Raw genomic sequence first — 72,089 nt, 5'->3', positions numbered from 1 at the left:
TGTGAATTCTGTGACTACTATCATCTCCATACTTAACATAGAGTCTCTTAGCTTGATTAAGCATACTCTCGAAGTCACAAAGATTTCTATGTGATCCTTGAATAACAGAAATCAACATAGTTTTCCACTGATCCTATTCATCCAATCATATTTGAATTCAACTTCAAAAGTAGTGTATTCTTATGTTGGTAGTAGATTGTGTCATTCCATTTTGCTTGTACCTCATTCCAACAAGACTTACCCTTCATTCCATAATAAAGTCAAAATCCAATTATAAATCATAATTATGTATATCTATGTAACATACACGTTCGGTTATCGTGTTTTGTAACTTGTAAAAATGAATAATACTATGAAATATTATGTGAATTTGAGTGTTGAGTTCTAACAGATAGTTTTTAGTAGAAATAAAGTAAAACTATGTTTAGAATCTCTCGGAAAATATTGGAAGTCTTATGAGATTCCAATCAAAAGTCAAATATTAAAATTCAACAAAAATATAAAATTCAAAATAAGTATAATTTTATTATTGAAAGTTGTAAAGAATCTCGTTAGAAAGGTTTTGGCGAAAACCTCATCGAAATCCAAGTTATAACGAAGAAATTATGACTCCCTGAAACTTCGCGACAAACCGGCACAATGCCGTATGACGTAAAAAGTGAGTTTTTGATAAACTAATTTTTATCCCTTATGATCTAAATGAAAGTCATAGTATTCGTTAAACCAAGAATTTTCATAAAAAGAACGTCCAAATCTGACTTCATATGAGTAAGTTATGATTTTTCTAAATTTTGGAATAGTAGTAGACAGTTAAAAACTCGAAATAAAGATCGAGTAATTTTTAGCTGATGCAACCTAAACGAGAATCGAAGGTCTCTTCAATAGTAGTACAACGGTAAAAAGATAGACGAAAACGGACTTCTGATGAAGAAGTTATGAATTTTTAACGGATTTTTCCTGTCCCGGCCCGTTAAATATATAATATTAAAAATGAATTCAAAATTAGCCGAAGGAGTCTAAACAAAAGTTGTAGAGTATAATATCACCTACGCGTGAATATAAATAACGTCAAAACTGAGCTTGTACGCAAAAGATATGAATTTTTAAAGTTTTTAAATAAAAATAAATGAAAATTTGAAGCCTTATCTGAGGAGGTACGCCCCGCGTAGAGGCTTACGCCCAGCGTACTAGATCCGACGAACACGTATCATGCACTCTTGACACGTACGAGGCCCAAGTTCCGATCAGATGACTCCTCGAGGGGTACGCCCCGCGTACTAAGCCGCCTCACAGTACGCCCAACGTACCAAGGACTTACGCTTAGCGTAGCCAACAGCTTTCGTCCCGTATAAATAGAAACCGAGGGTCTCCGGATTTATGTTACGTTTTCTTATATCTTTCACTCTATTTCATCCTTTTAGCTTATTTTTGACCCCTCGAAGCCCCGGTATCATTCTCGACACCCGAATCAAGTCCCGACGCTCCGAATTTCCCGAGAAAATTATATTTTCAAGTCGAAACTCTGCCCGTGCAAGGACGATTTTCAACTAAAAATCCTTGTTTCGTCACAGAACGTCATATTTAGAGCCGAAGTGCTTCCCGAATTTGAAGGGTTTTGAGCATTCTAACACTTCCTAAGTGTACATGCAACCCTAATAAACCTTGGATCTATGTTTGTCTAAGATACATGCAAATAATTATTTTTCCAAGGCTTATATCCTAACTAGCATGGCATGGGGAACTTGAATCAAATAAAGCTAGTAGAAACACTTACCTTGTAGTTGTAGTTGATTGCTTGGAGTTTTAGAGCCTAGCACCAATAGTGTGGATGCCTCAAATGAAAGTCACAAATCACCACAAACTTGGAACTTTAAGAGAATAGTCACCACTTCTCTTGAAATCGGCCCTCACCTCAACATGTGTCAACTAGTGTGATTTCAAGAACCAAGACCTCCTTTATATTGTGTGGTGGATTAGGGTTACATCCATGTAAACCCTAATACCCATGTCTCTTCATTTCCATGAGATCCATGGGTTAAAGCTCCATGGAGTATCCATGGACTTCTCCATCCAAGCCTAGCCCATTCGAAATAAGCATAAGCCCACACTATATAAATATAGAAGCCCATATTTAATTAGTAATATCTTTGATCACTAAATTAATCCTAGATTAATTATAGATCACTACTAATTAAATAATATGATCTTATATTAATATATTAGAACTTATAATATATTAATAAATCATAACTTGTACTATTCTCAAATATTATCCATAAACTGTTCGGGTGAAGTGCAACCCAAATGGACCATGCCGGGTCGGGTCAAGTACATACCAAATATAGTTATGGACTTAGACACTATATCCAACAGTCTCCCACTTGGATAAGTCTAGTAACTATATTGGCAAGTATAACTTCAGGAACCGATCAGCAATCGTAGCTCTTTAAACTCTGTTGAACTAGAACGCGCCATTTAGATAAGTGATCATATAATCCTCTGTTCTAGATATCAGCCGGACAAATACATGGAACATAGTCTTGCTTATTGTCCAACATTTGTTTCCCGATTTCCGATTTGTTTGACATAGAACTCAACTGAACACATCAATTTAGTTCTGACCGGGCCCGGTACATAGGTCAAAACAAAATCATCGAGGGGCCCAGATATCAGCTTCTAATCCAAGAAGGAACAGATAAACTTTGACTCATATGTTTGTTCTACCACTCATTGAATTACACACAAAAGCACGTTTTATAACATCGAGTTACCAATGCGTTTTCGTAAAATCAATGCATAACCAACTTATAAGTAACAAATCATATCTCTAGGTTTGAAGACTTATATGATATTACCGTCTCACGATCATTCGAGATAAAATTCCATGAAGTGATTCCAGTGAGCGTGGGTTGAGTCCAATGCTCAAAACTTATGAGCAATCATGATTGTTGTAGCCATGTCCAACACCTTAGACCTCTGCAACCAATCATGACAGTCTTGATTCATACCTACTTCCGACATGTGACCGACTGTGGAGGTTTGAATAATATGATATACCAAACATAATTATTCTGGAAGTCAAAACATGCAAAAGAAATATAGTAAAAGATCGACAAGAGATAGCAACACTTTACTCATAAATAAAACACCTTTTATTCATCATCAAATGTCAATTACATTTTACAAATTTCATTATTTATCTAACTACTAAAACTTATATCATCCTTTAGCCCTATGCTCCGAGCATGCTGGAGATGCTTAACCCTACTCAGTCCCTTCGTGAGGGGATCTGCTGGGTTCTCATCCGATGATACCCTCTTCGCCATGAGGAGTCCTTCTTCGATTCGATGTCTGATAAAATGGTATTTTCTGTCGATGTGTCTGGATCTCCCGTGATCCCTTGGTTCCTTGGCTAAGGCAATCGCACTATTGATGTCACAGAAAATCTCCATTGGCTCTTTTATAGCTGGTACAACTCCAAGGTCTCCGATGAAGTTCTTTAGCCATATCGCCTCCTTTGCTGCCTCGCTTGCTGCTATATACTCTGATTCACAAGTGGAATCAGCCACTGTCTCCTGCTTGGAACTCTTCCAAGAAATTGCTCCTCCGTTTAGGGTAAAGACCCAGCCTGACTGAGAGCGGAAATTATCCCTATCAGTCCGGAAGCTAGCATCACTATACCCTACAACTCTCAAGTCATCACTCCCACCGAAGGTAAGGACCCAGTCCTTAATCCTTCGCAGGTACTTGAGGATATTCTTTACCGCAGTCCAGTGTTCCTTGCCAGGGTTCGCCTGATACCTGCTAACCATGCTCAAAGCAAAGGCTACATCAAGTCGAGTACACGTCATGGCATACATGATCGACCCTACAGCTGAAGCATAAGGAAGTCAACTCATTTCTACTATCTCAGCCTCAGTACTAGGGCTTTGTGTCTTATTTAATCTGGCGTCACACTGAATGGGTAACTCACCTTTCTTGGAGTTATGCATGTTGAATCTTTTCAACACTTTGTCCAAGTAGGTACTTTGACTAAGTCCAATTAGCCTTTTACTCCTGTTTCTCAAAATCTTTATCCCTAGGATATAGGCAGCATCACCAAGGTCCTTCATAGCGAAACACTTCCCAAGCCAGGACTTTACTTCCTGCAGGGTTGGGATGTCATTTCCTATGAGTAGTATGTCATCCACATACAGTACCAAAAAACTGACTATGCTCCCACTAGCCTTGATATAGACGCAAGATTCATCTTCACTCCTCGAAAAGCCAAATTCCTAGAATTTCTCATCAAAGCGAAGATTCCACCTGCGAGGTGCCTGTTTCAATCCATAAATGGATTTCTCGAGTTTACACACTCTATTGGGGTACTATGTACTGACAAAACCCTCTGGCTGAACCATGTAAACATCCTCAGCCAACTTTCCATTAAGGAAAGTGGTTTTGACATCCATTTGCCATATTTCATAGTCATGAAATGCAGCTATGGCTAACAGAACCCTAATAGACTTTATCTTGGCCAATGGTGAAAAGGTTTCATCATAATCAATTCCCGGAGTTTGAGAATAACCTTTTGCAACCAGTCGTGCCTTATAAGTGTGTACATTACCATCCACGTCGGTCTTCTTCTTGAAGATCCATTTGCACCCTACAGTCTTACGACCAGGTACATTCTCAACCAAGTTCCAAACTTGATTGTCATACATGGATTGTATCTCGCTATCCATGGCCTCTTTCCATTTAGCAGCCTCAGGGCCTGCCACGGCTTCCGTGTAGCTGTTAGGTTCATTCATACCTACTAGTGTCTCATCACTAATAAGTGTCTCACCTTCCGCAGTAATATGGAAGCCATAATAATGCTCAGGTGCATTCCTAACTCTCGTGGAACGCCTCAGAGGTACAGGCACATCAACTGGCTCAACAGGAGTTTCCTCCTCAAGTTGAGGGTTAGGGTTCGAAGTTCCATCACCGCTTGACTCTTGAATTTCTTCAAGATCAATTTGCCTCGCACTGTCTCTTTGGCTTATAAATTCTCTCTCTCGAAAAACTCCTCTTCTTGCTACAAAGACCACATTATCACTAGGTCTGTAGAAGAGGTAACCAAAGGATTGTTGTGGATAGCCGATGAAAATACACCTCTCGCTTCGAGGTTCGAGCTTATCATGAGTCTCGCGTCTCACGAAAGCCTCACAACCCCAAATCTTTATGTGGTCTAGCTTAGGTACTTTGCCAGTCCACATCTCGTGAGGAGTTTTGGCAACTTTCTTTGTAGGGACAAGATTAAGAATATGGGCGGCAGTCTCTAAGGCATACCCCCAGAATGGGATTGGTAGCGTAGCTTGACTCATCATGGAACGAACCATATCCAACAAGGTTCGATTACGCCTCTCAGCCACACCATTCAACTGTGGTGTCCTGGGAGGTGTCAATTGTGAGACATTCCCACATTCCCTAAGATAGTCGAGGAACTCTGAACTAAGATACTCACCTCCTCGATCGGATCGAAGCATCTTAATGTTCCTGCCCAATTGATTCTCGACTTCCTGTTTAAATTCCTTAAACCTCTCGAAATTCTCTGACTTATGCTTGATTAAGTAGACATATCCATATCTACTGTAATCATCAGTAAAAGTCAAATAATAACGATTAGCATCTCTTGTGGCATGTTTGAATGGTCCACACACATCCGTGAGTACAAGGTCCAACAAACCTTCACCCCTCTCACATGAGCCTGTGAAGGGTGACTTTGTCATTTTTCCAAGTAAGCATGATTCGCAACTATCATCTGACTTTAGGTCAAACGACTCCAAGACTCCATCCTTTTGGAGTTGGCCTATGCGTTTCTTGCTTATATGTCCAAGACGACAATGCCATAATGATGCTTTATCCAAGTTATTATGATTAGTAGAATCAATACACAAAACATTATTTCCTAAGTTATCTACAACAGATACAACTTCATACACACCATCACAAGGTAATGCTTTAAAATAAAAAACATTATTATAGAAAACATCAATAGAACCAACTTCATTATTGAATGAAAAGGTAAACCCTTGTTTGTACAAAGCATGAAAGGAAATAATATTTCTTGCCATTCCTGGCGAATAACAACATTTATTCAAATCTAAATTAAACCCACTACTTAGCGATAAAGTATAAACTCCAATCTTGGTGACAGGTGAAGCTTTCCTATTCCCCATGATCAAGTTTATTCTTCCTTGCTCCACATCCTCACTTCTTCTTAGTCCATGCAAGTCACAAAAAATATGAATACCACAACCGGTATCAAGGACCCAAGATTTAGAATGGGGTGAGTTATTAGAAATGATAGTGTAAATACCTGCATGGTTGGGTTTGACTTTCCCATCCTTCACATCCTGCTGGTACTTTGGGCAGTTCCGCTTCCAATGAGACTTTTCATGGCAATAGAAGCATTCAGTCTCTTTTGGGTCAGAAGAAGGAGTGATGAAACCTTTCTTGGTTCCACTTGAAGAAGAGCCATCAAGGGTCCGAGCCTTGGTACCCTTTGAGGATCTCTTTCTCTTCCTCCATCGACTTTTCCCAATTGCGAAAACCGGAGTTGAGTTTGGAGTAGGAGTGATAGCAACCGACTTCCCCTTAAGACCTGATTATGCGGTCTTGAGAAGTCCCTGAAGTTTGCTGAGTGTGACCTCTTCCTTATTCATGTGATATGGCATGCGGAATTGATCATAACACGATGGTAAGGAGTGCAAAATGATATCTATTGCAAGATCCTCAGGGAAGTTCACATTAAGCTTCAGCAAACGATCCACATACCTTTGCATTTTCTGCATGTGGCTCGTGACGGATTCCCCGTCCTTCATCATGGTTGTTATCATGGAGCAGATGATTTCATACCTCTCTTTTCTTGCACTTTGATGGTATCTTTCCATCAAATCTTGGTGCATTTCATAAGGGTAGAAATCCTCATAAGACTTTTGGAGTTCCGCTGTCATCGTGGCCATCATGATGCAAGCCACTTTCGTAGCATCCCTTTCATGTGCCCGAAAGTCAGCGATCTCCTGAGGAGTTGCAGTGGTCTCATCAATCTCCTTAAGCTCCTTGTCAAGGACATATTCTTTGTCCTCGTAGCGGGTAATCATCCTGATGTTTCTGATCCACTCATTGAAGTTGGATCCATCAAAGGTGACTTTCCCACAAAAGTTCATAAGGGTAAAGGAGCCATGGGGATTCGAGCCAGAAGCAGCATTGCTTGAAGACATCTGAAAAGAAGAGAACAAGATTAGTTTAAATATAAGAGTGTCCTTAATAAAACACCCAAATGTAATATTAAGGCTAGGATCCAATCACAATATAATATAACTTAGAAGAGGTATGCCGTAATCTAAGCTATACCATATTTGAAAGGTAGGTGAATGACGATTCACTGATTTCCACCACGAAAACCGAAACATTTAAGTATTAGGTTTTTGATTGGTTCTTAGAAATTCCTAGATTCTTTGAGATTCAATGAACTATTCAAAGGCATGTTTCAATCTCGAGTGTGCCCTCCAAGTTTTATGACTGGGATGCCGAGGATCACAAAACGAGGTGTGAAGTAACCATGCAAATCACTTGGTACCCTTAAGGTTTGTCACTCAATCGATGTGCCGGTAAACCACACACGCTCCATCGATACTATAATAAACCCTAAGTCACCCTTTACCTACCTTGTTAAGTCCAAGTTAGTGTGCCGGTTAACCACACACACTCCACCAACGACTTAATCAAAGTGTAAAGTGTGATTTCATGGATTAGCACCTTATTCACCTTTTTCCTAAAGTAACTAAGATTGGGAATTTAATAAAACATTCAGTTACTTTATAATATTCATCATACTTTAAATGAGAATTTATAAGTCCTTGTCTTACCCGTTCGGCTAACGACCCTCCACCAGTCAAGCAAGCGGTGGGTGAGAGTGGACACCCATTAAGTCACCATTTTATAGGCAACAACCTTATACCCACCTTATAGACCGGCTTTGTGAATGAGGCGTACTAGTGGTAAGACGACTTTGTTCTTATACATATATATATATATATATATATATATATATATATATATATATATATATATATATATATATATATATATATATAATTATTAAATCATAATAATATAAGTATAAGGGTTGAATTTTAACTTTTAAAATTCTAAGGGTTGGAACTAAAGTTTTAACTTGACTTTACTTGTTCTAAAACTTGAGGGCAAGTTTTGTAAACTTTCAAAACTTTTCATATCTTGTAACTTATGAGTTTAATTGAGTAATAAAATGAAGACTCTTCACTTTTCTAACTCTTGTGTTCTTTTAATGGTTTTCAATCCAAGAGACTTTTGGTTTTCCATAACTTGAGGACAAGTTATGGACTCCATTAAATCACATTATGATCAAGAATTAATCTACCACATAGGTTACAAATAATTCCTATGATCATCTAAACATCATAAGAACAAGATCATGAACATGAACACTTTCATATATCAAAATCACACTTAATCTTTGTCATTTTGATAACTAGTTGTTGTAAATGAGTTAGAAAATACATTACACCTGCTAAAACAAGTTTTCAAGTACCAAAACAGTTTAGGGTAATGTTTCTAATCCATTTCCAGCAACTAAAGTCGAAAATCTACACTCTGTCGACCCTACTTGCCGAGTGCATGAACCTACTCGGCGAGTAGGTTGAAGATACAAGTGAACTCGGTGAGTCCCCCCATGGACTCGGCGAGTCCAGCAGTCAGACAACAAGATTTCGACTTTTTCAAGCATATTGCAACAAGTATCAAACAAACAAAACCAGGCTCTGATACCACTGAAGGGTTTTGAGCATTCTAACACTTCCTAAGTGTACATGCAACCCTAATAAACCTTGGATCTATGTTTGTCTAAGATACATGCAAATAATTATTTTTCCAAGGCTTATATCCTAACTAGCATGGCATGGGGAACTTGAATCAAATAAAGCTAGTAGAAACACTTACCTTGTAGTTGTAGTTGATTGCTTGGAGTTTTAGAGCCTAGCACCAATAGTGTGGATGCCTCAAATGAAAGTCACAAATCACCACAAACTTGGAACTTTAAGAGAATAGTCACCACTTCTCTTGAAATCGGCCCTCACCTCAACATGTGTCAACTAGTGTGATTTCAAGAACCAAGACCTGCTTTATATAGTGTGGTGGATTAAGGTTACATCCATGTAAACCCTAATACCCATGTCTCTTCATTTCCATGAGATCCATGGGTTAAAGCTCCATGGAGTATCCATGGACTTCTCCATCCAAGCCTAGCCCATTCCAAATAATCATAAGCCCACACTATATAAATATAGAATCCCATATTTAATTAGTAATATCTTTGATCACTAAATTAATCCTAGATTAATTATAGATCACTACTAATTAAATAATATGATCTTATATTAATATATAAGAACTTATAATATATTAATAAATCATAACTTGTACTATTCTCAGATATTATCCATAAATTGTTCGGGTGAAGTGCAACCCAAATGGACCATGCCGGGTCGGGTCAAGTACATACCAAATATAGTTATGGACTTAGACACTATATCCAACAGAATTATCATTCAATCCGCGGTTATTTCACGGTGAGTTCAATATAGGGACAATTGTATGTTATGTGTTATATGTTCAATGTGATTTCCCATGTTATTATGATAATGAGCTATTCCTTTGACCACGAAGTGTATGACATAAGAATCACTTGGGTACTGGTATGTAGCATTTAGCCATGAAGTGTATGACATAAGCATCACTTTGGCATTAGCATAATACAAAGACAGGGCTTAAAGTCTGTGTATTCTAGCAAAATGATATTCTGAAATTATATTTTTTGCGCCACTTGGGCTGAAGTCTTATTGATGTATATCAAGTATTGAAATATTTATGTCTCATTGATTACAAATCTTTGAATCTGATTATTCGTTGATATGGAAAGCCTGTCATATGATACTCATTTGCGTTTCTTGTTCCTTGTCCCTATCTGCTTCTCTCATATTGATATGTATATGGCATAATGTTATATTGTAACTGTTATTGAACTCACTAAGCGTCACCCGCTTATCCCTTTCAATGTGTAAACTATTCCAGGTGATAAGCATCCAGTATAGTTTTGTGTTGGTAGAAGATGTAGAATAGATAATATTATAACTTTTGTATTGTATTCTTGGGAAACTATGTAATATATATATACAAAACTTTGTAGAAATCTTAATAGTTGATTTGTATCCAGACTATGTAAATAAACCATGAATGTAAAATATTGTTTTATGAATATGCATGTAGCATGTTTTGGAGTAACAATATTGTTGAGTATGAAAGTTTGGGTCTTTCAAAAATATGAAAGTTTTGAAAGTTCTAGTTCTTTGAATCTTGGTATCAGAGCAATAGTCTAAGTGAACTAAATATCACGGATCGGTATTTAGACTTAAACCATTAGAAGTTCAATATATGAACGGATTCATTAGGAGTACATGGATACAAACCATAGGAAATGTAAAGTATTAGGTAATAATAAATCCTAATATTCTAAATAATATGTTTCCCCAAATTTTCAAAAGAATGGATGAACAGGAAGGAAGCCATACACCAGAAGTGGGTGGAGATCTTAAACCTGGTGAAGTAAATACTCTAGTATCCCCTCGAGAGGAGCGACTCTTGGGTAAACTTACAGGTATTATTCGGCAGACTCTCGAAGAACACAAGAAGGATTATGATAAGAAATCCATGATTTCATGAGTAATCGGGATGTTCTATCATTTGATAAAGCTGTTGAGTATGCCTGAAAACGCGAGCATAACTTGGAGATACGTGGTGCCACTCTTTTTGTCTCAAAGCATACATGTATCAATCGAACTGTTCCTGTTTCCTCTATTCCACCAGCTCAACCTGTTCAAACTGAACCTAGCAAGCAAGTGCACTCTCATAATGCCTCGCGTGGCCGTGGTAGGTCACAATCTTTTTCTCTTCAATCGCCATCATGTCGAAATTGTGGAAAGAATCATCCGGGCAAATGCAGACTAGAAAAAGGATCAGTGGTCTGTTTTGGATGTGGAGAAACAAGCCACAAGAAGCCCGTTTTTCTAATGAAGGACGTTACATGTTTTGCTTGTGGTATTATTGGCCACAGTAAGCACTTCTGTCCTACTCTTACTAGTCAGATGACGGGGAGTCAAGCTTCTGTTCAACAACCAGTGAGAAGTCAAGCTCATGTTCAACAATCAAAGAGTACTCCAACTTAAAAGGAGGAGGTGCCAAAAGTTATGGGTCGTGCATTCCATATTACCACAAAGGAGACACGTGAGGACCCGAATGTTGTGACAGGTACATTTTTTGTCAACTGTAGACCTGCTCACATCTTTTTTGATGCTGGTGCCTCAGATCTTTTGGGTCTCATGAATTTGCGCATTCCTTTCAAATTGCTTGCTATGCACTCGCGCAACCATTTCACGTAGATACGACGGGAAGTATATCATTACTTGCTGATAAAATCTATAGGAATTGTGTCATAGAAATTGATGGCAACAATTTTCTTGCTAATCTGATTCCTATCTCCTTGCCCAACTTTGATATTATTCTCGGCATGGATTGGTTGTCAAAGAACCATGCAAAACTCCTATGCTATGAAAATATAATGCGTATTCCCATTGGAAGGGAGAATCCTATCTATGTCTATGGTGAACAAAGAATCTTAAAAATAATTTCTTTCCTTAAAGCTCGTAAATTCATATCGAAAGGATGTTCTATTTATCTGGCCTATACCGTCGATATCTCAAAAGAGGAAAAGAAAACGGTAAATGATGTTCCCATTGTTAACGAATATCCTAATGTTTTCCCCGATTATTTGCCTGTACTTCCTCCGGACAGGCAAGTAGAATTCCGAATTGATCTTGTGCCTGGTGCTGCTCCGATTGCAAAGGCTCCTTATCGTCTTGCGCCAGCTGAGATGAAGGAAATGATGATCCAACAGCAAGAATTACTTGACAAAGGCTTTATTCGACCAAGTACCTCTCCTTGGGGTGCTCCAGTGTTGTTTTTCAAGAAGAAACACGGTTCGATGTGAATGTGTATTGATTACCGTGAACTAAATAAAGTAACTATCAAGAACAAGTACCCACTACCTCGCATTGACGATTTGTTTGATCAACTTTAGGGTGTTAGCTATTTCTCGAAGATTGATTTGAGATCTAGCTTTCATCAGTTGAAAGTACATGAGCATGATGTACCGAAGACTTCTTTTCGTACTCGTTACGGGCATTATGAATTCCTTGTCATGTCGTTTGGTCTGATAAATGCTCCTGCTGTATTCATGGATATGATGAATCACACATGTCGTCCAATGCTCGATAAATATGTCATCATATTCATTGAAGATATTCTAATCTATTCCAAGTATGAATCTGATCATGCACTTCATATTCATGAAGTATTAGAACTTCTTCGAAAGGAGAAACTATATGCTAAATTCTTGAAGTGTGAATTTTGGGTTCGCCAAGTTCAATTTCTCGGCCATGTGATTTCTGGCGACGGTATATCCGTAGATCCTACAAAAATCGAAGCCATTCAGAATTGGGAAGCGCCTCGTAATGCTTCTGAAATTCGCAACTTCTTGGGTCCTACAGGATATTACCGGAGATTCATTAAAGATTTTTCGCGTATAGATGTACCTCTCACGAGTCTTACACGAAAGGAAGCAAAGTTCGAATGGGGTGAAGCCCAAGAAAAAGCTTTCTCAACTCTAAAAGATCTTTTGACTCATTCTCTGATCTTATCATTTCCAGAAGGTGATAATGATTTTTTTGCGTATAGCGACGCTTCAAGATTGGGAATCGGTTGTGTGTTGATGCAACATGGTAAAGTGATAGCCTATGCCTCAAGACAACTGAAAGATTATGAAAATAATTATCCCACCCATAACCTCAAACTCGCTGCAGTGGTATTTGACCTAAAACTTTGGAGACATTATCCTTTTGCTACGAAATGCTAATTGTTTACCAACCACAAAAGTCTCAAGTATATATTCGGTCAGCAGACTTTTAATATGAGACAATAACGAGCCATGGAACTGATCAAAGACTATGACTGTGAAATCTTGTATCATCCTGGAAAGGCTAATGTAGTTTCCGATGCACTTAGCAGAAAGGTTTATCATAATAGTCTGTGTTATGCTATTACTCACACTACAGTAAAGCTCACTATTCTAGATGATTTAAAGAAATGGCAAGTAGAGGCCCAAATCCAGAAAATGTTAAGAAAGAAGGGATGGTACATTATACTGATGTTTTACTTGATGATCCACGAGGATCCAATGTATTTAAGAATCGGCTATGGATTCCAAAGATTGGTGGATTAAGACAGAAGATTTTAGATGAAGCCCATAAGTCTAATCTATCAATACATCCTGGTACAAGTAAAATGTACTACGATGTACGAGCCGATTATTGGTGGCCAGGATTAAAGAGAGACATTGGAAGATACGTACATGAATGTTTGATATGCTTACAAGTCAAAACAGAGCACCAAAAGCCTTACGGATTTCTAGAAAGTCTTAGTGTTCCCATATGGAAATGGGAAGAACTATCCATGGATTCTATTACCAAATTGCCAAGGACTGCTAGACAGCATGATAGCATTTGGGTAATTGTTGACCGCCTGACTAAAAGTGCACATTTTCTCGCCATGCATGAAATGGCTCCAATGGAGAAATACGCACAAGTATACTTGGATGAAATTGTTGCGAGACATGGTGTGCCACTAAATATCATTTCCGATCATGATACTCGCTTCATTTCTCACTTTTGGGCGAGTATGCAATGTGAATTGGGATCTCGAGTTGCTCTCAGCACAGCTTATCATCGCCAGACAGATGGTCAAACGGAGAGAACAATCCAAACAGTGAAAGATATGCTTCGTGCATGCGTCTAAAAGTTCAGTGGTAACTGGGACAAGTACTTACCTCTTGTCGAATTTTCATATAATAACAATTACCACGCTTCAATCAAAATGCCACCATATAAAGTGCTATACGGACGTAGTCGTACTCCATTATGTTGGCATGAAATAGGATAGAAAATCCTTGAAGGCCCTGAAATGATTCAAGACACCACCGACAAGATTCAAATCGCACGAAAAAAATTGAAAGCAGCCCAGGATCGACAAAAGTCCTAGGCGGAAAAGAGGAGACGACCGATAGAATTCTAGGTGGGTGAGTTTGTAATGTTGAAGTTATCCCCGTGGAAACGCATTATGCGATTTGGGAAGAAAGAAAAACTAAGTCCTAGACATGTTGGTCCTTTCAAAATCACCCATAGGATTGGTAAATAAGCATATCGCTTGGATTTACCGGAAGATTTGGCTGGTATACATGATGTATTTGATGGGTTTTGAGCATTCTAACACTCCTATGGTGTACACGCAACCCTAGAAACCTTGGATATATGTTTGACTAAGATACATGCAAATAATTATTTTTTCAAGGTTCTTATCCTATCTAGCATGGCATGGGGAACTTGAATCAAATAAAGCTAGTAGAATTACTTACCTTGTAGTTGTAGTTGATTGCTTGGAGTTTTAGAGCCTAGCACCAATAGTGTGGATGCTTCAAATGGAAATCACAAATCACCAGAGAGAATAGTCACAACTATCTTGAAATCGGCCCTATTATTTTACTCACCACAACTAGTATGATTTCAAGAACCAAAGCCTCCTTTATATAGTGTGGTGGATTAGGGTTACATCCATGTAAACCCTAATACCCATGTCTCTTCATTTCCATGAGATCCATGGGTTAAAGCTCCATGGAGTATCCATGGACTTTCCAAGCAAGCCTAGCCCATTCCAAATAAGCATTAGCCCACACTATATAAATATAAGAGCCCATATTTAATGAGTAAAACTTTTGATCTCTAAATTAATCATAGATTAATTATAGATCAATACTAATTAAATAATATGATTTTATATTAATATATTAGAACTTATAATATATTAATAAATCATAACTTATACTATTCTCAAAAGATTATCCATAAATTGTTCGGGTGAAGTGCAACCCAAATGGACCATGCCGGGTCGGTTCAAGTACATACCAACTATACTTATGGACTTAGACACTATATCCAACAGTCTCCCACTTGGATAAGTTTAATAACTATAGTTGCAAGTATGACTTCAGGAACCGATCAGCAATCGTAGCTCTTTAAACTTTGTTGAACTAGAACGCGCAATTTTAGATAAGTGATCATATAATCCTCTGTTCTAGATATCAGCCGGACAAATACATGGAACATGGTCTTGCTTATTGTCCAGCATTTGTTTCCCGATTTCTGATTTGTTTGACATAGAACTTAACTGAACACATCAATTTAGTTCTGACCGGGCCCAGTACATAGGTAAAAACAAAATCATCAAGGGGCCCAGATATGGCTTCTAATCCTAGAAGGAACTGATAAACTTCGACTCATATGTTTGCTCTACTACTTGTTGAATTACACACAAAGGTACATTTTATAACATCGAGTTACCAATGTGTTTTTGTACAATCAACGCATAACCAAATCATAGGCAAAACCCTCTGGCTGAACCATGTAAACATCTTCAGCCAACTTTCCATTAAGGAAAGCGGTTTTGACATCCATTTGACATATTTCATAGTCATGAAATGCAACAATGTCTAACAGAACCCTAATAGACTTAATCTTGGCCACTGGTGAAAAGGTCTCATCATAATCAACTCCTGGAGTTTGAGAATAACCCTTTGCAACCAGTCGTGCCTTATAAGTGTGTACATTACAATCCATGTCAATCTTCTTCTTGAAGATCCATTTGCACCCAACTATCTTACGATCAGGTACATTGTCAACCAAGCTCCAAACATGATTGTCATACATGGACTATATCTCGCTATCCATAGCCTCTTTCCATTTAGCAGCCTCAGGGCCTTCCATGGCTTCCGTGTAGCTGTTAGGCTCATCCAGGTTTACTAGTGTGTTATCACTGATAAGTGTCTCACCTTCTGTAGTAATATGGAAACCATAATAATGCTCAGGTGCATACCTAACTCTGGTGGACCGCCTCAGAGGTATAGATTCTTCAGTAGGCTCAACAGGAGTTTCCTCCTCAGGTTGAGGGCTAGGGTTTGAGGTTCATTCACCACTTGACTCTTGAATTTCCTCAAGGTCAATTTGCCTCCCACTGTCTCCTTGGCTGATGAATTCTCTCTCTTTCGAAAGAATCCTCTTCCTGCTACAAAGAGCACATTATCACTGGGTCTGTAGAAGATGTAGCCAAAGGATTTTTGTGGGTAGCCGATGAAAATACACCTTTCACTTTGCGGTTCGAGCTTATCGTGAGTCTCGCGTCTCACGAATGCCTCGCAACCCTAAGTCTTGATGTGGTATGGATTGGGAACTTTTCTAGTCCACATCTTGTGAGGTGTTTTGGCAACCTTCTTTATAAGGACTAGATTAAGGATATGGGCGGCAGTCTCTAAGGAATACCACCAAAATGAGATTGGTAGTGAAGCTCGACTCATCATGGAATGAACCATATCCAACAAGGTCCGATTGTGCCTCTCAGCTACACCATTCGACTATGGTGTCCTAGGAGGTGTCAATTGTGAGATAATCCCACGTTCCTTAAGATAGTCAAGGAACTCAGTACTAAGATACTCACCACCACGATCAGATCGAAGCATCTTAATGTTCCTGCCCAACCGATTCTCCACTTCTTGCTTAAACTCTTTGAATTTCTCAAAGGTTTCTGACTTATGCTTGATTAGGTAGACATATCCATATCTACTAAAATCATCAGTAAAAGTCACATAGAAGCGATTATCATCTCTTGTTGCGGTTCTAAAGGGTCCACACACATCCGTGTGTATGAGGTCCAACAAACCTTCACTCCTAGCACGAGTAACAGTAAAAGGTGACTTTGTCATTTTACCAAGCAAACAAGATTTACAACTATCATATGACCTTAAGTCAAATGACTCCAAGACTCCAGGCTTCTGGAGTTGGCCTATACGTTTCTTGCTTACATGTCCAAGACGACAATGCCATAAAGATGCTTTATCTAACCTAGTGGAAGAGTCAATACACAATACATTAATTCCTAGATTATCTACAACAGAAACAGTTTCATACACGCCATCACAAGGTAATGCTTTAAAATAAAGAACATTATTAAAGAAAGCATCAATACTACCATTATTATTATTATCAAAATAAAAGGTAAAACCTTGTTTATACAATGCATGAAAGGAAATAACATTTCTTGCCATTTCTGGCGAATAATAACACTTATTCAAATCTAATGTAAACCCACTATTTAGCACTAAGGAATAAACTCCTATCTTGGTGACATGTGAATCTTTCCTGTTTCCCATGATCAAGTTTATCTTTCCCTGCTCTACATTCTCACTTCTTCTTAGTCCCTGCAAATTAAAACATATGTGAACACCACAACCTGTGTCAAGGACCCCAAGACTTAGAATCAGGTGAGTTAGTAGACAATATAGTGTATATACCTGCATGGTTGGGTTTTACTTTCCCATCCTTCAAATCTTGCTGGTACTTTGGGCAGTTTCACTTCCAGTGCGACTTTTCATGACAATAGAAGCATTCATCCTCATTAGGGTTAGCAGAAGGAGTGACAAAACCTTTCTTGGTTTTGCTCTAAGAGGATCCTTCAAGGGTCTTACCCTTGGTACCCTTAGAACGGTTCTTTCTCTTCTTCCCTTTGTCATGCCCGATTGCCAAGACATTGCCCGCAGTTGGAGTAGGAGTAGGAGTAGTAACAACCGACTTACCCTTCAGACCACTTTCGCCGGTCTTCAAGAGTCCTTGAAGTTTGCTGAGGGTGACTTCTTCCTTGTTCATGTGATATGTCATGTGGAATTGATCATAACATGATGGTAAGGAGTGCAAAATGATGTCTATTGCTAACTCCTCAGGGAAGTTCACATTCAACTTCAGTAAACGGTCCACATACCTTTGCATTTTCTGCATGTGGCCCGTGATGGGTTCACCATCCTTCATTCGGGTTGTTATCATGGAGGAGATTATTTCATATTGCTCTTGACGAGCACTTTGATGGTAGCGGTCCATCAAGTTCTGGTGCATCTCAAAAGGATAATAGTCCTCATAGGACTTTTGGAGCTCAGCTGTCATGGTGTCCAACATGATGCATGCCACTTTTGTAGCATCTCTTACATGTACCTCATATTCAACAAGCTCTTCAGGAGTAGCAGTTGGCTCAGGTACCTTTAACTCCTTGTCGAGAATATATTCTTTGTTCTCATATCGAGTGACCATCCTGATGTTTCTGATCCAATCAATAAAGTTGGATCCATCAAAGATGACTCTCCCACAAAGATTCATGAGAGAGAAGGAGCTAGTAGGGTTAGAGCCAGAAGCATTGTTATTGGAAGACATCTGAAAAGAAGAGGGAATAGATTAGATTAGATTTAGAGATAGTCCTTAATAAAACACCCAAATGTAGTATTAAGGCTAGGACCCAACACAATATTTTATAACTTAGAAGAGGGATGTTGTAATCTAAGTTATAAGATATTTGAAGGTAGGTGAATGAAGATTCACCAATTTCCACCATAAAAAACGAAATTTTTTAATTAGGTTTTAATTGGCTTAGAAACTCCTAGATTCTTTGAAATTCATTGAACTTTCTTTAATGGCATGTTTCAATCTCGAGTGCTCCCTTTAAGTTTTATGACTGGGATGCCGAGGATCACAAAACAAGGTGTGAAGTAACCATGCAAATTACTTGGTACCCTTAATGTATTACCCCTCAATCGATGTGCCGGTTAACCACACATGCTCCATCGATACTATGATAAACATTAAGTCACCCTTTACCTACCTTGTTAAGTTCAACTTAGTGTGCCGGTTAACCACACACGCTCCACTAACTACTTAAACAAAGTGTAAAGTGTAGTTTCATGGATTAGCACCTTATTCACATTTTCCTAAAATAACTAAGATTGGGAATTCAATAAAGTTTAGTTACTTTAGTATTATCATTATACTTTTAATGAGAATTTAGTATAAGGGTTGAATTTTAACTTTTAAAATTCTAAGGGTTGGAACTACAGTTTTAATCATGACTTTACTTGTTCCAAAACTTGAGGGCACGTTTTGTAAACTTTCAAAACTTTTCGTTTCTTATAACTTATGAATTTAATTGAGTATTAAAATGAAGACTTTTCATTTTTCTAACTCTTGTGTTCTTTTAATGGTTTTAATTCAAGTGTGACTCTTGGTTTTCCATAACTTGAGGACTAGTTTTGGACTCCATTAAAACACATTATGATCAAGAATTAAACTACCAAGTAGGTTACAAACAATTCCTATGATCATCTAATCTTCATAAGTTCAAGAACATGAACATGAACATTTCAAGAATCATAAATTACTCATAAAACTTGTAATTTTTTATTATAGCCATTCTAAATGGATTACTATAAACATTACACCATCTAAAGCAAGTTTTATAACACCAAAACAGTTTAGGGTAATGTTTCTAGTCCATTTCCAGCAGCAAAAGTCGAAAATCTGCATTCTAAGGCTCCTACTCGGCGAGTGCACGAACCTACTTGGCGAGTAGGATGAATTTACACATGAACTCGGCAAGTCCCCCCATGGACTCGGAGAGTTCAGCAGGCAGACAGCAAAAATCGACTTTTTCCAATATTTTGCATCAAGTATCAAAACAAACAAGCCTAGTCTCTAATACCACTGACGGGTTTTGAGCATTCTAACACTCCTATGGTGTACAGGGAACCCTAGAAACCTTGGATCTATGTTTGACTAAGATACATGCAAAGAATTATTTTTCCAAGGTTCTTATCCTATCTAGCATGGCATGGGGAACTTGAATCAAATAAAGCTAGTAGAATTACTTACATTGTAGTTGTAGTTGATTTCTTGGAGTTTTAGAGCCTAGCACCAATAGTGTGGATGCCTCAAATGGAAATCAAAAATCACCACAAACATTGGAACCTTGAGAGAATAGTCACAACTATCTGGAAAGCGGCCCTCTTACTTTACTCTCCACAACTAGTATGATTTCAAGAACCAAAGCCTCATTTATATAGTGTGGTGGATTAGGGTTATGGCCATGTAAACCCTAATACCCATGTCTCTTCATTTCCATGAGATCCATGGGTTAAAGCTCCATGGAGTATCCATAGACTTTCCAAGCAAACCTAGTCCATTCCAAATAAGCATTAGCCCACACTATATAAATATAAGAGCCCACATTTAATTAGTAATACTTTTGATCTCTAAATTAATCCTAGATTAATTATAGATCAATACTAATTAAATAATATGATTTTATATTAATATATTAGAACTTATAATATATTAATAAATCATAACTTATACTATTCTTAAAAGATTATCCATAAATTGTTCGGGTGAAGTGCAACCCAAATGGACCATGTCGGGTCGGGTCAAGTACATACCAAATATAGTTATGGACTTAGACACTATATCCAACAGTATTTCATGTGAGTTAACTGCGTAAATGTTTGAGCATATATGATGAAACGGTCCCGTTATCCGAGGTGAAACTGGATAATAAATTAAGATATGTAGAAGAGCCTGAAGAGATTGGAAACGAAAGAACGACTAATCTACGTAATAAAGAAGTGGAGTTGGTGCTTGTCAAGTGCAAACACCATCAAGGCCCAAATTATACTCGGGAATATAAGAATGAGATAAAAGCGAAATATCCCCATATGTTTTAATCGTTGTAATTCTGAGACGAAATCCTCAAAAGGAGGAGGTATTTGTAACATACACGTTCGGTTATCGTGTTTTGTAACTTTTAAAAATGAATAATATTATGAAATATTATGTGATTTTGAGTGTTGAGTTCTAACAGATAGTTTTTACTAGAAATAAAGTAAAACTATGTTTAGAATCACTTGGAAAATATTGGAAGTCTTTTGAGATTACAATCAAAAGTCAAATATTAAAATTTAACGAAAATATAAAATTCAAAATAAGTATAATTTTATTATTGAAAGTTGTAAAGAATCTCGTTAGAAACGTTTAGGTGAAAACTTCATCGAAATCCAAGCTATAACGAAGAAATTAGGACTCCCTCAAGTTTTACGACAAAACCGGCACGACGTCGTATGACATAAAAAGTGAGATTTTGATAAACTACTTTTTATCCCTTATGATCTAAATGAAAGTCACAGTATTCGTTAAACCGATAATTTTTATAAAAAGAACGTCCAAATCTGACTTCATATAAGGAAGTTATGATTTTTCTAAATTTCGGAATAGTAGTAGACAACTAAAAACTCGAAATAAAGATCGAGTAATTTTTAGCCGATGCAACCTAAATGAGAATTGAAGGTCTCATCAATAGTAGTACAACGGTAAAAAGACAAACAAAAACGGACTTCGAAAGAAGAAGTTATGAATTTTTAACGTACTTTTTCTGTCCCGGCCCGTTAAAAAACATAATATTAAAAATGAATTCAAAATTAGCCGACGGAGTCTAAACAAAAATTGTAGAGTATAATATCACCTACACGTGGATATAAATAATGTCAAAAACAGAGCTTGTACGCAAAAGATATGAATTTTTGAAGTTTTTAAATAAAAATAAATGAAAATTCGAAGCCTTATCCGAGGAGGTACGCCCCGCGTAGAGGCTTACGCCCAGCGTACTAGATCCGATGAACATGTATCATGCACTCTTGACACGTCCGAGGCCCAGGTTCTGTTCAGATGACTCCTCGAGGGGTACGCCCCGCATACTATGCCGGCTCACAGTACGCCCAACGTACCGAGGACTTACTCTTAGCGTAGTCAGTAGCTTCGGTCCCCTATAAATAGAAACCGAGGGTCTCCGGATTTATGTTACATTTTCTTATATCTTTCACTTTCTTTCATCCTTTTAGCTTACGTTTGAGCCCACGAAGCCCCGGTATCATTCCCGACACCTGAAGCAAGTCCCGACGCTCCGAAGTTCCCGAGAAAATTATATTTTCAAGTCGAAACTCTGCCCGCACAAAGCCGGTTTTCAACTAAATTTCCCGGTTTCGTCACAGAAAGTCATATTTAGAGTCGAAGTGCTTCCCAAATTATCATTCAATCCACGATTATTTCATGTTGAGTTCAATATAGGGACAATTGTATGTTATGTGCTATATGTTCAATGTGCTTTCCCATGTTATGATGATAATGACCTATTCCTTTGACCATGAAGTGTATGACATAAGCATCACTTGGGTACTGGTATGTAGCATTTGGCCATGAAGTGTATGACATAAGCATCACTTTGGCATTAGCAGAATACAAAGACAGGGCTTAAAGCCTGTGTATTCTAGCAAAATGATATTCTAAAATTATATTTTTTGCGCCCACTTGGGCTGAAGTCTTATTGATGTATATCGAGTATTGAAATTGTTAGTTCTCATTAATTACAAATCTTTGAATCGGATTATTCATTGATATGGAAAGCATGTCATATGATACTATCACACCCCCAAACCAAGGATGGCGGAAACGTCCGGGGGTGGAGGACTTCATGTATAGTATCACAACAACGTGTATAATAGTGCCCAAAGTAAATACAACCATCATAAATATAATTGAAAATCTTACACCAATGTATATGTTTACATATTTCAAATCGATTACATTATGACACAAAATGAATTGTTTGACGGTTTATCGTCCCATCCTCAAAACGCTGTTGATTTCCTGTTTCACTAAATTCCTGAGAATACAAGCAGTTTTGAAAAGTGTCAACACAAAGGTTGGTGAGTTCATAAGCTTTTGACAGGAAAAGTTTGAAAATCGATCTTTGTAAAGAGATGTATGTTACCAAAGAAAATCCAATATTTTCCTTATAAAAGTTATGTGGTCCTAAATACCAGGACCGAAAATGATCAAGTACTTTTCATACTTAAAGATATAAAAGTGGTTTCAAATTGGTGTAAAAACCCTTTCTGATTTGAAGACGTACAAGTATTTTTCCATACTTAAAGAAGTTCAGTGAGCTAAATCGACATAACTTGCTAATTAAAAGTTAGAACCCGTAAATCTTATGATTTGTTAATACCACATGTGAGCTTTCATAACCATACTTGACTTAGACGGCCTCGTAATTGCGACGTTCTTCAGGCGTCGCGAAACTGAAATGACACTTGTCACCACAGACCTGTCGGTCTAGCTGTTGCAAGCAGCTCAGGTGTGGGTTTGTCAAACCCAATATAGATCTACACACAACTATCAAATTCTCCCTACAAGAGACTCTGGTTACAATTTACAGGACTTTTTGAATTGGTTACTTTGGAAGTAACCCGAAGTGAATGACTCACAAATTTATTCATTAACAAATTTACGTGAACTAAACTGAAAACCTTTGATAAATAAGTTTGAAAAGTAAATGATACATAAACTATACCTATTATAGTTTATCCAAACGTTTGTAATGTATAAGAACTCTATCATGAAAATGCATTAGTGCTATGAATCCATTAACTATGCTTATTATAGCTTAATATACGTGTTCAAAATGAATGAATAATCTTATCATGAATGACTAAGTTCAGTTTATGATGATAAACTAACAAGGAAACACATTCAATATTTAGAACTTATTGTTATACACTTTGCTCAACATAATACAAACTGTTATGAAAGTTATAAGTTGTTAACTAATTTTCAACTTTTCTACACTGTTTTAGAAAAGTGATAAAAAAATCATACGAAGTCGAAAACTAAATCTGTAAATTCTGAGAGTTCCCAAAATGTGTCTAGTTTACTCATAATTTTTATAATCATTTTTAATGACCTGCAACTTGGGTGAAAAAATTCATAATCACAGACTGGTCCGGATTGGTGTTTGAAATGATAGGTAGTTTTGTAAAAATCGCATGGAGATGTGAAAGTAGTCATTTTAAAGATAAGAACTGGAACTACTTACACCTAAAACATTTTTGAAAAAAAAATGTTTAAGTGGTCAAAAACAGTCCGTGAATGGAGCCCAACTTTTCTGATGAAAGCTATTAGAAAAGTTTAGTTATATTCTTGGTGTTTTAACTTGTATTCCCCCCCCCCCCCTAAAAACCGTAAGAAAACATGAAAATACAGGGGTATGAACTCACCTTGAGTGGTTTCAGAAGATGAGTGTTGGAGATGAGAAGTGTTCAACTCAAGAACACTTGCAGATTGCTTGAAGATTCAAGAATCTAGCACAATTTATGATGGAAATTTGTGTAAGAATCAATGATTTGAGTACAAGGAAATGTATTAATCATGAGAAAGGTGATAAATCTTACCACAAATGAGAGAAAACTTGATGATCAGCCCTTGAATCTCGAATTTGAGGGAGAGAATTTGAGAGAAAAGTGGGTTTGATCTTTGGTAGAAATAAGAGAAGTGAGTGAGAATGAAGAGTGAGAGAGGGGCTTTCCCAACTCCTTTAAACGTGAGTTGCTGGAAAATGAGTGGGGTAGCACCATGAGGTGACTAGGAGTGGTGGGGAGTACAATAGCTGGTCAAAGGAATGGGTATGGGGTGGTGGTTTGTGCCAAATATTATGGCAAGATTCACACTCCACCTCAAGATCTCACTTAAAAGATTTTATTCTCAAATAAATATTTTCATGAAAATATGCCTAAATTATGATTATTTAGGGTCTTATATGTTAAAATATTATTTCTGGAGAAAATCCCGCGTTAAAATAATTAAAAACGGGCTTAAAACGTTAAAAATGTTGAAAACCGGGTAGAAAAGTGGCAAATCCGAAGTCAGGAGGGGGTTTGCGGTCATCAGCAGCCTTGGAACTGGAGCGGCTCGGCTGCTGAGGAGGATCCGAAGGGAGGGAGCTGTGGTCTGAGGAGAGACCTGATGCGGTGCGTGGTTGCGGCTCGCCTGCTGCGGTCGGGGCTGCGGCTCGCCTGCTGCGGTTCCAGTCCAAGAGGGTCCGGTCTCTAAGAGGCTTCGGCCCTAGGGGGAGGTTCCGGATCCTTTAGGGTATTTTGTCCATTCTAACTCCATTTTAAACGATTTTTGACCCGGTTAAGGGTCGGAATGACCCGAATGACTTCAAAAAGTCACAGGAACTTTTGAGAGAGATTTGGGAGAGATTCCACACACTTGGAGAGATTTGGGAGAGATTCCACATTCTTCGAGAGATTTCTCATACAAAGATAGATTTGGGAGAGATTTCACATTCTTGGAGAGATTTCTCATATAAAGAGAGATTTGGGAGAGATTTCACATTCTTGGAGAGATTTCTCATACAAAGAGAGATTTAGGAGAGATTTCACATTCTTGGAGAGATTTTTGATAAAGAGATAGAGTGAAAACGATTGAGAGAGGTTTCGTGTGTGACATTTGTGAGTGTTTGGCTCTGCAACGCAAGGTCTGTAAGCCCCATTAAACCATGTTTAAGGATCTTACACACTCCGAATGAGTATGCAACATTGTTTTATCAGTTTGGTTCGTTACTTACCACGGTTTTTGGTTAAGGAAATCTAGATGTACGAACTTTTCAATTTATGATCTCTCATTAGGATAGCGAGATGTATAGTAATTACCTAACGTAAGCCCCAGCACCCACGGCTAATTGAGTCGACCGGTTTGACTTGCTGACTTTAGTTGACTTAGACTTGACCGGAAATTGACGGTTGTCATAGATACTGATTTGCCTTTCTTGTTCCTTGTCCCTCTTTGCTTCTGTCATATTGATATGTATATGGCATAATGTTATACTGTTATTGAACTCACTAAGCGTCACCCGCTTATCCCTCTCAATGTATAAACTATTGCAGGTGATAAGCATCCAGTATAGTTTTGTACTGGTAGAAGATGTAGAATACATAATATTATAACTTTTGTATTGTATTCCGGGGAAAGTATGTAATATATATATATATATATATATATATATATATATATATATATATATATATAAAACTTTGTAGAAATCTTAATAGTCGGTTTGTATCCAGTCTATGTAAATAAACTATCAATGTAAAATATTGTTTTATGAATATGCATGTAGCATGTTTCGGAGTAACAATATTGTGAAGTATGAAAGTTTGGGTCTTTCAAAAATACGAAAGTTTTAAAAGTTCAGGTTCTTTCAATCTGTTTAGAAATTAACATCTTGTGTAGCTCTTTCCATAATGATCCTTTCTAAACTGATTGTCTCATATACATTCTCTTAATTCTTCTAAAGTACTCTTGGAATGCTCTCTTAGTCATCTAGTGACTTAACCATGTATTTAATTAGTATCCTATGAAATGCTTACAACATGAGCAAATACCATGTCCTATGCATAATCTGGTGTAAATGATAAATTCATTTTCCAAGCAAATAGAATATAAATCATTTCATTTAGTTCAAGCCTATGAGCTATGTACTTTTGAGGCTAGCTCAAAATGGTGCCATATGATAATTCCAATAATTCTCCAAAAGAATCTTGTGTCTTGACCCCTTTTAAGATATTTCCAATATATGTATAAGTACATGAAACTTTTAACAGTCATTTTATCTATACCTTATAGACTTCATATTCTAAAAATGTATCTTTTCCTTCCTAAGTCTTTCATTTTAGAAACGCTTTCCAAGTGAAGGTGAAAATGACCTTGCTTAGTCAGAATGTGATTTAAAATGATTAAATATGTCTCATTCATACAAAATTAGGAATTTCACTATGCTCCCACTAGTTCTTAGTAAACATACATGTTCTATTAATTTTGATGTAAAAACTTATCGTGTGGTGTTACATTAAAATGATGATTGCAACATTGAGATGTTTTCTTTATATCCACAAGTGGATCTCAAGCTCTACACATTTTGTTTACGATAACATGGATTAAGAAAACCTCCAGGCTAATCTATACATATATCTTCTAGTAGATGTCTATTAGAAAAAGCGGTCTTTCTTGAAATCTATTTACTATATCTCATATTAAGAATACGAATTTATAGTAAATAATATCCTTGTTGATCTGCTCATAAAAACTTGTGAAAAAGGTTTGATCACAGTCAATGTCATGAGTATGATGAGTACCATAGTCAATGATCTAAGTATCATAAAATCCTTTTACTACAAGTCTTGCTTTAAATGTGTATGGTTAACAATGTAACTTATTTGTTCTAGAAGAATCATTTACTCCATCTAGCCTTGCTATAGGGTTAAATTTTAATCAAGCCCATACTTGATTCTCATAAATGGATTACATCTCATGTTCATGACTCTAAGTCATTTATCAGATTCGAAATATGATATAGCATCTTTGTATTTGATGGATTTTCCAAAAACCATCAATAAAATCTCATCAATGAGAGATTCCACATTTCTAAAGTCACAAGTGATTTTTACCATTAATACAAACAATTTGTGTTTGTGAATAGCTATTATTCAAGTTTAACAATCCTTGTTAAAAATTAGTGCCAACCATTACTACATAAGGTTATGGTTCTTGAGTTGTTTCAAGTTCCATGTACCTCCCATTCGCTTTTTCATTAGAAGCTTGCTTTCTACTAACATAGATTTCACAAGAATAAAAGAACCTATTCTTGGAGGGTTTACATATAACAATCTAAGCCACATTTAGAGTATTATATGTACAAATATGTATTTAGTAGATTTTGTGTTTAGAAGCTTTAGTCCAACATCGACTTCAAATCTACAAAACATTAAGTAAGATGTGGACAGAGCCCTTTCATACTAAATCTTATAAAGTGCTTAATCTACTTATTAGTTAGTATTTGTATTCAAGATACAATTAATAGTGATTGAAGTATTATCCCAAAGAGATTAAAGGGGGATATTTCTACCGATTAGAAAGTAAATTATACCAAGTAAGATTTAATTCTTCCTTTGTTATCATTAAGGCCTTAGATGGTGCTTTCCGGTGTGTATCTCAACTTTTTAAACCTTCAACAAAGATTTCACAATTATGCTTTACCACATAAAATATAATTAAAACTACTATAGGCTTTACTAAAGTTGATTTGGTATCTTGTGCTTAATCTCAGGCATTCATTAGAAAGGAAATCATACACCAAAGTGTATAGTTCCTTAATTATTTTCTCTACACTTTAGTGAAAGTATCATTAGGAGTCCTTTACATATAAATAAGGTTCACATATATCAAATAAAATACATTATTTTCCTTCAAATATCCCTTTCTTGAAGTTGGAATATGTGAATGTCATTTATATAAGAAAGATAACAATGTCAAAGATGAGTTCGATTTAAAACAAGTTTAAGTCAAAAGTGCTTGTATATAGAACTTGATTTTATTTATAAAATGTTGATATTTACTTTATAATTCTATTAATAGATCTAGTCTCGTAAATAGAAGTTCATCATTTAAGAATCTGAATATTATGGTCATGAAAAATGATTGAGTAAATTATCGAACATTTGAATAAAATAACTGATGCATAAATTTATACATGCTAAATTAAAACATACATTGCCCCAAAATAAATATTGTTTTACATTACAAGTACTTTATGTTCTATGCATAAATAATAAAGTAAACTCTAAGAGTGTAGTTCCAACTTGGTTTTTCTCAGCTTAGTTACTCTTCAATAAATACTTGCAAGCCACTTACAAATATTATATAACATTTAAGTAACAATTACCTAAGTGTTATATGAAAAGTATGAGTTATGTCTAGTAGATACTATAAGTACTAGTCTCTTCCAGACTTTCTTTCCATATAAGATGAGTAAATCCTCTTCCAATGTCCAGTTTCTTCACAAAAGAAACAAGATCTGTCTAGGTGACTCTTTTAGCCTTGCATTATTTCAATGTTTAAACTAGCTTTAAATAAAATATCATTGTATTTATTGGAATATTGTTTGACATGTTATATCATCAGATATATGTTTAAATTATCCTAGAAGTCATTAATAACTATTCCTAGCTTGATGTTAGAAGCATCTTTAGCATCACAGTGATGTCTTTACTAGGTATCATGTTCAGGTTTATTGCTCAAAGCAAATAGTTTAGGACTAGGATCTTTAAGTGTATACAATTTCATATCTCTCATGAGATTGTCTCTTAAGACATGAACCCACACATTGAAGTTGTATCTAGTGAATGTTATTGTTTCATTAAGTCATTAAAGAAAATGACAATTCATGATAATGAGAATGGATTATTTAACTACAAAATATAAACAAAATTTATTTAGTATTTTCAATATTTAATCTTTAATAATTAATACACTTTTAGTTTCCAAAAAACATTAATTATCAAAGTCTAGCATCCAAGTTGCAAAACAAATAAATGGTTAGGTATCCTTTATCCCATCCATTTTAATCCAACCTGGTAGATATAGATTATCAATTATATATTGTTATATAATTCCTAGATTTATGGGATCTCTAATAACAAATTTAATTAAACATGTATGATCTCATCTATGCCTCAGAACTCTCTTGCTTAGGTATCCTTTATCACAAAAGATTTCCGATCAAATCATCGAATTTGAAAAACTTGTGTAATCGGCCTATATCTTGGTTATAGAAATCGCGAAAACACCCCGGCCATCAAAAGATAACACTAAGCGGTTAGGTATCATTTATCCTACTAGTGCATACAAGAGATGTGTGAGCGTTCTTCAAAAGGATTGCATAGATTTGAGGTTTGTAAAAAAAGGGTCTTCATATGTTTTATAATTCTAGTTTAAATACATACGATATCATGTTAATTACATGCATATAATAAACCATGGTATCAATTTTTCAAAAGAAAATCACTTTTAAAGGTTCTATATAAAAAAGTTAGTTTTTTATATAATTTGACGCAATTCAATTTTAATAATCGGTATTGAGTTTGAGTGCATTTGAACCTTTTATATCTTTAATAAAACTTCATTTTATTACTTATATATTTGGAGTTTGTATAAGTTACAAAAATCACTATTTTAACACTTATAATGGAGTATTTCAAAATTTGTCGTTATTAACGATTTTATAAAATCGGGTTTTATTTTAAAACAATAACTTGTTACATCTTATCTCCAATTTTAAAAACCAAACTCCATGTGATGTTTATTTTGTCCAAAATTATTTTAGCATGTGAAAAACTAATTTATCAACAACATAAAATAATTCATAAAATAAACAACAAAAACATGCATAAAAAGATATGTGCATAAACATAACCAACTAATGACATTTTGTGAGCCAACAGAAAAGATAACAAGTCACTTCCTAAAGCAACATTTCAGGGGACTAAAAATCTTCTTTTAATGTTGTTGTAGAAGCTCCTACTTCAGTAAACACCCATTGCTTGCAACAGATTGGAAAATCTTCTTTAAAGAAATAATTCAGTCACATGCAACACTTTTCAGAAAAAGGTTGCAGAAAGTGTTGCATTAGGTCAACAGCCCTTTAAAGAAAAGGCTATTGTTGACAGCATTCATGAGACTTTTCAGAAAGTGTCATCTTTCTGCTACGCACTTACGTAGACTCGAAAATCGTCTTTTTTTCTTCAAAGAATGGCTCCAACTTCATTTCGATTTACATCTTTGTATAAATAAATTATTTCTAAAAAGTAATCTATTACTTTATAAAAATAACCAAGAAAGGTAATCTATTTAATTATTATATACCATACGAATAAATAAATTTTGACAACCATTTTTATAACAAAAAACAACAAACAAAACAACACAACAATCATAATGGTCCTTGGTTAGTTTATGCGCATTATACACATCAACATACACATAAAACGACTTTTGTTTTTCTAAGACAACTTTAAATGACAAAAGATGCATGAAACTTTTGTCACAAAAAAAAATAAGTTTCAAAAACAACAAAAATTGGCAAACGGAAGACTTTAAATTTAGAACATAACATAAACATTTTATACCCACCAAGGATCTTTTTGCAAGTTATAGAAAGATTAAACACCAACCATAAAAAGGATGAAGAAATAACTACCTTTGTTGTTCTTTGGGTCATCTTGGGAGGCATGGAAGTTGATGAAAAATGTGGAACCTTTGAGACACCAACAATGACTCTACTTGATGTAAATGTTACTCCATAAACTCTTAAACCCTTAAGCTTTAAGGTAATAACCAATATGAACTTAAATAGGGCATGTAAAAGAAAGTAATCTCCAAGTCTTCAAAAAAACTAGGAGAGTATGAGAGGAGGTACATGTTACAGTTTTTAAGAGCTTACCCAAATTAGAGATGAAATCCTTTACTTAAAGCTCATTCTTGGACCATTAGCCATTAATACTTTAAGGACATCATGTCCCTATACCTATGTGTCCCCCATGCTCTTTAATACATGTATACTTTAGAAAAAACTAATTCAAAAGCCACTCTTTTCTTTTAAATAATCAAAAGCCCATAACATTCTTCCTTGAAGCATGTCATGGTTTTAAGATATAAAAAGGAGTCAAACTTTTGTAAAAACTCGCAAGCTCTTTTATAAGTTATAAAGTTTGGCTTTTGGCTAAAAGACAAAAGTCTTTCTAGTCCAAAATAATGTACATGACTTATAAATCATACCATATGATATATTATGTTACTTGCTAATCAAAATTAATTATTTCCTAGAAATAAATAATTTTCAATTTTAATTATAAGAGTTTATTGAATATTTATTAAAATCAATTTCTAATAAATAATCAATTATATATTTGTTGTTAGTATGACCCTTAGGATCAAATGTTAATTAGAAATATCACTTTAATATGATTCTTGAGCATATTAGATTGTTCATTTATCACCAAGTTGTCAAATACGGCCAAGGGTTTTGATGATATATGGGTCGTCGTAGATCGATTAACCAAGAGTGTACAATTTTTGGCCATCCTGGAGAGCTCTTAGGCCAAAAAGTTTGTCGATGTGGTTCCATTGGATGATATTCAGGTCGATGAGTGCCAGAACTATGTTGAGAGACCGGTGGCTATTCTGGAAAGAAAGATGAAGGTCCTATGCAACAAGGAGATACCTTTGGTATAGGTATAATGGTAGCATCGGAGAGCCTCCTAGTGGACCTAGGAGCCAGAGGCTGAGATGGGGGAGCATAACCCCGATTTATTCGTTGCAACAGACTTCAGGGATGAAGTCTAGATCAGTGGGAGAGAATTCTAACATCCTGGTGATAAGTTACTTCTAATTTTGACCCTATAATTTTATTATACTTCAATTTGGACCCTAAGTAAAAGAAAGAGTGCAATGAAGGCCCTAGTGGCATTTTTGTAATTTGGGAGTTGGGGGAGTACGCCATGCATACATGTTTATGTTGAGCGTACTAGGGTGCACCATAGTACGTTGGATATACATATGTACGTAGGGCATACATGCTAGACATGCAAACCCTAAATTTTAGGGTTTGGCATATATTTAAACCCCATTATAGCCTCATTTCCCATCACTTCATCAACCTCCATCCTCTTAGCACGTTTTTGCAACCCTAATCCATCGTAAGAGGCATTTCTAAGATTGAGTGTGTTTGTTGTGTGCTTCTGAAGAAGAAGGAAGGAAGGAGAGACCACCTTGGAAGAGTGAAGCTCTTTACATCCAAGATCACACCACCTTTTGGCGCCATTTTGAGGTATCAATTTTTGAACTTTGTGAAGTTTCATTTAGAACTTGTGTTGGAATGTTTTTTGGTCCTTTTGTCCCAAATTTGGAGATTCATGAACATAGCATGTTCTTGAAGCATTAAGTTATCCTTTCAAACATTTGGAAGGGTCTTAAGTCATAAAAATGGCTTCCAAATGGTTGTTTTTGCTCCATGCATCATTTAGAAGGTCTTAATAGATTAAGAAGTTGAGTTAAGCACTTAATGGACATGCAAGGTAAAAAAGATGGAAACTTTATGACTCTTAAGGGAATTTTAGCCATGGATCTAAAAGATGGACGTGAGAGCTTAAGCCATTAAGCTCTTAATGAGATTTTGAGGATCTGGGAGTACGCCCCGCGTACCTGGATATGCATCGCGTACGAGATTAACCACCACGATGATGGTCAGCGCTCAACTACGCCCAACGTATGTTTGGAGTACGCCTTGCGAACTCACTCTATGTTGACTCAACTGAGTGGACTCGACTAGGTTGACTCAGTTGACTCGGTTGATTTTACCAGTTTGACATTGACTTTGACCAATTTCGACTTAAGGGTATTTTGGGATTTCGATTGATTGGTCATTTGTTTGGATAGGTGACAGTTAGAGCTGAGATTCGGAGTCGAGACCTCAACAGCTTTTGTCCAGTCTGTGAGGTGAGTTTTCCTCACTGTATTTACGGGTCGAAGGCACCAAGGCCGACCCATTGGATTAGATATCATGTTATGTGATAGTATGTTATCATGTTGTTGTGATCTATTAGATCGGTATCTTGGTATATAGGATGATGTTATGCATAGTAATCTATAGATATGCCTGATTGTTTATTAACTAGTTATATGTGTGTTTATCTATTATGTATATGTCTACATGTTGTGTGGGGTTGGGTTGAGACGGACCAGTGTTGACTGAAGGCCAAGAGACCCAAGGCGTCCCAGATAGACTGAAGGCCTGAGATGCGTCTCAGTCAGGCCGAACGCCCAGAGAACGGTTTAGATAGGCTGAAAGCCCGGTGAGGCGTTCCATTCATGCTAAAGGTTTTGTGAGCGGTCAAGATAGTATGTAGGTCGGCGTGACTTTCCAATCAGGTTGATGGCTTTGTATGCATGTCTTTTGTTATTGTGTTTATGTGGTGGTACTTTCGGGGAACTCACTAAGCAGTGGCTTACAGTTTTTGGGTTGTGGTTTCAGGTACTTCGGATAATCACGGGAAGGTGAAGGAGTAACCATACAAATCCTCTTGTTTATGACTTATGATTTTAGGAGAATCTGATGTTTGGAAAAATATTTTGAAAACTATGATTTGTAAACAATTTATGATTTTGGGTGGATTTTAAAAGTTTAAATTTCTTGTGATTTTTATGGATGTTACATCTATATAGTTTTAGGTTACATGCAAGGGGTTTTGCCCTATTTCTCCCATTTTGACCTAGTTTGAAGTATGACATGCATTGGACACATATATCCATAAATTTAGGGTTTTATGGTCCCTATGGATGCTAAGAAGCTTTCTGGAATGTATGTATGTTTGACTTAATAGATTAAATTATTGGCAAAAAGATGGATATGTCAACGTCCCCACGACGTAGCAAGGATCATGTCATGACGTGGTGGGAGAACCTATCATGATTCTGATGAAGCTAGACCATGGCGTGACAAGTTCATTTCCATGACATAATAACATGTTTCATATGCGACTATTTTGTCGTGTGGTGGCCACAGCACGATCAGTAGTTAGCCACAACATAGTGACTAACCATTGACCATTGACTTTCGATTGGTTAACTTTTACTCAAATTGTTAGTTTTAGTTGGTAGAATAAAATTTGGCCTTTTGTGATTCATTAGGTGGTGTGTAGCACCAACTTCCCAACTTTGTGAGTTATGGTTTAGTATACTTTGATTAGCGATGGAGTCTTGTCACTATACTATGTAGAATGTTAGATTATCTTTATGAATTTTGCATGAAAATGCCATGGGAGAACCATGGAAACTGTATGAAAATATCATGGGAGGACCATGGCAACTAAATTAAAGACCATGGGAGAACCATGGTAGGAAAGACTAAAGGAGGAATGCAACAACGAAAGTGATTGTAAGATTGTGGGAGGACCATAACATTCACCTTATATGTATTGACATGTATGGTATGTGATATTTGGGGAACTTACTAAGCTTTTTGCTTATGGTTTTATGTTTAAATGGCTCATATACTTCTTGTAGCAAAAGGAAGGGAAGTGCCACGCATGATTGTGTCGCATCCATTGAGACTTCCACATTTTTGTTTTATGATACTCTGATGTTTGTTTTGCAAACACTTTTATTATTATGATGATATTTGATGAAATGGAATGAACGGTTTTTAGTTACATAAAATTAAAAAAAAAATCTTTGAGTTTTGGGACGTTTCACAAATAGTCAAAACTCATAAAGAATCTCGAGGAAAACTTACTTTGTCATAGAAAATGTACTTATGAAGACTCAACAATCTCAATTCCCAAAAAAATATATTAAAATATCTAAATATTTGAATATATACTTTGCTGAAAAGAAAATTATGGGCTCAATTTCTATTTCATAATTAACTGTCAAAAGAATATCATCTGCTTATACAAAGAGAACCAGAAAAAAGTACCACCTTTTTGTTAAACATATAAAGAATAATCATTTTTTCCGTGAATAAGACCAAACTCAAGCAAGGATGGTGTAATTTTTTCATTATGTTTCCTAGGGTCTTGTTTAAGTGTATATCATGAATAAGATATTTTTTTATTTATTAAGAGGAAAAATGTTTGCACTCTACAAACCACATATGCCTAAAAAAACGGACCAAATCTTTGCAGTCTTCAAGATGAATACTATTTCTTTTTAAACTTTTGTAGCCGATTAAAATAAACTATAATATAAATCAACTAATTTTTTAAACTTAAAAGAGTTTTTCACCACTGAAATTTAATAATTTGTGGCTTTACAAAACTAAAATATACATCATTCAACTACAATAACATTTGTTTTTAAAATTGTTCATTCCATATTTTGCATTAACTACTAAGCAATTTCATCATGTAACTGAGTTATATATTTCAAGTTCGTTGCACGCCCGCACTACCATGTCCTTCAAACAAGTAAACATTTCAAGAAATTTAATTAGACTCATCTACTTGTATCAAATAGTAAAATAAATAAAAATATTGGCTAAATATCAAAAAACCAACGTTTAAGCTTTGTGTAAATAGATCGGTTATTTAAATGAGTTTAAAAAATCTAAAATTATAGGTTTTATAATAAGAAAATAAATAAAGTTAATTATTATTTTTAATATATTAAATAAAAAAGAAAAAGAAAAAGAAAAAAGGAACGTATGTTTTTATGAAAGAAAAAAAAACAAAAAAACATGTGAATGTATTTGCTTATGTCTTAAGTATTTTTCTTTTTAGTTTTATCTTCAAGATGTCTGCTATAAATGTTTTCTTGCACACAAACTTTGGTCCATGTCTTTTTGGAGAAGAAGACATGTAAACGTTTTGATGTTTGCGGTCTTTAGAAAACAAACGGTGTACAAAAACACAAACATAGATGTGTTTCTGCCCACAAGCATAAGTACTCAAAAAGAGTATCCATATAAAAGCAAACACCAACTTAACTAAATTATATATCTTTTTTAAATATTTTAGAATATAACCTTGAACAGATACATTTAAACCTCTTCATCAAGTGGTCTAGATATAAATATATTATTTGCATCTCTGACAAAGTTTCAACTAAAATTCACACTCATGCTAATCATACACCAAACAATAACAAGTTTTGCAACATGCAAGAATGTCTCATCAAAATGAAGACCTTACAGACCATAATTAATTAGTCACTTGGTGATGGTTAATAAATAGAAAAAAGACGTTGCCTCATCTTCTAATTGGCAAAGGGGTAATACTCTAAACCTTTCCTTAAAACTATGAATTTCATTATTATAACTACATTTTATTTACATACCTATTTAAGCCTAATGGCTTGCATCTCATTCGGTAATTTTCTTACAATCCAAGTCCCATTTCTATTTAGAGACTATATTTCCTTATTCATGGTTCTAAACTAAATTGGGTTTATAAGAGTTTCATAAAAACAGTTAGGTTCAATAGAATTATTTAAACTAGACACATATCACAAAGACTCCAGACTCAAACTAGCATAGGCAACTACTCTTTCAATACTAACCTTATGTTTTCCCTTTACTATATAATCGTTATATTTAGAAGGTAATGATGTGACCTCGTCTCCAGGCGATGTTCTTCACTAACTTTGATTACTCTGGTGAACCTGCAAGGCCACAACAGGGAAGAACCGTCAGCCGTTCTCCAGGAGGGGATCCAAGGAAATCGCTCTGACGGTCAAGTCAGTAGGTATACTTGGATTGTTTTGGGATTAACTGAAAGAGAGCGACTTACCTATCTGGGCATTGGAGGAGGCATTTTATACTGAGGCCTCCTGCAAATCCATACGAGACAATAGCTTCAGACCTAAAGGATAGGGCGCACGGATTGGATAATCGTGCTCCATGTTCTGTCAAAGCTAAAGATTGGTTCAGGTGGTAATGCGCTGAGCATACCCTTGTCTTCTGGACCTATCATGATTTGTCGCGGAGTAGAAGGCGCCCGTGCCGGAGCCGAGCCTTCTTTGCGGGTGACCTATGCTTAGGGGCGCCCACGAGCGAGAGGTTATGTCGGGCTTGCTCTATTAAGCATGCGTCTACCTTGGGGAGTTCTCTGGCGCATCTGAGAGCGACTCTCAACTCATGCTGGGGGCACGTCATCAAGTCCCCTAATCCAGTAGTCGTAGCGTTGTTAAACTAGCTATGATGTTTTGGACTTAACTGCTTTGCACACGCATTGAGTTCTAATTCACTCGACGCTTCGATTTTTCTGGCAACATGACCACCATTATGACAGTCGGTTACATCATTGCGTCAGGGATTTGAATATCCTGCCTTTCGTTATTCTTAATAAAGGTGAGGATCCTGTTTATCAGCATAACCTTTTTCTCTTGTTTTTCCTTCTTTTTCCGTTAGGGTTTTCTCCATTTCCCCTCTACTTTAATAGCTGCTCAGACTTGTGTAACTCCTTCTGATGTCAAATTTAAGCTTCTCAGTGACGCTTATGGCTTTTCCTCTACTGATGGTGTAGAGATTCCGACAGCTGACTCTATGATTCTCACCCCTCCTATCGGCAAGGTTGGCATCTACCTGAAGACTTTTGACGCTTGTTTGCGCCTTCCTCTCACTAACTTCCAAGAGGAGCTTCTTCAGAAGAACAATTGTAGTATTAAAATGCTTACCCCGAACATTGTTAACAGGATGGTGGCGTTCGAGAGGATATGGCGGGCCAATGGTGTGCCTCCTGATTCCTTTGTCTTCAAGTTATTTTTCCGGTTTAGTGCTACCGGTGAAGAGCATATGTTCTCCACTCGACACGGTGGTCACATCTTGGTTCCTGACAGAAAAACCCTCAATAATTGGCATGACAAGTGGTTGTGGGTCAACCAAGATCGAGTTGGTCGTGGGCACTACCGAACAAATAACTTCTCCGATGCTACTCCAAAACTCTTTCCCAATAATCAGGCTATTGCTGATCTTCTGAAGACCATCCAGTTCGTGCATGAGGAGTACTCAGAGGCCTTGCTTGCTAGTGTTGGGATGAGTCCCTCTTGGAGGCGTTGAGGGAAAATGTCGATCTTTTACACTATTGTTGATGGTAAATGGCGTTTCTCTTATTCTCCTTCTACTCCCCCCCCCCCCCCCCCCACCCCATTTTTTTATAAAAATTGGGAACTAGACCTGGGAATAGTTGATGCTCTTTGGCAGGTGTCGAGTCCCTTTTATCCATGGACGACATCTTATGGAAGCAGTATCAAGGGAATTTGGAGCATCGTGAGACTAACCTTTTTAAAACTCTCCCTCCACCGTGCCATGTTAATCGGATTGCCATGAGTCTTACTCCGATTACACTGGCCCTGGAAGGTTCTTCTATGACCATTTGAGGCGACATTTGTTCGCTCAACCCATTACTACCATCGCCCCGTCTCCGAATACCGATCCTAATCACGTTGAGATGGTGGAAGATAGCAAGGACGTCATTAGCTCTGATGTCCGACGGGCCATAGCCAAGAGGAAAGCTGTCCTGACGATGGGGGAGGTCTCCTATGATGTTTTCAACATCGGGAGGTGTGTTCAGTCAAGGAGAAGTTCCACTCGTCTGCTGAGCTTGATTTCTGTTGGAATAGTGTCTAAGGCAACAACTATATTAGGCAAGTATTTGACCCGGTTGTGCATAGTCCTTTTGGGTTTCCTTCACCATAGCAACTTGATAGGATGATTTATTAAGAGAGAGTAAATATTATTAATATATTATGAGAATAATATAATGAATAATATATTGTTATTTGATTAATATAAGTCAAAGAATTAATTAGAATTAATTTGGTGACTTAAAGAGATTAATTAAATAAAGGGGTATAAACTGTCAACTGTTTGATAGTTAAGCTTTAGACTGTAAATCCTTGTAGATATGCAAGGGACGAATTCTAGAAGCTAAAGGATAGCTAAATTCGTCCAAGGCTTATCTATGGAAAGGATTTGGATAGCCTTAAGAGAAGATTATCCAATTAGGGTTTAGGTTGTAACCCTTAAGGAGTCTACAAGTATAAATAGACCCCCATGGCATAAGGAAATCGGCACCTCTCCTAAAGCAAGAGAACCCTGGCCGATTTCCTCCCCTCTCCTCTCTCCTAAATCATCTTCCTTGCTATTGGTGTTTGTAAGCCATTAGAGGAGTGACATTTGTGACTCTAGAAGCTCCAAGACCTCAAGATCAACAAGGAACTCAAAGGTATGGTTCTAGATCTGTTTCAATGTTGTTATTTAACCTAATTAGTCATTAGAAGTCTTGGATTCAATGCATGCTTATTAGAAAGCCTAGATCCAAGCATTAGGGTTTTGCATGTGCACATAGGAAAGTTCTTATGGCTAAAACCCATCAGTGGTATCAGAGCCTAGCTTGGTTTTCTTTAAATTGTTTCTTGATTAACTGAATCAAACCTGCAAAATTCGATTTTTAGGTTTCTGAGTCATGGACTCGGCGAGTTCCAAAGTGGACTCAGCGAGTAGGCCTGACTCGGCGAGTCCCTTTGTGCACTCGGCGAGTCCAGGCGTCAGGAATGGCCAGATTCGGGATTTTTTTCATAATCATCTTATGGAAACTTACCTTAATCATAATAGATCAATCTAAATCCGATTTTTTGATATATATGACTATTATCTTGATCTAGTTAAAGGTATTTATCAACTAATAAAATATTTAATTTCCTTATGTGATAATTAATTAATTATTTTAATTATTTTGGTAATTATCTTTCAAAGAAACCTTGAATAAAATCAAATATAGATAATTAGGATATTAATTGTTAATTGGAATTATTTTTTATTTGATCCTCCATGTTTTAAAATGTTTAAAACTTACCCTCAAGTTTTGAAATTTATATTTGTGATTAAAAGTTTTAATTTAGACAACTTAAATTTCAAACCCTAGATTTTAAAAGTTTTAAAATACAACCCTATACTAATATGATATTACTAGAATAATATATATACATATATATATATATATATATATATATATATATATATATATATATATGTGTGTATAACTAAATGCTAGTCTTACCGTTAGTAGGCCTCATTCACGAAGCCAATCTATAAGGTGGGTATAAGGTTGCGGCCTATAAAATGGCGCTTAATGGGTGTACACTCACATCCACCGCTTGCTCGATTGGTGGAGGGTCGTTAGCCGAACGGGTAGGATAGGGCAACCTCATCCTCTCATTAAAAGTATAATAAGAAATATAAAGTAACTACACATATTTTAAAAATTTTCCCAATCTTAGTTACTTTAGGAAAAGTGAATTGATGCAATCCCATGAAATTACACTTTGCACCTTGCTAAGAAGTTAGTGGAGCATGTGTGGTTTACCGGCACACTAACTGGTTCTAAGCGAAGGTGGCAAAGGGTGATTCATTGTTTATCATAGTTTGATGGAGCGTGTGTGGTTTACCGGCACATCGAATAGGTGATCGTTACAATGAAGGCACCATGTGAATTTGCATGGTAATTCACACCCGCTTTGTGATCCTCGGTATCCCAGTCACAAACAAGAGGGGCATATCGAGATTTAAACATGCCATTGAATAGTTTCAATGAATCTCATCCGAACCTAGGAATTCTCAAAAACACTTAGGACTAATAGTTTAAGTTTTGTGATGGAGAATTAGTGAATCGTCATTCACTTACCTTCAATTATTTGCATGTTAGATTACGGTATCCCTTTTCTAGTATGTAAATGTTATTGTTGGATCCTAGCCCTAATTTTTCTTATTGGGTGATAATTAGGAATTCTTATTCTAATCTATCTTTGTCCTTTCTAATTGTAGATGTCGAACGCAAACAACGCTGCTGCTAGTTCTTTCACGTTGATGAGCCTTTGCCAAAAGGTCACCTTCAATGGAACGAACTTTAGCGAATGGATAAGATACATTCGCACCATTGCTCGCTATGAGGATAAGGAGTATGTCCTCGATGAGAAGCTCGAGAAAATCAACCCCGAAATTGCTACTCCCGCCGAAATTACCGCTTTTGAGACTCATGAGCGAGATGCAACGAAGGTACATTGCATCATGATCACTACCATGAACTCCGAATTCCAAAAGTCCTACGAGGACATGTACCCGTACGAGATGCACCAAGACTTATTAGAGAGATACCACCAAAACGCGAGACAAGAGCGTTATGAGATTTTCACCAACATGATTTCCACTAAGATGGGTCATGGAGAATCTCTTACCGTGCACCTGCAAAAGATGCAAAGGTATGTCGACCGCCTTCGCAAGTTAAATGTTGACTTCGGTGAAGACTTGGCGATCGATATGGTGCTTCACTCTTTGCCTCCGATGTACAACCAATTTAGGATGACCTACCACATGAACAAAGAAGAGGTCACCCTAAGCAAACTCCAAGGTCTATTGAGGGTCGCTGAGAGCAACTTCAAAGACAAGTCTGTTGCACCTACTCCCAATCCGCCCGCTGCTCCTGTCTTGGCTATTGGTCAAGGAAAGGGAAAGAAGAGGAAGGCTTCATCAAAGAACCATCGCAAGGTTAAAGCCCGAGATGGTGCCTCTTCTAGTGGGACCAAAGTTGATCCCGCTAAGCCCTGCCCTAACCCAAAGGAGGCAGAGTGCCACCACTGCCACAAGATAGGACATTGGAAGAGAAGTTGCCCAGATTACCTGCAAGCAATCAAAGAGGGAAAGATCAAGCCATCTTTCGCAGGTATATACACAATCAAATCTAACGATTCTAATCATGCTATTTCTTGGGTTCTTGATACCAGTTGTGGTTATCACATTTGTTCTAATGTGCAGGGACTAAGAAGAAGTAGGGATGTGGAGCAAGGAAGGATCAATCTAACCAAGATTGGAGTGTATTCTTTAGTGCTTAGGAATAGTTTGGCTTTAGATTTGAACAATTGTTGTTATTCGCTAGAAATGGCTAGAAACATCATTTCATTTCATGGTTTATATAGACAAGGATTTAGATTTTCTTTTAATAATGAGAATGGTTCTATTTTAGCTTATCTAAATGGTGTCTTTTACTTTGAAGTTATACCATGTAATGGAATATATGAAACCGTTATGATTGTTGATAACTTAGGAAATGATGTTTTGAATATTGATTCTTCCACTAGTATGGATAAAGCATCCTTGTGGCATTGTCGTCTTGGACATGTCAACAAGAAACGCACAGCCCAACTCCAAAAGGATGGAGTGTTGGAGTCATTCGACCTTAGGGAAGATGACACATGCGAGTCTTGTTTACTTGGAAAGATGACTAAGTCGCCCTTCGCGAGTACATGTGAAAGGGGCGAAGGTTTATTGGACCTAATACATACCGATGTATGTGGACCATTTAGATCAACCACAAAGGATGGGAACCGCTTCTACGTGACTTTTACCGATGATTATAGTAGATATGGGTATATCTACTTAATCAAACAAAAGTCAGAAACCTTTGCAAAGTTCAAAGAATTCAAGAATGAAGAGGAGAATCAATTGGGCAGGAAAATCAAGATGTTTCGATCTGATCGAGGAGGAGAGTACCTAAGTCTTGAATTCCACGATTATCTCAAGGAGTGTGGAATAGTTTCACAATTGACGCCTCCTAGGACACCGCAGTTGAATGGTGTGGCAGAAAGGCGTAATCGAACCTTATTGGATATGGTTCGCTCTATGATGAGTCGTGCTTCAATACCTATCTCTTTTTGGGGGTATGCCTTAGAAACTGCCGCCCATATCCTTAACCGAGTCCCTACTAAGAAGGTTGCCAAAACACCTCACGAGATGTGGACAGGGAAAACTCCCTCGTTGGCACATATCAAGGTTTGGGGTTGCGAGGCTTTCGTAAGACGAGATACTCACGACAAGCTCGAACCTCGAAGTGAGCGATGTATTTTCATCGGCTACCCGCAAACATCCTTTGGATATCTCTTCTATAGACCGAAGGACAATGTTGTCTTCGTTGCGGGGAGAGGAGTTTTCCAAGAGCGAGAACTCATAAGCCAAGGAGACAGTGGGAGGCAAATCGAACTTGAGGAGATTCAAGAGTCGATAGATGAAGGAACCTCTACCGCTGGCACTCAACTCGAGGAGGAAACTCCGGTTGAACCGATCGACGAGTCCTTACCTCTTAGACGTTCCGATAGAGTTAGAGTTCATCCCCAGTTTTATGGCTTTCATATTACTACCGAAGGGGACACGTATATTAGTGATGGTACACTAGTAAATCTTGATGAACCTAATAGCTAAAAGGAAGCCATGGCAGGCCCGGAGTCTGTGAAATGGAAAGAGGCAATGGATAGCGAGATCCAATCCATGTATTATAACCAAGTTTGGAATTTGGTTGATCATGTGCCCGGACGTAAGACCGTTGGGTGCAAATGGATCTTCAAGAAGAAGACCGACGTGGATGGGAACGTACACACATATAAAGCGCGATTGGTTGCGAAGGGCTTTACTCAAACTCCCGGAGTTGACTATGATGAGACCTTCTTACCATTTGCGGAGATTAAATCTATTAGAGTGATGCTAGCAATTGCCGCATTCCATGATTATGAGATTTGGCAAATGGATGTCAAGACCGCTTTCCTTAACGGAAAGTTGGCCGAGGATGTTTACATGGCTCAGCCAAAGGGGTTTGTGGATCCGAAGCATCCGAATAGAGTGTGTAAGCTTGAGAAGTCCATTTATGGACTTAAGCAAGCGTCTCGCAGATGGAATCTTTGCTTCGATGAGAAAGTCAAAGAGTTTGGATTTGTACGAAGCGAAGACGAATCTTGTGTATATGTCAAAGCCAGTGGGAGTATAGTAAGCTTCCTCGTTCTATATGTCGATGACATATTACTCATAGGAAACGACATCCCGACTCTGCAGGAGGTTAAGTCCTGGCTCGGGAAGTGCTTCGCTATGAAGGACCTCGGAGAGGCTTCTTATATTTTGGGAATAAGGATAGTAAGAGAAAGAAGTAAGAGACTAATTGGACTTAGTCAGAATACTTACTTAGAGAAGGTACTAAAACGTTTTAGTATGGAAAACTCGAAGAAGGGAGAATTACCGATACAAAGTAATGCCAAATTGAGTAAGACTCAAAGTCCGAGTACCGAAGCTGAGATAGCAGAAATGAGCCGAGTTCCATACGCTTCCGCAGTTGGCTCAATCATGTACGCTATGACTTGTACTCGCCCTGATGTAGCCTTCGCTTTGAGCATGGTTAGCAGATATCAAGGGAATCCTGGCAAAGCACATTAGATTGCGGTGAAGAACATCCTTAAGTACCTTCGGAGGACGAAGGAATGGTTCTTAGTCCTCGGAGGGAGTGATGACTTGAAGGTGCAAGGGTATAGTGACGCCGGTTTTCAGACCGACAGGGACAACTACCGTTCGCAGTCGGGCTGGGTCTTTACCCTAAATGGAGGAGCAGTGACATGGAAGAGTTCCAAACAGGAGACCGTAGCTGATTCAACGTGCAAATCAGAGTACATTGCAACGAGCGAAGCGTCGAAGGAGGCAATATGGCTAAAGAACTTCATCGGTGATCTTGGAGTTGTACCTGCCATAAAGGAGCCAATGGAGATTTTCTGTGATAACGAAGGCGCGGTTGCCTTGACCAAGGAACCGAGGGATCATGGTAGATCAAAACATATCGATAGAAAGTATCACTTCATTAGACATCGTGTAGAAGAAGGACAACTCATAGTTAAGAGGATATCATCATAAGATAACCCAGCAGATCCGCTTACAAAGGGACTGAGTAAGGTTAAGCACTTGCAGCATGCTAGGAGTACTGGGCTGAAGGATGATATTAGCAAAGATTAGATAGTATTAGAAACGTGTAATAGATAAATGTAATTAACATTTGATGATTAAATAAAGGAGTTTTATTTATGAGTAATGTTACTATCTTATGTTAATTGTTTAACTATTGTTTCACTTTGCATGTTTTGACTTCCAGAATAATTGAGTTTATTAGGAATAATAGAATTGTTCAAATTGTCCACAATCGTTCATATGTTGGAAGTAGATATGAATGAAGATTGTCATGAATTGGTATGTAGAATGTCTAAATGGTGTTAGACATAGCAAAGGGCTGTTGCAACGTTCATGAGTGCTTATGAACTAGTTTTGAGCATTGGAACAAACCCGCGCTTGTTGGAATCACCTTATGGAATACGATATAAAAGGTGATCGCAAGACGATAATATCATATAGTCTTAAAACCTAGATATATGGTTTGTTATTTGTTAATTGATTGTACATTGATAATGCGAAACCGCATCAGTAACTTGGTGTTATAAAACGCATTGTTGTGTATAGTTGGTTAATAAATAAGTAAATGCATATAAGTCGAAGTTTATCTGTAACTTTTATCTAAGAAGGTAAAAGCGATATCTCGGCCGCTCAATGATTTGATTTGACTTATGTGTCGGGCCCGGTCAGAACTGAATTGATGTGTTTGATTAAGTTCTATGTCAAATAAATCAGAGATCGAGAAACCTAAATGCTTGACTAACCATTCCATAGGATTGTCAACATGATATCTAACAGAGGACTGTACGATCCCTTATCTAAAGGACAAGATTGATTAGATCAGAGTTGACAGCGTCTTTGAGAGCTATGATTGCAAACCGAATTGTACTTGTGCATATAGTTGCTAGACTTATCCAAGTGGGAGACTGTTGGAATAGTGTCTAAGGCTGCAACTATATTAGGCAAGTATTTGACCCGGTTGTGCATAGTCCTTTTGGGTTGCCTTCACCATAGCAACTTGATAGGATGATTTATTAAGAGAGAGTAAATATTATTAATATATTATGAGAATAATATAATGAATAATATATTGTTATTTGATTAATATAAGTCATAGAATTAATTAGAATTAATTTGGTGACTTAAAGAGATTAATTAAATAAAGGGGTATAAACTGTCAGTTGTTTGATAGTTAAGCTTTAGACTGTAAATCCTTGTAGATATGCAAGGGACGAATTCTAGAAGCTAAAGGATAGCTAAATTCATCCAAGGCTTATCTATGGAAAGGATTTGGATAGCCTTAAGAGATGATTATCCAATTAGGGTTTAGGTTGTAACCCTTAAGGAGTCCACAAGTATAAATAGACCCCATGGCATAAGGAAATCGGCACCTCTCCTAAAGCAAGAGAACCCTGGCCGATTTCCTCCCCTCTCCTCTGTCCTAAATCATCTTCCTTGCAATTGTTGTTTGTAAGCCATTAGAGGAGTGACATTTGTGACTCTAGAAGCTCCAAGACCTCAAGATCAACAAGGAACTCAAAGGTATGGTTCTAGATCTGTTTCAATGTTGTTATTTAACCTAATTAGTCATTAGAAGTCTTGGATTCAATGCATGCTTATTAGAAAGCCTAGATCCAAGCATTAGGGTTTTGCATGCGCACATAGGAAAGTTCTTATGGCTAAAACCCATCAATTTCCTCTACACCGGAGGCGACCGTGGTGATCCCTGATGATGACACGAAATAGTATGATGGGGATCAAGGTGCGTCTAAGTATCCCATTGTTCCAGTTTAATTTGCCTCACAATCCAATCCTAGCCTTTCTTCTCCTAAGGGCCCTGGTGGGGCTTCGCTTCATCAGACTCCCCCGAGGGGAGGCTATCTAGTCCCAAATGATTCTGGCTCTGGTCCTTCTGTTCCTACTTGGAATCTACAAAATTATTCTTGGTTGTCTATGCATACTAATGCCATGGATTTTGCCTGCCACGCCTTTCCACCGGCTGCCATTACTGATATGGATGCAATGGGTAACCCTACACTAGTCCATAATATGTCATACGCTGTTGTACATGTTATGTTTTACTTGGTCGCCAACTCCCACCATGTCCAACTTCTGCATAAGATAGAGGTTATCCATGATAGTTGTACTGTTAGAGAGGTTGAGTTCAGGCACCAGATCCTTGAGCTTGAGAAGGATGCTCATGGTTTCGATCAACGGTACGCTTTGTTGGCATCGAAAAAAGCTATTGTCAAAGAGGCATGGGTCACACTTGAACATAAAGTGGATTCCCTAGTACAGGCCAACAAGGGATTGATGATTTAAAACGAGAGCCTTGAGCGGGACATCAGTGATTGTGACAAGCTCATCGATGAAATTCGAAATGAAGCAGAGACCTTGAGCCATGACCGAGATTGGCTCTTGTAGGTGGCAGTGGTGCGTATTATGGACAAACTGATTGAACGCCCGGAGTTTTCCAGTGGGATTAGCTGAATACAACATGTTGCCTTTGTTGCCAACAAAGAATTTGGTCGTGCTCGGTTGAAAGCAGAAATAGACTCTTGGGCTCATGATCCTGATGGTAGTGAATCTCGGTCCAGCCATACTACCAGCCTTAATGATGTGTTGCTTGCTTTTGACACGATGGACCATGCTGCACTTTCTGGCTTAGGTCATCTTGATATGGCTGGGATACGACCACTTTGTGTTTTGGATGATGCATGTGAGGTTGCATATGAGATTCTGATCAGGACGACTGGTGGAGGTGCTCCAGGCACTGGTGGTGGTGGTGGTGGTGTTGGTACTAGCGGTGGTGGTAATGATTTCATTGGTTCGTTGGGTATTTTGTATCGTGTGCTGGCTTTCAGGGTGTGAAAAAGTTTGTGAAGCTTGTTGTTTTACTCTCTCATTTGTGTTTTGTTTATGTTTGTCTTTTGTATGGCCTTTCGCGGCCTAAAGTTTTGGTGGCCCTTTATGGCTTTGGTTGTATTGACTATTTCATCTTTTGACAATGTAGATATTTATGCATGTATTTACCCTTCGTGATGTGTTGCATTCTGTTTGTGGTCTAGTTCTGGGCCTATTTTGTTGTCACCTATTGCCTTTTTAGTGCAAAGCAATTATTTAAGGTTCACATATGGCATGAGGTGGTTACTTTGAACCAAATAGATACTAAGTCTCCAATGTGAGGCGGTATTCTACCTAACAAATGCACTAAGTAGCTAATCATAAAATGGTTGTTCTGAGCCCAACAAATACATTGAGTGTTTAAAGTGAAAGGGATGTTCTAAGCCCAACAAATACACTAAGTATTTAATATAAAATGCTTGTTATGAGCCCAACAAATACACTAAACATTTAATGTAAAATGGTTGTTGTGAGCCCAACAAATACACTAAGTATTTCATGTAAAATGAATTTTCTTAGCCCAACAAATACACTAAGTATTTAACATGCAAGCAATACACTAAGTAGTTTAAATTTTGCAAGAAGGTGGGCTAAGCCTTAGTTGTTGTTCTGGGTGATAAGTCCTGTTGGATTTAGTGTCTAAACGCATAAGTATAATTGGTATGTACTTGAACCGAAAATAGCATGGTCCGATTGGGTTGCATGGCACCGGAACAATTTGTAAGGATGGACTTTTGAGAAGAGGATATTCATGATTTATTAATATATTATAAGTTCTAATATATTAATATGAAATCATATTATTTAATTAGTATTGATCAAGAATTAATTTGGAATTAATTTTGTGATCAAAAGAGACTAATTAAATATAAGGGGTTGATTTGGTAAATCCTTCATTCTTATGGTGTGGGCTCATGGGTTTCTTCTATAGTGTGGCAAGTAGGAGACAATAGCTGATTCAACTTGCAAATCAGAGTACATAGCATCGAGCGAGGTGGCGAAGTAGGCAATATGGCTAAAGAACTTCATCAGAGACCTTGGAGTTGTACCAGCTATAAAGGAGCCTATGGATATTTTCTGTGACAGCGAGAGTGCAGTTGCCTTAGCCAAGGAACCAATGAATCATGGCAGAACCAGGCACATAGACAGAAAATACCACTTCATTAAATATCAAATAGAAGGACTCCTCATGGCAAAGAGGGTGTCATCTGAGGAGAACCCAACAGATCCCTTCACGAAGGGACTAAGTAGGGTTAAGCACTTACAGCATGCGAGGCGCATCAGGCTGAAGGACAATATTAATTTTAATGATTAAATACCTTTCGAAACTTGTAATAGTTGAAATGTAATTGACATTTGATGTTTAAATAAAAGGTGCTTTTTATTTTCTAGTATGGTACTGTCTTATGTCAATCATTTACTATTGTTTCACTTTGCATGTTTTGACTTCCAAAACAATTATATTATTCAAACTATCCACAGTCGATCATACGTTGGAAGTAGGTATTGAAGCAAGACTATCATGAATTTGGCTTGTATATTTGTCTGAATTGTAATAGACATAGAAAAGTCTGTTGCAACATTCATGAGTGCTCATAAGGTCTGAATATTGGATTAAACCCATGCTCACTTGTATCACTTCCTGGAATGTATCTTGAGTGATCGTGAGATGATAATATCATATAAGTCTTCAAACCAAGAGATATGAGTTGCTGACTATAAGTTGGTTGTGCATTGATAGTATGAAACCGCTTCAGTAACTTGATGCTATAAAACGTGTTGTTGTATACAATTTGATGAGTGGTTAGTACAAGTATATGAGTCGGGTTTTATCCATTCCTTTTAGTCGTTGGAGGATTGAAATCGATATCTTGGGCCCTCGATGATTTTGTTTTGACCTATGTATCGGGCCCGGTCAGAACTAAATTGATGTGTTCGATTAAGTTCTATGTCAAACCAATCGGAGATTGAGAAACAAACTGTTGGACAATAAGTATGACATTGTTCAATGTATTTTCCGGTTGATATCTTGAGAACAGAGGATTATATGATCACTTATCTAAAATGGAGCGTCTCGGTTTAATAGAGGCTTTTAAGAGCTACGATTGCTAGTCGGTGTTTTAAGTCGTACGTGCAGTTATAGTTATTAGACTTATCCAAGTGGGAGATTGTTGGATTTAGTGTCTAAGCCCATAAATATAATTGGTATGTACTTGGCCCGAGAGTAGCATGATCCATTTGGGTTGCATGGCACCAGAACAATTTGTAAGGATGGACTTTTGAGAAAAGGATATTCGTGATTTATTAATATATTATAAGTTCTAATATATTAATATGAAATCATTTTATTTAATTAGTATTGATCAAGAATTAATTTGGAATTAATTTTGTGATCAAAAGAGACTAATTAAATATAAGGGGTTGATTTGGTAAATCATGCATTCTTATGGTGTAGGCCAATGATTTGTGATTCCTTATGTTGGGCTAAACCCATGTGACAACCCATGGATGATCCATGGAGGTTTAAACCCATGGAGCATAAGGAATATGGAAGGTCATGCACATTATGGTTTACATGGTGTAACCCTAGTTTTGTCACACTATATAAGAAACCCTTGAGCTCCTAAAATCGGCACCCTAGTGATCTTTGGAAGAGCATAGCCGATTTTTGTGTGCAAGAAAGTCTCTCTCAAGTCCTTCATTGTTGGTGGTGTTTTGTGAAGCATTTGAGGAGTCACATTTGGGGTGCTAGGCTCTTAAAGCTCCAATTTAACAAGCTACAAGAAAAGGTAAGTCATCTAACTAGTTTCTGTTATTCTAGTACCTATGATTTTCATGCTAGTTAGGACAATGCTTTTGAAAATCAAATTACATGTATAATTAGAGAAAACATAGATCCAAAGCATTTAGGGTTGTATGTGCACCATAAGGTTGTTAGAGTGCTCAAAACCCATCAAGGTCGGGCAATGAGTTCCTTACTAGAAGTGGAATTTCGTTAGGTTCCTGGTGTTCGATGTTCTGGGGATTGGCCTCCCCTCCATTGTCTCAAGTGCATAGGACCCATTGCGGTGCACTTCGATCACCTTATATGGTCTTTCCCATGTGGGGCCTAATTTTCCCCGTGGATGGGCATGGCTTGCCTCATTCCTTCTTAGGACGTAGTCTCCTATCTTGAAGTCTTTTTCTCTGACTCTTTGGTTGTAGTGCCTTTACGACTCTTTTGGAAGTCACCTGGAGAATGTTCGATTGCTCATGCGTTTCTTCGATGAGGTCTAGGCTCAACCTCAGGTCTTTATCGTTGCTTGTTGTTTCGAAATAGGTCATGCGAGGCAAGCCGATCGCTAGCTCTACTAGTAGCATTGCTTCTGTATCGTAAGTTAGACTGAAAGGTGTTTCTTTTGAGCTTGTTCGCGGCGTGGTTCTATACGACCAAAGTACTGCTAGTAGTTCTTCGACCCAATTACCATTGGCCTTCCCCAAGAATTTTTTGATTCCATTCACCAACTTTTTATTGGACACTTCAGTTTGGCTGTTAGCCAGGGGTGTGCCACTAATGTGAATCGTTGTTCGATTCCTTTTTCAGCGCACCAGCTTCGGAATGGGTTTTCTGCGAATTGTAACCTATTGTCACTAATTAGTACCCTAGGCATTCTGAACCTTGTCATGAAGTTTTTCCATAAGAATTTGATCATTTTCCTTTTGGATATACATGTTAGTGGCTCGACCTCTATCCATTTGGAAAAGTAGTCAACTGCAACTACGAGGAACTTCACCTTTCTAGGGGCATCCGGGAACGGTCCAACAATGTCGATTCCCCACTGGTAGAAAGTTCATGAGCTAATGTTGCTTGTCGGAGGTTACGGGGGAACCCCTTGTATTGGAGAGTAAGTTTAGCACTCTACACATGTTCACATCACTACCGTCGCGTCCTTGTGTATGCTTGGTCAGTAAATGCCCATCCAGAGTATCTTCCCCGTGAGATCCCTTGCTCCTTCATATGAGCCGGATGGCCCGGTATACGCCTCTCGAAGTGATTCATTGCTGTTAGATTCATATATACACTTTAACCACGATGTCATGAACCCTTTTCGATATAGAACTCCTTCTATGATCGTATATAGTGATGCTTTATTTCTTACTTTCCTAGCTTCTTCATGGTTGTCGGGTAGATTGTCGTGTTGCAAGTATTCGACGATTGGTTTCATTCAGGTGCGATGTGTCGGGGTCAAGGTGTGCACTTGACGTTCATCTATTCTTCTTTCCTTAAGTACCTCCACCAAAACCTTCTTAGACAAGTGACAGAAGCTTGTTGATTCCAGCTTGTTGAGGGCGTCTTCTATTCTCCCCTCTTGGAATTTTCTTAGTGGTGAAGCTCTTGATAGGTTTGATGAGTTTCTAAACGACCTTTACGTACTTCTCCATTCACTTGTCCTTTGCTTCAAATTCCCCATTTATTTGATTAGCCACCAACCTCGAATCTTCCAGGGTTGTCACTGCGTTTGCACCCATTTGTCTTGCTAGTCGTAGGCCGGCTAGCAGGGCTTCATACTCAGCCTCGTTGTTAGAGTTATGGAAGTCGAAGCGGAGGGCGTAGGTGATTTATTCCCCACCTGAGCTTGTTAGGATTAGGCATGCCTCCGATCACTCTTTGATATATGCCTCGTCGGTGTATAGGGTCCATTCTTGGCTACCTTTTTGCCGGTGTGAATTCCTTTTCATGGATGGCTATTTTTACTTATCCTAGGATTTCAAGGAAATTTGCCAACGCTTGCCCTTCAATGTTAGTGTGTGGGTGATAGCTGATTTCGTGCTTCCCTAACTCGATTTCCCATTTTGATAGGCGCCTGGATGTTTCTAGCTTGAGTAATATATGTTCAATTGGGTAATTCGTCAATACCTCTATCTGATGTGCTTGGAAGTATCATCCCAAATGTCATGCCATGTAGATGAGTGCGAGTACCAGCCTTTCCAGGATAGGGTAGTTGGTTTCTAGCCCTTGACACTGAGAGGTATACTTGTAGTGTTTCACTCGAGATGGGGTTGGCCAGTGTAGGTAGTTTACGTAGAGCCTCCTTCATCTGCTGGAGCGTTGTTTCTGTTGGTGGCATCCATTGGAAGTTGCTTTTCTTAATGCATCCTTTGAGAGTGTGGAAGAGTGGCATAGCTTTCTGTGTCGATTTGGAGATAAAATGGATCAGATCGGTTACTTTACCATTCAGCCCTTGAGCATCTCTCAAGGTCTATGGGGATGGTACGTCCCTTAGCTCGTCAACTTTTACCGGACTAGGTTGGATTCCTTCTTTGGTGATATAATACCCCAGGAATTGCCCTTCTTCTATGTCAAAAGTGCACTTCCTTGGGTTCAACTTCATTTTGACCTTTTCCAATGTTCTGAGTGTTTCTTCTACGTTTTCCAGTAGTCTTTTCTCATTTAGGCTTTTTATGACCATGTCGTCGACGTATACCTCGATGTTTCTTCTGATCTGCTTCGCAAAGATGGAGTCGACGAGACTATGGTAGGTTGCTCCCACGTTCTTCAGGCCAAATGGCATTTTGGTGTAGCATAACGCACCGTGGTTCGTATAAAAAGCGGTATTTTCTTCATCCTCCTATCTCATCGGGATCTGATGATAACCCTTATATATGTATAGAAAACACTTCAATCTGAATCCTTGTAAGGATTCTACCTTTTGATCAATTTTTGGTAGGGGTTAAAATCCTTGGGGTAAGCTTTGTTTAAATCAGAATAGTCAATGCACATACGTCATGTGCCATCATGTTTTCTGACCATGACGAGATTTGCAATCCAGGTCGGTAAGATTACCTCTCAGAGTATTCTTGCCTTGGTCAGCTTGGTAACCTCAGCATTGATTGCCTTGTTCCTGTTTCCCGTTGGACTTGCTTCTTCTGTTTGACCTCCTTTGATCCTAGTTTGATCATTAGTTTGTGTTCTATGACTTCCCTATCTACTCCCACCATGTAGGTAGGGGTCCAGGAAAAGACATGCTTGTATCTCTTTAGGAGGTCGATCAACGCCCATCTTGTCGACTGAGGAAGGTTGCCCCCTATGTTGACCGGCTAATCTGTGTATTCTATGTTGATGATCTCATTTCTGTTGATTGGCTCTGCCCACGACCTTTTAGTTTCCTGTGTGATTTCTTTTGGTTGCATGATCTCGTAGCACCACAATTCTTTTGGCGGCATTGCCCGGACCGTCCCAGGTCCTTCTGTTGGGTTGAATTTTAATACTCCATGCGTTTTTTATAGGATTACTCCGAATTTGAGTAGGTTCATTCCCCCGAGGATGATGTTGTGCTCTGCTAGATTCTTGATTACAACGAAGTCTATGAGGGTGGTCTTCCTCTTTGTCTTACCGTAGCTGGTCAGCGTGAACGGCAAGTGGATCGTGCCCAGGGGCCACAAGTTGTGTCATATGAAGCCTGTCAATTGTCCCGTTGCAGGTTTGAGGTTGTCCTTCCACCTATCCAGAAGGAGATAGAAGCAATGTTCGTAGATAATATATATTGGACTTTCGGTGTCTATGTACACCAAATGGATAGTGATGTGTCTGATGGATCCCTAAATTATAAGTGGGTTGTCTCCTCACCAGCCTATAGTCATGGGTCTTTTGCCAAGAAAGTTAATCCTTTCATGGATTTTGCGAGGTTGTCTACCCTACTGCATTCTTCTTGCCCCCACTTTTGGATCTAATCATCAGGATCTCTTGGGGCTGGTCATGCGCCTTCTCCGCATCCTTAGCATTTTCGGCATCGAACTTGGCGCAGAGACTCGGGTATACTTCTATCAGGTTCCCCTTTAGTTGTTTCTCCTCCATTTCGCTTTTTAGTACTGAACAGTTGATAGTGTCGTGTGTCTTACTCTTATGGTATTTGCAGTACCGTCCTTTTGCTCCTCTTGTTGGTTTTCTGTCAGAGACTACGTAGACATTAGAACGTCTACCTCTCCTATCGTCTCTTTGAAATGGCCTAAAACGTCCTTGTGGGCGTTTCCTGCACCCAAAGTGCCTGCTGCCGCCAGGAGTTTCCTGGTGGTGTGGCGGTGGGCTGTAGTGCTTTGTGGCTGAGGCAGTCACGGTGTTCAAGTACGCTTGTTTGATTGCATATCCTTCTTCTTGTCTTAGGTAGCGCTCCACCTTTTCTTTTAGTTCGGCATACGTTTGGCCGTTTGGGGCTTCTTTCCCGTGAGCTTCTGGGACAGTGGTCCTGGGAGGAGGCCCCATGTGAAAGCTCATTCTATTAGTCCTTCATCGTATCTTGGGACGTCTAATGTAGCATTAGTGAACTTGGTGAAGTAATCCTGTACTGTCTCTCCTTCCTTTTGCTTGCAGCCAATGATCGAGTGTGAATCTCCTTTGTACTTACGTAGTTGCATGAAACTCCTCAAGAAAATATATTTTAGCTGGCTGAAATTGTAAATGCTCCCAGGGCACAGCGTTTTGGACCACATTCCCACGTTGTCGTCTAAAGTTGTCAGGAAATACGTACACCAGAATCGCTCGTCCAACTTTAATGAAGTCATTGTCTATTCGTATATGTCGATGTGACTATCTGGATCTGTGGTTCCATTGAAGGTCTTAAGGTGTGGCAATTTTGATGTATTTGGGATTTCATAGTCTAGAAGTTCCTTAGTGAACGGAGATGTCACACTTCTCGACAAACAATAATGGTTTGGGATTGAGAAGACGCCCTGGGGGTTGGACTGCTGAGTAGTGAGGTACGACTGTACCAACATGTTGTTTTATGCTGAGAGGTGTCGTGGTGTTAGACCATAAAAGCTTTGTTGTTGGAATGGGAAAATTGGTGGTTGAGTTGCTACGAGTGGTGGGTTTGGTGTGAATATATGGTTTGATGTGAACGAGGAGTGTCGTGGGATTGTTGTGTTGAATGGTATGTTCCTTACGAATGAGGGTGTTTGGAAGGCCACCATTTGTTCTCTTGTCATCTGGTTTAGCGGCGGTGCTTTTGAAAAGGTGGGCATACCGCTAGCGTTGTCCACCGTTGGTGGTGTCGTGCTGCTCGAGATCGTTGTCAATTGTTGTCTCTGCGAGGGGGCATTTTGTGTCAACACGGTGGCGGAGGACGTCGACTCGTTAGTGATTAGCCTCCATATTTCACTCATCAAAGCAGTGGTTATTGTCGAACCACCTTGTTGTGGTGCTTCACCGGCAATCGTTGTTGTCCGCTGAGGTGTGAATGTGGGAGTGATGATTGGTTCCAACGACATCATTGATCTGATGGGGCTCGTCGGTGTTCCACTAGCTCCACCATTGTTACCAGTTGTCATCTTCAGGTGTTGTGAGATGTGTTATTGGTTTGTTGTTCATCACACACCGGATGGCGCCAAATGATGCGACCTCGTCTTCGGGTGATGTTCTTCACTAACTCTGATTACTCCGGTGAACCTGCAAGGCCACAGTAAGGAAGAACCGTCAGCCGTTCTCCAGGAGGGGTCCTGGGAAAATGCTCCGACGGTCAAGTCGGTGGATAGACTTGGATTGTTATGGGATTAATTGGGAGAGAGCAACATACCTTTCTCGACGTTGGAGGAGGCCTTTTATATTGAGGTCTCCTCCCAGTCCGTACGAGACAAGGGCGTCAGACCAGATATGATCGGGCGCGCTGATTAGGTAATCGGGCTCCTTGTTCTATCAGAGCTAACGACTGGTTCGGGTGGTAATGTGTTGAGCATCCCCCTTGTTGTCTGGAGCTATCATGCTTTGTCACAGGGTAGAAGGCGCCCCTTGCAGAGTCGAGCCTTCTCTGCGGGCACCCGGCGCCTGCGGGCACGAGATTCCATCGGGCTTGCTCTATTAAGCATGGGTCTGGCTTGGGGAGTTCTCTGGCACGTCTGAGTGCAACTCCCGACTCGTGCTGGGGGCACGTCATCAGTATTTTCATATATCGTCTTGACTCTCTAGGTCCAAGATCCGAAAAATCATGTGTAACCTTACTATTGATTGTTCTTACATTTTAAATAATAAATTGCCTTCAGACATTTCTTAATCTACACGATTATATCCATCGAGCGCATCATGCAGAATTTTCAATAACTATGATCGTCAGAAGGATTTACAACCTCAAAATTATTAAATATATGTTACAACCTAGACTTATTTTACCTACACTGTTTGATACATATTATCAAGGAAATTAATTTGATCAATGCCATCATTAGATGGCCACTGTTGAACTTATTTTGAAAGGAAAAGACATTCATAAAACTTCATGTTTCTGGAACCGAAAACATAGTCTATTAAGACTTATAAGGTTATACCATTTTAATATTTGAATAACCAGTTATAATGCACTTGTCATGTCTTGAAGAAAACTTATCAAAAATGTTAAGTCTTCTGACCAACTTTTAATCAACCAAAAAATTATGCTTTCGTTTGTAAATGATTTTCAGATGCAATTTACTTTTAAAATAAAATTAGGAATCCTATTGATAAGAAAGATACAATTACCATAATGTCCTCCATAAATTCAAAGGTAAATTTGAGTGAACTACAAAAATATTTCGCATTCATTTAATGTATGTATTTTCTTTTCTCAACATCATTTTATTGTGAAATATCAACACACAAGATGTTTGATGAATAATATCTACTTTAAAAAAATACTTTTGAATTAACAAATTCATAACATTTTTTGACCGAATTTTTTAACTAATTTATGAATTTTTTTTCACTCTTTGTCTTAGCATTATATAAAAGGAAACTACGTTATCAAAAACGTTACAACTCTTGCAGTAATCAAAATATATGTGATATTTGTTTTTTCGAAGCGAAAACGCATAAAATATGTGGACCACATCTACAATCTTGTGCAGCATAAGAGGTGGACCAAACGAATGCAGTCTGTTTATTTTTTAACGTCTGCAGACTGCTAAAACAAAATAAAATTTAAATAAGCTGAGTTTACCAACTTAAAATAGCCTCATATTACAATAATTGTTCTTAGAATACACATCATATACCATATATTATAGGTGAAATCTTTTTTTTTCTTAAACATATTATATCGATTCATTTAAATTATATTTAATTTTGAGGTTGTTAACCAAGTTGGTGTTTAACACATAAGATATGTCACATATTTAGAGCAAACATAAAAGTCACTTTACTGATCTATACCATATCGAAAAAAACCGATTCAAATGTTTTTTATTTGAGTTTTCAATTTTCAATCATTGACTTTTAAATCTTATACCAGAATAAAATTCGACTATAAATATTTTCTTGTTAAAAAAATTATAAATAAAAAATTTATTTAGTTTTAATCATATGTAAATCAAATATAAAGATCATTGTGGTGATATGATTTTTAAAAATGTTTATATAAAATAACTAAACATAATAATTAATAAATAACAATAAATAAATTTGTTACTTTAAAAAACAATGCCTTTATTTTGTTAAATTTTTCAAGACATGGTTATTTCTTCGGTTAGTTTCAATATATTTGGTATTTTAGTGATTATATAATTTATTAATATTTTGTTATAGAAAAGTAACACAAAAAAATATGTATATGGAATTTACGAAACGGTTTTGAAATTATATAAAATATATTTGAATTGTTTATAATATTTAGATAATATTATTAAAATAATAAACATGTTAGAATAAAAAAAACAAGTTTATGTTGAATAATAGTATAACTTCAAGTAAAGTGATAAGAGGTTTGAAGTGGAAGTCCATACACATACAACACTTTTTAAGTTAAAAGTTTTTAAAAAAAACAAAGGGAAAATGACTTTTGAGGGTTATTAACTTTTACGTTTGTATTCATTTGGTCCATTTCCTTTTTTGTATTCAATATACCATTGAACTTGTTGTTTGTGTTCACCATAACCCTTTTGACCGGCTTTTGACCTGTGATAGCCGGTCAAAGGGTTATGGTGAACATAAACAACAAGTTCGATAGTATATTGAGTACAAAAAAAAAAGGAAAGGGACCAAATGAGAACAAACTCAACACTTCGTTACCCTCCTGAGTCATTTTTCCCAAAAAGTTAAATGAAATTAAAGTTGCAAAATCATCAAAGACTGCAACCTTCTTTGGTTATAACGTATATGAAGAGCGTTTCAGAGGGGTAACTTCGTTAAAACATGGTCTATGTTATGCTTACTGTGGTTAGTTGTCAACACCTCTCTTCAAAAGGATATGATTATGTATGAGAGGTATATTTATCAGCATAAACGTTTACCTCAAGGTATATTATGGTGATGTGTCTACAAAAGCAACATGATATTGTACATATTGATGTTGTATCTCATCCCATGAATTCGATCTTAAAGCAAAGTAAACTCAAAAATCACAGCACTTGTGATTTCACTCGTTTGTAGACTTGTCTAGAATCCATGATACGATAAATTATTCGATTGGAAATGTAAATGTAGTCATGAAGTGCGTCTGCTTAGTCAAGATTCCCCAAATAAATATTCAAATGCATTACAAAGGTGTACATATATGAATAATGTTCTTTCGTGGGTTATGTTTGAAGAGAAGCAAGAATGAATCTCATAAAGTCATTAATATCAGTACGAGATGACGTGGGATTTGCTGTAAATGAATAAAGGGAAAATGACTCAGGAGGGTAACCAACTGTTGAGTTTGTTCTCATTTGGTCTCTTTTTTTTTGTACTTAATATATCATCGAACTTGTTGTTTGTGTTCACCATAACCCTTTGAACGGCTATCACAGGTCAAAAGCCGGTCAAAAGGGTTATGGTGAACACAAACAACAAGTTTGATGGTATATTGAATATATACCAAAAAAAAAAAAAACCAAATAAGTACAAACGCAAAAGTTAATTACCTTCAAGAGTCATTTTCCCAAAAACAAATAACTATAAACGTGTATACATCCAAAAATTGATACTAATTTCAAATCTACATGTTTATTCCTTAGTTACAAAAACTTCCAACTTTAATCCCCTAACTTGCTGCTACTCTACAAAATAAGCATCCTCAACAAGATATTTACAAATTAATCTACACAAAAACACTTTAAGGTAGAACTACTTAAATAAGAGAATTATTGCAAGTTTACATCGGAAACTTATTTCAGTTTTAACCTTTCAACATGTAAAAATTTGCACCGGTACGATGCATATTCAACTTTTTGTAATGAAAGTTATAGATATTTTCATATAACGATAATTCAGTATGCCGAAAGTATAATTTAAAAATTATAAATGAAATATCCTGAGAAAATTGCAAAGAGTTATTGAAAATTGTATGGTTGCCAATGCTTTAATTTGCTTTTAAAACCTTTCTTAGGCTGTGGTCCATGTATCACCATAATGCTTCCTTTTTAAGTATTTGGTTGGTGTTTTTTCGATATTAAAATCACCTTGTGTAGGTGCAACGTACAATCTGTGGCACATAAAGTACATATCATTATTAAAATCTTATTCTAAATTTGATAAATAAAAATACTAACCAATATTCATTTGAACATATTTAGATCTTAAGGTTAATAAAGAAATAATTTTTTACGGCATAGTTTGTTTGAATTTTTTTCCATGTATTATATGGGTTCATTTTAAAGAAAAAAAAAATGAAATTCTAAACATTTGAAAATTTTGAATTTATAAGAAAAAAAAATAGAAAAATATTGAATTATTAAAATTAAATTGTTTTTTTTAATTAAACAAATAATTTAGATAAATAAACAATGCAAACTAATGAAACTTTAATTTAGAAAATTTGAAATTAGAAGGAAATCAATTAATAAAATTGATATGCATTTATTATTACATTTATTTTAATTATAATTACATTTAAATATTATGTAGAAATTAATAGAATGAAAAAAACCACACAATGCCATGTGGAAAAAAATTAATTGAAAATAACCACAAAATGACATATGCTCAAATCAATAAGAATGTGACATGTGGCAAAAAGTTATTTATTTATTAGGGAGGATAATACATTCCTTATAAAAATATTAAAATATCACATATCAATTATATAAACTCTTTAAAAAGTCTATTAAAAAAACTCTCAAGAACCTTTAATATCTCCGCCTCTAATAGTGTCTATTGGAGTTTGTTTCACCATATTAAAGTGTAACACCGAAAAATTTTAAATTTATTTTATTCATTTTTATTTCATAAAAATGCACATTATTCTATATAAACACTTTTTATTTAAAAATCATCAACAAGGTTTCCAGAACATTATGAAATTCTAGGATCTGTATTCATCACTCTTTTCTCTTGTGTGTGTACAATCGAGCCGCCGCCTTCCCGCAATTCTGAAGAACCTGAAACACATAACACATACGCCACTCAAGGCTATAATATGGCCCTCCGGTCGGTGTGTCTCAGCTGAACCCTCCAATTCTGTATCGTTGGACCCTCCCGTCCGGTCTGTATCGTTGGACCCTCCCGTCCGGTCTATATCGTTGGACCCTCCGGTCCGGTCTATAAACTCCGCATAGCATAAATCACAAAGACATGATGCATAGCATATCACATATAACATAATACTCAATGTAAGCACATAAGACCCTCCGGTCACACGTAACTACCACTCAAGGTAACGTATAGTGAGAAGACTCACCTCGGGTAATTCTCGAAAAGTCTCGAACTCGAAATACCGATCTAGCCGCCGCCTAATCATATAAATAAATAACTCTAAATCAGCAGTGGCTCTCAAAGGCTAGACAAGTCTCGTACTATACTTCCCAGAAGGGTAAAAGACCATTCTACCCCTCCCCTGGCCCAATAGTCCACTGGTTGACTAAACCCTAAAAGTCAACGGAAGTCAACAGTCCAACTTTTACCAGACTCGTCGAGTCAAGCAACGACTCGTCGAGTCCACACGCGTAATCAGATTCTTCACAAGGTCTCACTCGACTCACTGAGTCACCCACCCAACTCGTCGGATCTCCACTGATCACGAAACTCGGGTAAACTCGATCCGACTCGTCGAGTCCTCCTATGGACTCGGCGAGTCTCCTCTATAACCAAACTCATCTGACCTTCTGAGGTCAGATCTGTTTCACCAACTTGTAAATCTATCCTTCTAGCACCCACATATGACATAAAGGTCCAAACTTTATGTCCATGCATCATGATTAGAGCCATAAATGAAGAAATTGATGGGTTTTGAGCATTCTAACACTTCCTAAGTGTACATGCAACCCTAATAACCTTGGATCTATGTTTGTCTAATTATCATGCAAAGTTGAATTTCCAAGGTTATATTCCTATCTAGCATACATGGGGAACAATTTTAACTTGAATAATAGATAGAATAACTTACCTTGTTGTTGCTTGTGTTCCTTGAAACCTTGTGAGCCTAGCACCCCAAGTGTGATGCCTCAAATGCTTCACACAACACCAAATGCTCTTGAAAGACTCTTGAGATAATACACACTTCTAAAAAATCGGCCAAGCCCTCTAGTTTCTTAGTGTAGCCGATTTTGGTGGAGAATATGCTTCTTATATAGTGTTGACACATCTAGGGTTACACCATGTAAACCCTAATGTGTCATGACTCTTCATTTCCATGACCCATGGGTTTGTAACTCCCATGGAGCATCCATGGAGCATCCTATGGGTAGAACCCAACTTGATAATCCATGGAGCCTCTTAGCCCACTATACAAGATATGAATGATTTACATAATCAACCCATATATTTAATTAGTTATCCTTTGATCACATAATTAATTCCAAGTTAATTCTTTGATCAAACTAATCAAATAATATTATTAATATATTAGAACTTATAATATATTAATAATCTCCAAGTGTTATTTCTCTCATTTAGTCTATCCAATTGCATGGTGCCATGCAACCCAAATGGACCATGCCGGGTCGGGTCAAGTACATACCAGAAATAGTTATGGACTTAGACACCTTATCCAACAGTCTCCCACTTGGATAAGTCTAATAACTATATCTCTAGTACTTCAGGAACCGATCGGCAATCGTAGCTCTTTTCAAGGTTTCTCGGAACTGAGAAGATGATGGTACGCCATTTAAGATAAGTGATCATATAATCCTCTGTTCTAGATATCAGCCGGACAAATACATGGAACATTGTCTTGCTTATTGTCCAGCATTTGTTTCCCGATTTCCGATTTGTTTGACATAGAACTTAATTGAACACACCAACTTAGTTCTGACCGGGCCCGGTACATGGGTCAAAACAAAATCATCGAGGGGCCCAGATATCAGCTTCTAATCCAAGAAGGAACATATAAACTTCGACTCATATGTTTGTTCTACCACTCATTGAATTACACACAAGAGCACGATTTATAACATCGAGTTACCAATGCGTTTTTCGTACAATCAATGCATAACCAACTTGTAAGTAACAAATCATATCTCTAGGTTTGAAGACTTATACGATATTACCGTCTCACGATCACTCGAGCTAGAATTCCATGAAGTGATTCCAGTGAGCGTGGGTTGTGTCCAATGCTCAGAACTTATGAGCACTCATGATTGTTGTAGCCTTGTCCAAGACCTCTACAACCAAACATGACAGTCTTGATTCATACCTACTTCCGACATATGACCGACTGTGGAGGTTTGAATAATATGTTATACCAAACAAAAATTATTCTGGAAGTCAAAAACATGCAAAAGAAATATAGTAAACGATTGACAAGAGATAGCAACACCTTACTCATAAATAAAACAATTTTTATTCATCATCAAATGTCAATTACACTTTATAAATTTCGAGGTTATCTAACTACTAAAACTAATATCATCCTTCAGCCCTATGCTCCGAGCATGCTGAAGATGCTTAACCCGAGTCAGTCCCTTTGTGAGGGGATCTGCCGGATTCTCATCTGATGATACCCTCTTTGCCACGAGGAGTCCTTCTTCGATCCGATGTCTGATGAAATGGTATTTTCTGTCGATGTGTCTGGATCTCCCGTGATCCCTTGGTTCCTTGGCTAAGGCAACAGCACTTTCACTATCACAGAAAATTTCCATTGGCTCTTTAATAGCTGGTACAACTCCAAGGTCTCCAATGAAGTTCTTCAGCCATATCGCCTCCTTTGCTGCCTCGCTAGCTACAATATACTCTGATTCACAAGTAGAATCTGCCACTGTCTCTTGCTTGGAACTCTTCCAAGAAATTGCTCCTCCGTTTAGGGTAAAGACCCAGCCCGACTGAGAGCGGAAATTATCCTTATCAGTTTGGAAGCTAGCATCACTATACCCTACTACTCTCAAGTCATCACTCCCACCGAGGGTAAGGACCCAGTCCTTAGTCCTCCGTAGGTACTTGAGGATATTCTTTACCCAAGTCCAGTGTGCCTTGCCAGGGTTCGCCTGATACCTGCTAACCATACTCAGGGCAAAGGCTACATCGGGTCGAGTTGTGACATCCCCAAAATCTCGGCCAGAAAAGACCGATTTCATTTATGCTTTTTAAAACATTATCAGAGTAAATCCGTTTGATTTTAAAAGAGATGCGGAATTTGTTCCCAAAAAAAAAACATGATAAAATAGATATTTATCAAAACATTTCATATAGAAATATGATTTCATTTCATAATCAAAAGTCGGGATGTCATGTTCCGATATAGATCATAAAGCATAAACGAAGATATTACAAGTCGTTCAACAAATATATACATATGCAGACTTGTAAACAAAAATGACTTGATGATTCGCGCATCTTAAGCTCTTGCGCCACTTCCTGTAATACAAATCAACTGAGTGGGTCAGGCTTGGGAGCCTGGTGAGCATATAGGGTTTTCAAACCCACAATAATTATATTTAAATTACAACAATCAACAATAAACCCGATTACCCATTCCCGTTATCCTCACCTTACGTTCCTAAAAATAACGTCTATTATAAGGAACTTATTTCAGGATTTTCATCGGGACGGACATTACTGCAGAGGGGCTTCCTCAACAATAAGTGTCCTAAAGGCAACCATGTGGGGGATAGAGTACACCGGTGAACACGTCGTTCACAACACCTACAGGTAATGAGCCTGCTAGTGTTCCACAGGACAGTCTAGAATAGTCCGTGGTCGTCATCCATACTCTGCTGAATGACTAGAATAACACCAATAACACCGAGGCCTCTCATCTATTTATTACACACCAATTATCTACCCATGTTCTACCCAACATATTTGTAGATAAAAATATACATTTTTATACATTGTTTAAAAACCTGTATGGCATGCTTTAATCAATACATATTCCACATAACAGATGAGGCATACACACATAACACGTATTTCATAGAGAATATATCAGATCTAAGAGAGTGAATATACATTCACACATATAACCACAAAATATATACACGTAGCACGTATTTTAGATTAAATACTTCATAATATTGCGTATTGAAAAGGGACTATACACTCACTTGATCAGAAGATGATCTGACAGTACTACGGCTTATAGAAGTAGCGTCTCTCCGCAGATCTGGAAGATCTTCACAAAAACCGGCTCCTCGCGGGCAGGGCTTCGGCTCGGGAATAACGCTCTTCGGGATTCTCGGGGCTTCGGATCTCGCTTCGGGGCTCGGGAATAATACCGGGGCTTCGGGATATGATTGGCACGCAAATCGAGGCAAAACTTAGAGAGAGGGAAGAGTTTGAACAAGAGAAAATGGCTGAATTCGAGTTCTATTTATAGGCTGAGGGTCTGGGATTACGCGGGGCGTAATCTCAAATTACGCAGGGCGTACTCAGTACGTGGGGCGTACTCGGTTACGCGGGGCGTACTTTGACGTCACTGCATGCGTCGATCTGTGGCACTCGAGTATTGGTCAGACAAGTTGCATCCGACTGAGTACACGGGGCGTACTCAATTACGCGGGGCGTAATTGACTCGTCGAACTTCTAAATTGCGTAACTTTCGCATACGAGCTCCGTTTTCGACGTTCTTTATATCCACGCGAAGGTCAGACCATACTCTACAACTTTCATTTAGACTCCGTCGGCTAATTTTGACTTTTATTTTTATTAATTATTTTTAGAAGGCCCGGACAGGAAAACTTCGTTATAAAATCATAACTCCTTCGTCCGATGTCCGTTCTCGCCTATCTTTCCGTCGTTTCGCTACTAACAACGAGATCTTCGATTCTCATTTAGATTGTTTTGGCTAAAAGCTGCTCGATCTCAAATCGAGTATTCGGGCTGCATACTGCTAAGTCAAAACTTAGAAAAATCATAACTTCCTCATACGAAGTCAGATTTGGGCGTTCCTTTTATGCACGCTCTCGGTTTAACGAAATCTACGACTTTCATTTAGATCGCTAAGGCTAAATATCGCTCTATCTTAAATTCATATTTTACGTCACTCGACGTCGTGCCGGTTCTATCGCGAAACTTTGACAGGTCATAACTTCTTCGTTATAACTCGGATTTTGGCATTCCTTATATCTCCGGAATCCTTGTTTCAACCACTACAACTTTATGCAAAGATATCGGGCTTATCTCACACTTAAATTTTGACGCTTATTTTATTCTTAATTCATTAAATAAGAAAATAAACACATAAATCACATAATTCACATAATTCACAAATAATACATTTTTATTATTTCAAATTGGGGTTACAAAGGTTAACCTAGACTATTACATTGCTAAAATGGCAAGCCTAGAAACACGGGCGTTACAATTCTCTCCACCTTAGAATGATTTCGTCCCCGGAATCACACACCAGCAAACAAATGCGGATAGCGACTCATCATGTCACTCTCCGTCTCCCAAGTGAGATTCGGCCCATTCGCGTGTTTCCATCGGACAAGCACTAACTCAACCATCTTACGTCGCAACTTCTTAGTCTTTCGGTCAACGATTGCCTCCGGTTCCTCGATCAACCTTTTGTTCTCATCGATCCTCAACTCCGAAAGTGGAATTATGTCGGGAACTTCTCCCATGAACTTCCTCAAGTAACACACATGAAAAGTGTTATGAATTCCATTCAGTTCTTCTGGTAGTTCGAGTTTGTAAGCTTGGTTCCCAATCCTCTGAAGAACTTTAAACGGTCCAATAAACCTTGGACTTAACTTTCCCCTTTTACCAAATCTTATAAGTCCCTTCCACGGCGAGACTTTAAGCAAAACCAAATCTCCAACTTCAAAAGTCATCGGTCTTCGCTTTTTGTCAGCATAGCTCTTTTGACGATCCTGAGCTGCTAACATTCTTTCCCTAATTATTTTCAACTTTTCTGCAGTTTGATGGACTATCTCCGGCCCCATAAACTGCTTTTCCCCAGCCTCAAGCCAACAAGACGGCGTACGACACTTCTGTCCATACAATGCTTGATAAGGTGCCATCTTTATGCTCGAGTGAAAACTATTATTATAGGAAAATTCTACCAAAGGTAAATGTTCATCCCAATTACCTAGGAATTCCAAGGTACACGCTCTCAGCATATCCTCAAGTGTTTGTATCGTTCTTTCACTCTGACCATCAGTCTGCGGATGGTAAGCTGTACTTAAACACAACTTGGTACCCAATTCCTCTTGTAGACTTTTCCAAAATCGTGAGGTGAAACGACTGTCACGATCCGACACAATCGTTAACGGAACACCGTGAAGCCTTACAATTTCCTTCACGTAAGAATTCGCAAGCTTTTCCATAGTCCATTTCTCCTTTGCTGCTATGAAATGCGCACTCTTAGTGAATCGATCGACGACCACCCAAATCATGTCGTGACCACTTTTTGTTCTGGGCAGTTTAGTGACAAAATCCATAGCAATGTCTTCCCACTTACCCATAGGCACAGGTAATGGTTCTAAACTCCCGTATGGTTTCTGATGTTGTGCCTTGACTCTTGCACAGGTCACACACTCGGCCACATACTTCGCAATGTCGAGCTTCATCGTCGGCCACCAATAATAGGGTTTCAGGTCCCTATACATTTTTGTGCTACCGGGATGAATCGAGTACATGGTTTTGTGAGCTTCTTCCATCAGAAGATCTCTGACTCCTCCTGTCTTAGGTATCCAAATCCGATCTTGGAACACCTTCAGTCCGTGACTGTTTACACCGAACACCAACGTTTTGCCCAAACGTTCCTCCTTTCGGTCATTTTTCTCAGAAGCTTCGCTTTGAGCTTTCTTTATACTTTCCAAAATAGTCGAGACAACTTCAATTCTCAACGCTCTTGGCCTTTTCTTTTCAAGATTGACCTTCCGACTGAGAGCATCAGCAACAATATTGGCCTTACCGGGGTGGTAAAGTATCTCACAGTCGTAGTCCTTAAGTAATTCCAGCCAGCGTCGTTGCCTCATATTCAATTCTTTCTGACTAAAGAGATATTGGAGACTCTTATGATCAGTGAAAAGTTTGCACTTCGTGCCATAGAGGTAATGCCTCCATATTTTCAGTGCGAAAACTACCGCTGCCAACTCCAAATCATGAGTCGGGTAGTTCTTTTCGTGCCCTTTCAGCTGTCGAGACGCATATGCGATCACCTTATCCCTTTGGGTCAAAATACAACCCAATCCAACCCCAGACGCATCGCTATAAACAGCGAAGTCTTCAACCCCATCGGGTAGAGAAAGTATCGGTGCCTCGCATAGTTTCTTCTTTAGTCTCTCGAATGCTTCTTTATGCTTATCACTCCAAGCATAAGTAGCTCCTTTGTGGGTCAAAGCTGTTAATGGACTAGCGATCGAAGAAAAGCCTTGGATAAACCTTCGGTAATATCCGGCTAATCCTAAAAAGCTTCGGATCTCCGTGGGACTTTTCGGTTGTTCCCACTTCATCACAGCTTCGATCTTCGCTGGATCAACCATTATCCCTTCTTGGTTGACCACGTGACCCAAAAATTGGACTTCACGAATCCAGAAATCACATTTGGAGAACTTCGCATACAACTTCTCCTTCTTCAAGACTTCCAAAACTTCTCGCAAGTGTCTGCCATGCTGCTCTTGGCTTTTCGAATAAATCAGAATGTCATCTATGAACACTATCACGGATTTATCAAGAAAAGGATTGCAAACCCTATTCATCAAATCCATGAATGCTGCTGGAGCATTGGTTAGTCCAAACGACATAACCAAGAACTCGTAGTGTCCATATCGTGTTCTGAATGCAGTCTTCTCTATATCTTGCTCCCTTACTTTTAGCTGATGATATCCTGACCTTAGGTCGATCTTTGAAAAATAACTTGAACCTTGTAGTTGATCGAATAGGTCATCAATCCTCGGCAATGGATATCTATTCTTTATTGTTGCCTTATTCAGCTCTCGGTAATCAATGCACATCCTCATGCTTCCATCTTTCTTCTTTACGAATAACACCGGAGCTCCCCAGGGTGATGAACTAGGTCTAATGAAACCTTTGTCCAATAACTCCTGAAGTTGCATCATTAGTTCCTTCATCTCCGTCGGTGCTAATCGATAAGGTGCTTTTGCAATTGGCGTTGTTTCGGGCAACAGGTCGATACGAAATTCCACTTGTCGATCGGGCGGTAATCCAGGAAGATCTTCGGGAAATACTTCCGGATAATCACACACAACAGGAATATTTTGCATCACCTTCTTTTCCTTCTTAGCATCGATCACAAATGCTAAGTATGATGTACACCCCTTGGTCAAACATTTTCTGGCTTTCATTAGAGAAATGATCCCAGAATTTACTCTACGTTTATCTCCGTACACCATAAATGATTCCTTCCCAGGTGGATTCACTTTCACTATTTTCTTCTTGCATAAAATTTCGGCATCATTGGCGCTAAGCCAATCCATTCCCAAAACGATGTCAAAACCGTTAAATTCGATAGGCAATAATTCCTCGTGGAACTTATTTCCATTCAAATCAATTAAGATGTTCTTCATACGATGGCTAACAGGTACAAACTTGCCACTAGCAACTTCGACTAATAAAGCATTATCTAGTCTATCAACAGGCAAAGCTAGTTTTCTACCAAATTCATGCGATATAAAGGAGTAGTTGGCTCCAGAATCAAATAAAATTTGGGCAGGCAATTTGTTAACGAGAAAGGTACCTGAAGCGACATCAGCTTCATCTTTAGCAGCTTCCAGTGTCATCTGGAATGCTCTCGACTTTGGCTTTGGCGGAATGTTGGGTCTTGCTGCTTCCTTCTTTTTCGGACAATCCCTTGAGATGTGCCCCTCCTCACCACAACCATAACAAACATTCTTGGTGAAGGTGCAGTCATTGGCATAATGCCCTAGCTTTCCACATTTGAAGCATGTGGTTTCCCCGCCACACTTCCCATGATGCTTCTTTTTGCACTTGTCGCACCATTTCGCCTCTACCTTTCCTCCACTTCCTCTCGAACTAGACTTCGAGAATTTACTTTTCTTGCTGGACCCTGAAAATCCATCGATTTTCCTTTTCTCGCCAACCTCTGACCTTTCCAGACCTTTTTCCCTGATCTGGGTCTCAACATTTCTAGCAGCCCAGATGGCGGCTTTCAATGTGGTTGCTTGCTTAACCATTGGACCATAGTCCGCTGGTAGTCCAAGGGCAAACTTGTTGACCTTAGAGAGTTCTGTAGGCACCAAATATGGGATAAACTTCATCTTTTCTGTGAAACTTGCAGCGTAATCAGTAACGCTCAATTTCCTTTTCTTCAAATTCTGAAATTCATTACTGATTTCCAGAAGGTCCTGCTCGGAGCAGTATTGCAGTTTTAGTTGTTCCACAAAGTCTTCCCAAGACATTTTGCTTGCTTCTCCCTTGGGCATAGAGTCAGCTAACAGCTTCCACCAACTCAACACTCCAGATTTTAGCAGAGGGATCGCAAGAGCGGTCTTCTGCCTGTTGCTGCATTCGCAACTTTCAAACATAGTCTCCATTTCGGAGACCCAATCCATAACTTGCACCGGCGTCGGGCTTCCGGATAGACATGGTGGTTTGGATGCCATGAAATCCTTATACTTGCACCCACGACCATCATTTCCTCCATACTGGTTATTGCGTCTAACCACTGGTTGTTCGTCTTGACCAATGATTCCACTAAAGTTTTCTCCTTCAGACTGCCCTCCATTCTCCTCGGGCTCTTCCGCTTGAATTGACGGTTCTTCACGATTCTGCCTAAGCAGGCGTCTTGTTTCTTCCATCTGACGATCCAACATCATTTGAATCATCATTTGTACACCAGCCATTGTTATCGGCTCAGGTGCATCAGCTACGACATGTACTTGTTGAATTACAGGCGGTTGATTCCTGTTTTCATCAGCATTTCCAACTCTGCTTCTTGTTCTCACCATTTTTGATCTACACACCGAATAATTTCACCTTATTACTCCAAACGATTCCATGCTAGTTCTAATATCGTATACATACGCTTAGAATCCTAAACACAAAAACTTCAGATCCGGTTGGCAACAAACCGTAGATCCGAACAAACAATATCATATATGGCAACATATAACATTTAGCACATAAAAGCATTTTAGGCAACCTTCCTAAAATAAACTAGTGCTCGTGTCTAAAATTTATCAGACACACTTCTCACAATCTCCACTTAGCATACCAAGTTTAAGTCTAGAAATCCTACAAATTCCTAGTTCGCTTAAACTAATGCTCTGATACCAACTGTGACATCCCCAAAATCTCGGCCAGAAAAGACCGATTTCATTTATGCTTTTTAAAACATTATCAGAGTAAATCCGTTTGATTTTAAAAGAGATGCGGAATTTGTTCCCAAAAACAAAACATGATAAAATAGATATTTATCAAAACATTTCATATAGAAATATGATTTCATTTCATAATCAAAAGTCGGGATGTCATGTTCCGATATAGATCATAAAGCATAAACGAAGATATTACAAGTCGTTCAACAAATATATACATATGCAGACTTGTAAACAAAAATGACTTGATGATTCGCGCATCTTAAGCTCTTGCGCCACTTCCTGTAATACAAATCAACTGAGTGGGTCAGGCTTGGGAGCCTGGTGAGCATATAGGGTTTTCAAACCCACAATAATTATATTTAAATTACAACAATCAACAATAAACCCGATTACCCATTCCCGTTATCCTCACCTTACGTTCCTAAAAATAACGTCTATTATAAGGAACTTATTTCAGGATTTTCATCGGGACGGACATTACTGCAGAGGGGCTTCCTCAACAATAAGTGTCCTAAAGGCAACCATGTGGG

Source organism: Lactuca sativa, chromosome 9 (genome assembly GCF_002870075.4).
Source record: "Lactuca sativa cultivar Salinas chromosome 9, Lsat_Salinas_v11, whole genome shotgun sequence".
Taxonomy (NCBI): Eukaryota; Viridiplantae; Streptophyta; class Magnoliopsida; order Asterales; family Asteraceae; genus Lactuca; species Lactuca sativa.
Note: the sequence above shows the minus strand (reverse complement) of the source record.